The 69,042-nt window shown below is 52.5% G+C and overlaps 4 protein-coding genes and 2 pseudogenes across 6 annotated transcripts; 3 read left to right on the top strand and 3 right to left on the bottom strand.

Annotated features, from left to right (window-relative positions):
* Nucleotides 1-4,958: 4,958 nt before the first annotated feature.
* Nucleotides 4,959-7,129, top strand: LOC309832914 (succinate dehydrogenase [ubiquinone] cytochrome b small subunit, mitochondrial-like; annotated as a pseudogene). Its single transcript has 2 exons — nt 4,959-5,019; nt 6,671-7,129. The product of its transcript is annotated as a succinate dehydrogenase [ubiquinone] cytochrome b small subunit, mitochondrial-like (transcript).
* Nucleotides 7,130-10,515: 3,386 nt separating this feature from the next.
* On the bottom strand, nt 10,516-11,502 carry LOC309832842 (dolichyl-diphosphooligosaccharide--protein glycosyltransferase subunit MAGT1-like; annotated as a pseudogene). Its single transcript has one exon. The product of its transcript is annotated as a dolichyl-diphosphooligosaccharide--protein glycosyltransferase subunit MAGT1-like (transcript).
* A 2,286-nt stretch (nt 11,503-13,788) lies between these two features.
* On the top strand, nt 13,789-16,564 carry TEKT2 (tektin 2; the record flags this gene model as incomplete). The annotated part of the gene is made up of 9 exons (XM_082659203.1): nt 13,789-13,944; nt 14,028-14,153; nt 14,331-14,536; nt 15,054-15,197; nt 15,273-15,387; nt 15,567-15,674; nt 15,800-15,943; nt 16,104-16,183; nt 16,351-16,564. The coding sequence occupies 9 exons, from the start codon at nt 13,789-13,791 to the stop codon at nt 16,562-16,564; spliced, it is 1,293 nt and encodes a 430-aa protein (XP_082515329.1).
* A 684-nt stretch (nt 16,565-17,248) lies between these two features.
* On the top strand, nt 17,249-22,837 carry ADPRS (ADP-ribosylserine hydrolase). Its single transcript, XM_082677504.1, has 6 exons — nt 17,249-17,463; nt 20,141-20,237; nt 20,524-20,731; nt 20,832-21,016; nt 21,333-21,433; nt 22,007-22,837. Exons 1-6 carry the CDS (start codon nt 17,250-17,252, stop codon nt 22,297-22,299), a joined length of 1,098 nt encoding a protein of 365 aa, XP_082533630.1. The 5' UTR covers nt 17,249; the 3' UTR covers nt 22,300-22,837.
* A 3,740-nt stretch (nt 22,838-26,577) lies between these two features.
* Nucleotides 26,578-29,325, bottom strand: COL8A2 (collagen type VIII alpha 2 chain; the record flags this gene model as incomplete). Its single annotated transcript, XM_082657783.1, has 2 exons — nt 29,112-29,325; nt 26,578-28,496 (listed from the first exon to the last, which is right to left on the bottom strand). Exons 1-2 carry the CDS (start codon nt 29,308-29,310, stop codon nt 26,578-26,580), a joined length of 2,118 nt encoding a protein of 705 aa, XP_082513909.1. The 5' UTR covers nt 29,311-29,325.
* Nucleotides 29,326-55,928: 26,603 nt separating this feature from the next.
* On the bottom strand, nt 55,929-66,895 carry TRAPPC3 (trafficking protein particle complex subunit 3). Its single transcript, XM_082661331.1, has 5 exons — nt 66,732-66,895; nt 58,767-58,864; nt 58,423-58,522; nt 57,156-57,338; nt 55,929-56,689 (listed from the first exon to the last, which is right to left on the bottom strand). Exons 1-5 carry the CDS (start codon nt 66,771-66,773, stop codon nt 56,570-56,572), a joined length of 543 nt encoding a protein of 180 aa, XP_082517457.1. The 5' UTR covers nt 66,774-66,895; the 3' UTR covers nt 55,929-56,569.
* Between the last annotated feature and the right edge of the window lie 2,147 nt (nt 66,896-69,042).

Here is a 69,042-nt window from a genome sequence, read left to right as displayed (position 1 = left end):
TCTTGAAAGTAATATTTCAATCTTCTCTAACAGAGATGCCCATATTCTTAAGGAAAATGAATGTAGCTCCTGGTTTTAATGAATCAGACTCTGATTTAAACTTCAGAAGATTTGTAACTTTTATTCTGACACATCTTCTTAAATATGTAAAAATTACACTGAATGAATACTTAAGACTATTCTTTCCTCTTAATTTACATAATGATTTTTTTCAGACCTTAGTTCTATAGATATTGATTTCTTTCTCACATATATGCCTCTTGGTGTGTGCAGAATTCCATATTAAAAGTTTTTTTAAACTCATTTCCTAGTCAAACCTGAACTGTAAAGAAGGCATAAATAGGTTTAAAATGCAGGAAATTTTAGAAGATCACAACTGGAAAAAGACTGTTGAGAACTTGTTGCCTTTGAGAGTAGAAAGGGCTCTAAAACTTGAACTGAGATTTGGAGTTTAGTCAGAGCTCTACCACTAATTTGCTCTGTGTCCATAAGGCAATTTCCTTAATCTCTGTGTGCCTAGGTTCTTATAAAATGGTAGTGATAATAATACCTGCCCTCACCTCCCTCACAAAGTAGTTGTAAGAATAGGATAATGTTTGTGACAGTGCTTGAGTTCTCCAAAAGAAAAGCTATTCAGAAGTTCAAGATAAAAGAATATTGTTGTGTGAAGGGTTCATTTCCAGTTTGCTTCTATGAAAGTATCTTTAGTTACCCTAGATCATTTTATCAAACAAGTGTAAGAGAAACTGAGGCTTTATCATGGTATGGTGTTCACCTACAAACGTATTCTGTTCTGTTTCTCCCCTGCTGGATATTTATTGCACAAGCTGAATTTTTCTTTATAATAATCTTTGGAAAAAGTGTAACTTCAAAAACCAAACTCCTTTTAGTGGTGCTATGGCAGCTGTGATTGTATTTTGAGTTAGATTAATGTGGTGAAACCATCAGATAATCAGAAATTAACTTTGCCTTTTGCCTTCAGGCATTTTTGCTACAGATTGGCATCAGAGGCTGTTGTACAACCAGATAGTTATCCCTTTGTTTCTTGCAGATTTTTGGTACCTTTTTTTGGAACCTTTTTTTGGAGTAAGGGGTTAGGTTTTAAGAAGGAAAAGTGTGCTTATTTCACTTACCACTTTGCAGAGTTGACCGTTGCTTTCCAATCACCATGTACCTGTAAAAATTAAAATATAGTAAAGGGTTTTTTCTTCATTTAAATTCAGTTCTGAGCATCTGCAGGTGATATCAGGCAGCCTGTTGGTGTCTGACCCAGTTATCTTTATGGATTGTGGGCAGAACCTTACATTTCTACAGGCTTACCCACTTTCCTGAGGGGAAGGGGCGCTTGTTTCTAGGAAAAAAACAAAGGGCACATCACCACAGGTTGTGTAAGCAATTCCTTGTTGAAACAGACAAGTTTGGTTTGTGTTTTGTTTTGTTTTAAGAAATAAAAGGATGCATTTTAGGTACACAGGGTATGAATGCATTCAACATTTATTTTTTTATCTCTGTAGATGCTGATCTCCCCTTGTTGCAGGCAGTTTGGGCTTTTCCAGCTCATCACTAACATGGATGAGATCTATCTTAGTTTTATAGGATAATGAGAATTACAAGTACTGAAAAGTTGGGGAGATTCATGCTTGGAAAATGAACAAAAAATCCACCTTGCTGGGTGAGATAGCTGAGAACATTGGATATATCAGGAATACTTTTAAACAATTTTTGCTGTAATGTGTAGCTTTAATATCTGTCTTCAGTTATGGACCCCATGAAAGTATTACTGTATCTTGTGAATAAAGATCATTCTTGTGAACTAGTATATGGATGCATTCATAGGCTGTGGGAAGCAGTGATGTGTGTATGTGTGTGTGTGTGTGTGTGTGTGTGTATAAATATTCTATGTTTATAACACTGTGTATTACATAAGTTTATATAGAAAAAATAATGTGTTTCTTTAGTGTTTGGGGGACTAAAATTGTAATATAACCATTCCAGTGTAATCTGACCACTCAGTCTAGAGAACATTTGTATTACACACAAATACACACCCCTAAAGCATTGCTAACTGCTCCCACTTGAGATAATTGCTGCTTTTTTTTAAGCCCGAAGTAGTGGACAGGAAATAGCACTCTTTTAAAAGGGGCTTTTCTGAAAAGTAAAATGTAAATGTAGGACATGTGGGGAGGTGGGGCCTCCTGCAAATGCCCTGCAGATGGACAAATAGCCTTTTAAATTTTACTTTTTAACCATCTTAACCGTGTGTGCCTATTTGTACTGCAGATGTGAAATATTTTGGGGAGTTAATATCAGTATGTTTTGAAACTGAATTATTACATAAAATCAGAGTAACCTCTTTCTCCATCCTCCTTTTCCACACTGACTCTTCTTGCCAAATATACCAAGTTTCAGCATGGTAAAATGATGGACACTCAAACCTCCTTCCTCATCTTCCCTATCCTATCTTACACCTGGTCTGGCCTTATATTTTTTGTTGGCTTTTCATAAGTAAGAACAATTTACTGTAGTACTTTAGAGACTGCAGAATTTCAAAATGTTTATAAGCCTTCCTTTGTTAATGTTTGGTTACACGATAACATTAGTTAAAACAATGGAGTAAGTCTGAGTTTGTAATATGCTACAAGATAAAATCTTGAGTGATATTAAACTTGACTGCCACATTTTATTAAGAGGAAATTGGATTATATGGTGGGTGGGAGCTAGTCTATGATATATATGTAATCACTGTATAATTAGAAACACCAAATGTTGAGTCCTATCACTGTGTACTTGGGGGCCAGGCTTTGGATATGGTTGTCATTTTAATTCCTCAAAGACTATATGTCATTAAGATGAGCAGAAGGCAAATAAAGTTTTTAAACAAAACTACTTTTGGGGGGTATTTAAATTTTCTTTCCCCAAAAAAAATTTACTACAAAAAAACCTAGGGTTGAGACTGAGAAGCTTCAAGCCGCTTTTTAAGCAGTTCAGTCACTTACAATATTTTATGTTAAAGAAATTGTCATAATTCTTTCTGAGCCAAACTGTCACTAAAATGTCCTGTGACAGAACCACTCCTCTTTTTTCTGCCATTCTGTGTATTGGAAGTGTTCTTAGTTGTATTTGTTTTTAATCCTTGATTTTAAAATATTAATGGTTTTAGTGTTGCTTAGCTTCAGTTTGAAGTGTAACTTTCACTAATAACTGCAATAAAAAGAAAAGCTTTGCTCCAAACTTTGTTTTGTGGTCACATCATTACAGCACTTCAGGCTTAGGGAAAGGGAGTTGGTGTGATAGAGTGGAAAGAATTTAGGCTTTCCTAATCACGAAGTCCTGAATTCAAACCTGGATTGCATGATTGCGTGACAATAGACGAGTTCCCTGATGCTTCTAAATCTCAAGTTTCCTCTACTATAATGAGATAATAGTAGGGCTGTTGGGACATTAAATGAGTTCATAGATGGAGGGTACTTAATAGTGCTGGGCATGTAGGTGGAACTCAGGTTTTAAAGAGGTTCTGCTGCGCCGGCCCCCCACCAACCCAGGACTTCCCTGGCGGTCCAGTGGTTAAGAGAGTCTGCACTTCCACTGCAGGGGGCACAGGTTTGACCCCTGCTTGGGGAAGTTCCACATGCTCTGCAGTGCGGCCAAAAAACAAAAACAAAAAAAACACTGGTGGGGCTGGGGCTCCATATAAAAAAAAATTAAAGTGATGGAAAATACAATTCAATAAATAAATAAATAAATAGTTTCTCCCCCCACCTTAAATAAAAGACACTGGGTCTTTTAGACTCTCCTCCCTTTAAGACATTGGGTGGCATGGAAAGAGGGGTAAGCAAGAAGCCAGGCTTGCGAACTCTGCCAGGCAGTGAAAGAACTTAAGAATAGGTAGGATAAAAAGAAACTGAAATGGACGGGGAATCGTCACAGGCACTGAAGTGGATACACAGCCCAGGTATGATATGCAAGAAAACCCTGGACTGAAATTTTGAAAACCAGCTCTCAACTGTCCTAACGGCATAGCTTCAGGTGTATCACTTTTCATTCCATAATTGAAGTTAATAGAGTAAAATCAGAGGTCTCAAGTTGGCAGCCAATTTCTGTCTGCAAATAATTTTTGTTTGGTATTTAAAATATTTTTATTAGTCCCTAATATTTAAAAAATCAGAAGATCTCACATAAAAATCCCTTAAAAAGTAAGGACGGTCATCCATTTCACTGTTCCTTCAGTATCCCTTTACAGCTGCCACCAGGGGAAGCTCAAGAGTGGTTGGTCCCTTTGGATGGAGCACACTCTCCACAGCCCCGCCACTCTGCCCAGTCTGCACAGGTCTGGACTCAAAGGAACCCTAGTGTGAGGTGAGGCCTCCAAGCAAGCAGGAATCCCTATGAGGATGAGCGCCTTACCTGGGGGTAACTCACTACTTTGAAGCAGTCCAGCCTAAATATTAAAAACTTGTCCCTTCATTATTTCCATTTACCCTACTTCTGTTCTCCAGAACATCAGAGAATTCAGTCTGTTCCCTTCTGGCTATTATGTGTTCTTCACCCCAGTCTTCTCCCACCTACATGTCGCCAGAGTCTGTGCAGCCCTAACAGTACAGTTTGTTTTCTTAAAGGACCTTGTTACTGATGCTGAAGAAGCACTAGTTAGCTTAACTAACAAATGCTGATGGGTTGAGTTTTTTTTAACTATGTGTGTCAGTTGTTAAGTTTGACAAATTGAAGAGGATCACTCTACTGTCAATCTTCCCAGTAACTACACTGATAAGGAAAATTCTAAAAACGTCAATAACTACACCCAAATTCATACAGTTAAATGGGGGAAATATGTGTAACGGTGATGCAAAGGCACACTCTGATAAATCAGGCTGTAGCATCCCTAAGTGTAGTACCAGAAAAGCATGACGGTTATCTAGGCAGACAGTAATCGGACGATTGCTCTAATTGATTAATAAGACATGCTGGACTGGACAGAACAAGTCACCAATTATATGAGAGTTCACCTGCTTGAAACTTCAGGTAAAAGGGTGCTCAGAGCACTACACTAAAGCATGGAGAAATGAGGCGGCAATCTAAGGTAAAATTCCGAGGTGGTTTTTTTTTTGGAGGGGGGCCATACGTCTTGAACTCTCAGTTCATGTAGTTTCCATGTTTCAGTCGTCTGATCATGTGACAAATTCTTTGGCTGCTGAGACTTGCATACCTTGCAGATGCTTTTAGGAAATTAATTGGGTTAATCTGTCAGTGCCAGGAAAGGATGGGATCATTTTTACTATACTTGATAAAATGTCTCTACCATAAAGGGGACTGGAATGTTTAGTTTTATCTGTAGAAAAAAGACTGTTTTCCTGCCTTCTGCCACTTTTGTTATTTCTGTAATTTCCACAGTCTATAGAGATCTTTGCAATGCCTTTATAGAGCAGCACTTGTCTCATACTTTTCTCTATTAAAATATTTTCCTTTAAGAATAATCCTTGGGGGACTTCCCTGGTGGCGCAGTGGTTAAGAATCCACCTGCTAAAGCAGGGGACACGGGTTTGAGCCCTGGTCCGGGAAGATCCCTCATGCTGCAGAGCAACTAAGCCCGTGTGCCACAACTACTGAGCCTGTGCTCTACAGCCCGCGAGCCACAACTACTGAGCCCACGTGCCACAACTACTGAAGCCCGCGCATCTAGAGCCCATGGTCCACACAAGTGAAGCCACTGCAATGAGAAGCCCGCGCACTGCAACAAAGAGTAGCCCCCGCTCGCCGCAACTAGAGAAAGCCCGTGCGCAGCAACAAAGACCCAACACAGCCTAAATAAATAAATAAATAAATAATTTTTAAAAAGGAATAATCCTTGGGAAACTTACACAACAATGTAAAGCAATTATACTCCAGTAAAGATTTTTTTTAAAAAAAGAATAATGCTTGGGTTCAAGATTTACTTATAAACAAAGCAGACATATTCGTGGTTTAGGATTATGAAGCTTTTATATGATGTCTGATTCTCAGCTGAAATAAAATGTTAATGGACTTTTTTGCTAACGGACCTCAGAAACAGCCCAACTCAAAAGTACTTGTGGGCTTCCCTGGTGGCGCAGTGGTTGGGAGTCCGCCTGATGACGCGGGGGACGTGGGTTCGCGCCCTGGTCCGGGAGGATCCCACATGCCGCGGAGCAGCTGGGCCCGTGAGCCATGGCCGCTGAGCCTGCGCGTCCGGAGCCTGTGCTCCACAACGGGAGAGGCTACAGCAGTGGGGGGCCGGCATACCGCAAAAAGAGGCCCGCGTACCGCAAAAAAAAAAAAAAAAAGTACTTGCAACTGCTAACTGTACAATATTACTCTTTATTTACTGCAACATAAACTGTCAAATGGAAATTGCATATTATGTTGCAAAAAACAAAACCAAAAACAACATAGGAATAGGATACTTTACCAAACAGGATTTCAGTCACCACCATCATTCAGATGGTTTTCACTTGTATTTTATACAAATGTAAAATTAAGGTTGCTTAACCATTTTATGAGTTTAATTTTTCTAATTTATTTTTGTACTTTTATAAAGATTTTAGATTATAAATGTTTGCCGTTTGTGGTATTTCTTTGAATAGTGTTATTTTTTTACTATATTAAAAGGTGTGTTTTAAATCTTTAATTTAAAAGTATTACTAATATCTACATTAAGACCCTTTAAGGAGCGACAGGGCGACTCTCTGGAGGCCGTGTCCTCTGTGGTGCCTGAGGAGGACAAGCTCTGTTCCTCTGAGCACCAGTGGTCAGACCATTCATGTCTCAGCATTTCTCCAGGACCAACCTACCCCAGGATGGTGTGGAATACAGGACATTCACCTGTCACCCAGCCACCATTCTGGTTCCAAGGCTGCATGTCTCCACTGGATTGGTGAGAGGGTTGTCAGTGGTTTGCTCCTGGGCCTAATTCCAGCTGCTTATTTGAATCCTTGCTCTGCAATGAACTACTCCCTGGCTGCAGCCCCTCCCTCTTCATAGTCACTGGGACATTGGACAAGTTGTGACTATATTCCAGGGATTGGCACTCTCAGCTTTCACCTTTGCTAGGCTTTGTTATTTCAACGATCATGATGAGGGCATCTGCACAGCTGTTGCTATGCTATGGAAGCTCTGACCTTTTAGACGTAATACCTTGAAAATTGATTGTACACCTCCCTTGCCTCTGCTCTGTCATGCCATTCAATTCACAATAAGGAGGAAATAACAGATAAGTCCACTGGTGAGACAAACCTCTTCTCCTAATCACCTCGTTATTTTTAGAATGTAATCTTTGAGGAAAGATTTGAGAGCAATTGTAACCAAAAAATTGTCAGACTGAGTTCTCTATGCTGGGGAGTTAATGGGGTGTCTCTCAGCTTCTCACAAGACTCACAGTATAACTAAACATTATATATGAGCTTTTGCCTTTTAATTTATCAAACTCTTAAAGGGAATTCAGCTTTATTGCTCTCAATAGCTGATCAGACTTCTATATTTGTCCTAGGATGGTAGAGAAAGGGAGAGACTGTTAATTCGAGAATAAAGACTTTGCAGAAAATTAGGCAGTGTTTAGTTTTTGCAAAGTTTCCCGCTCTGTTCAGTCGATACCAGTTACTGATGGTTACAAGTCCAAGGTAAACTGGTAAATTAGAAATGCTGATGTTTCACATTACTGATTTCTAAATCCTAGGAAGAAGAGCCTGGAGAGTTCCTGAATATAGAGACGTTCCATGTAGGGAAGAGGTCCCTTTATAGATGTTTCAAATTGTTACAGATTCTAAACCTAGACTTAATCGTCAAATGTGTTTATTTTACTTGTCCTAAAATAGTCTGTCCACAGATATAAAATTATAAGTAATAAGTTGTTGTTTTCCCATTGTGGGAATCTCTAATGTGAAGATGTATTCTATGAAGATAAAGTCTTTTTTAAAATAAGATGCTGTGTAATAAAAATTTATTCTACTCCAAAAAAAGACCCTTTAGATACTCATTTTTTTTTTTTTTTTTTTTATTTTGGCTGCGTTGGGTCTTCATCTCTGTGCGAGGGCTTTCTCCAGTTGCGGCGAGCGGGGGCCACTCCCCATCGCGGTGCGCGGGCCTCTCACCGCCGCGGCCTCCCCCGCTGCGGAGCACAGGCTCCAGATGCGCAGGCTCAGCGGCCGTGGCTCACGGGCCCAGCCGCTCCGCGGCATGTGGGATCCTCCCAGACCAGGGCTCGAACCCGCGTCCCCTGCATTGGCAGGCAGACTCTCAACCACTGCGCCACCAGGGAAGCCCTAGATACTCATTTTTAAATCTGCACAAACGTATAACACTTTACTTTGAATGCAGCAAAACTACTTTCCATTCATTTGAACTGATAGACTTTTCTTTCTTATACAAGAAAATGGAAGGGCAAATAGAGTCGAGGAGGGGGGTTGTTGGTTGTTTCAACCTCCAGATTAAATCATCTGCAGCTGTGTAGTTGAAACAGCGGTTCATTCTCTCTGACTATTGTATACAAAACTACTTAGTCTCACTTAAGTCTCAACCTTGAGGATGTCAACGTGAATTTATTTGGCCTGAGACAGGTGTGAGAGCAACAGAAAAGTAAGCTGGAAAAAAGGCCAGAGTCAAGCAGTTTCCTTTGAAGTAGTGTACAAACAAACAAAAATGCCTAAGTTAGAGAGAGAAACTATTTCCACTCACTCTGTTTTTAAAAAAGTGCAATTTACTAGAGCAACTATACCCAAATCCCTTGGCAAACAACTCATACAAAAACATCAAGATCGGCCTTTCTCACCTTCTGAGATGCCCCACACTCTGTGGAGTGTTTCTCTCTAAATAAATCCACTTCTTACCTATCACTTTGTCTCTCACTGAATTCTTTCTGCGATGAGACATCAAGAACCTGAGCTTCGGGGCTTCCCTGGTTGCACAGTGGTTAGGAATCTGCCTGCCAGTGCAGGGGACACGGGTTCGAGCCCTGGTCTGGGAAGATCCCACATGCCGTGAGCAACTAAGCCCGTGCACCACAGCTACTGAGCCTGCACTCTAGAGCCCGCGAGCCACAACTACTGAGCCCGTGAGCCACAGCTACTGAAGCCCGCGCGCCTAGAGCCCATGCTCCACAACAAGAGAAGCCACTGCAGTGAGAAGCCCGCGCACCACAAGGAAGAGTAGCCCCCTCTCGCTGCAACTGGAGAAAGCCCACGGGCAGCAATGAAGACCCAATGCAGCCAAAAATAATAAACAAATTAAATAAATAAATAAAATAAAAATGAAAAAACATCAAGATCTTCCACTGTACCTCGAAGGTGGGTCACTTGGTTGTAAGTAGCCAAAGCCAGTCCCAATTTAAAGCAGAAATCTTCTGATGTGACACTAAATTACTGTTGCTTGAAAAACATTTTCACAATCACAGTTCTCACTTTTCTAAAATTGCAATTTCCAGAGGGAAGACCAGAGTTCAATTTAATAGTAGAATACAACTTTGCTGTCATTTGCCAAGCACATTAATAAGCTATTTGGAACTTAACTTTGGTTATCTACATACGACAGAATGAAGGTAAGGGGGCGGGGGGGGGGGTAGAATCTCCAAATTTGTACTTTGTTTCTCCACTTAAGAAGGTAGAAAGGCCAAAATAGAACAGCTTTTAAGACATTCAGTTTTACATTTCTGCATATTGGAAATAACCTGACATTTTAGCATGCTTCTAAACAGAAAAGGGTGAATAAAATCATCATTCATCCTCTGAATTGTCTTTATATTTTTCCCTTAGATTTAAATTTAATTGAAAACAACCTCACATCAACACCAAAATAGGAACTACTATTTTGTTAGAAATTGCCCTCTTGGAAGAGAAATAAAGAAAGATAATTTACCTGAAACCTTTCCGGATAAAAAGTCGTTAACGATTGTGGAGAAACAATCCAGTATTTAATTAGTCCGTAATGTCTACAACCATCAGGAAGCACAATAGCGTATTTCAGTAGAAAAGACTTGGGAGATGGAGCACCACGTAGTACTGTGTCTGCCTCTAGACGTTGGAAGTGCACGCTAAAGAAAGGTAAGTCTTCAGGGAACAACACACGAAGTAAGCTGTGCAAATATACACCTCCAAAAAAGGCAATACAGTTTTAACTTCAGTAGCTAGATGTGGGGATGGATACCTTATCAAGATATTTTTCATATTAGAATAAAATCAGCTGACCAAATATTAACTAAAGTACCTTTAAACACTCCTAATTCAGTAAAAGGTGTACACTCTGAGGATTTTAATTATTGGAATTCACTAAGTAAGGTAATCTATGACATTTACTGGGAGGAGAAAATTGAGAAGAACAGAGAAGATACATAACATAACACTTCACAGATTTTGAGAGAAAATAGCTTGTTATTGCCAGGACACCTCATGTCTCCTTTGGCTAAGTCTTAATCAATTAAAAAAGTTACGAGTTCATATTCTGCTGTTTTCATGTTTTTATTTTCACATTTTAAAAAAATTTCTTGCTTCCTTGTCTACATCTCTAGGATCCTTTTTAATCCACGAGAATGTGGAATGGATAGTTATGTTCTTTAAATCTGAAGAGAGAAAGCAGCCAACTGAAGAATATTACAACTAGACACAAACAAGTCATGGACATTATCTTCCTATTTATAATGATCATAGGAGAGGTGGCAGCTGTATCTAAGAGCAACATTCCCAGGGTAATGCATACATGAAACAGAGAAATGATATACATTTCTGCTACAAACTGAAAGTAATGCACTTCATGAATATAATGTGTCTGTCCTGTGTATTGCTTTGAGCAAATGGGGCTCCTCGTATATGAGTCCACATTGGACCAGATGACATCAAAACACAGCTAAAACTGCCCATAAGTTTTTGTTAAAACTAAATTTCCTATTCCATTTCAATACATACACAAGTCCACCGATGAGAGCCAAAGATAGGAATAGTAATAATTTATAGGCTTCCTGGTTCTGACATTGACCATCCATCTCTCATTTCTCTCGGCTACCCATGTGAACCTTTGCTGTGCTATGATACCCCTCTCTTTGAAATTATAAATGTCATCGGCTGTAAATTTACTTTTAGCAGAAAAGTGGAGGACATTCGGAACAGACATCACCTGGAGCATTTCAGAGACCTCGGGGCTTTCATCAAAATCCACCATAGCAAAAAATACCTTGTTACTGAATGCACTGGAGAATTGCCAGGAATCTGCCAAGATCTGAAATTCTTGAAGAGCAAGTTTGCATGTTACACATGATCTAAACTTCTGGAGAGTAGTAAACATCACAATAACAGAATAGTTTCTTGGTTTTTCTAATACAAAACGATTGAACATGGCATCATTCATTCTTATCACTCTGTTTTTCTGAGTCCAGTCCATCAGCTGTCCGACCTTTTCTGCTAATATCTTCTTCCTTTGTCCAGGATGTGCAGGAGTCTCGGGAGTCATGAACACCAAAACCACCACCATGGTCGGAGATACACGCCAAAGCCACCACCATTCTTCCATATTTGTTTACTTCTTTTTGTTAAGTTTCCAAATATCTATGCCAAAATCTTATCATTTCTCCCAGCAGTTAATTTGTCCAGGACCTTTTATTTGTCTGTCTTCTTTAATCCTAGTAAAAGAGCTATATCACAAATTCCCATGCATGTCTGGTTTATGAGCCATGTATTAGAGTTTAGAAAATATTCTGTGAAAAAACAAAATTCTGTGATCAAGGAAGTCTTGGAAATGTTCCATCTCAGTCTTTCTGCAGAGTTCCAGACTCACATTTCTAACTGCCTCCTGGACAGCAATACCTAGATCCACCACAATCACCTCAAACTACTCAAAAGCCAACCTCATCATCCCCTTGCCTGCCAAGCCCTGGGTTCTCTGCCTCTCTTCCCACTGTGACCCCATCCCACCAATCACTGAGGTGATTTTAAAACTGAAGACTCTTCTTGGACTCCTCTCTTACCCTCCATCCATCAAACCAGAACTTAGCCTCTGGAGCAGACTGCCTGAGTTTGGATCCAAGCTCTACCACTTAGTTTTGTGACCCTGGGCACGTTCCTCACTTCTCTGTGCCTCAGTTTCCTCGCCTGTAAGACGATGGTGGTCATAGCATCCCTCTCCTAGGATTTTTCTGCACAGCCCTCAGAGAGGAGCAGGCGGGCAAGCTGGGGATAGCATCCCTGCCTTCCTCTTGCTGTCCAGCGCCACCACTAGAGGCAGTGCGGAGTCGTAACTGAGAGAAGGTAGACCTGGGGACCAGATGCATCTGGGTTTCCATCCTTACCAGTCTCTTCAGTTACTGGCAAAAATGGGGGTAATGCCTACCTCACCTATTAGTTATGTACATTACCTGTCAACATCTTCCAATGTCTAGAACGGTACTAGCACGATTGGATTTTTTTTTCCTTCTCCTTTTCAGAGAAATGGTTGGATACTGAGCATTACTTCTAATACCTGTTACCTCTCCCAGGGACGTGCCCTCTCCAATTACGATGATCATTCCTTCTATGCCGTCAAGCAGATGATGAAATTATTGGGAAAGACAGAATCAGTAGAATGTGTCTAAATAATGTTAAGTTCTGGGAAGGATACCTGCTGGAGAGTGAGCCTGACTGGGAGATTACTCTGGCTATGTACGGCACCTTTTTTTTTTTTTTTTTTTTTTTTTTTTTTTTTTTTTGCCATGTCGATGCGTAACCTTTATCAAAGTAAAGATTTTTAACTTGTGAATGAAGTGAACGCGATATCCTGATGCCCTCCTCCTCCCCATCCTCTTGCTGCACCAGCCCCGCCGCCGGCCCTTTCCTACCCGGAAGGCCTCTGGGCCCCAACGCCGCCGCCACCGCCGCGCCGCCCGGCGGTGACCAAGCTGAACGCGGGCTGTGATGACCCGCGCGCGGAAGAGGGGTGCCTAGCAACCGGGGGCGCTTAACAGAGGAGCCGGCGAAGGGAGGCGGAAGTGCGCGCTGGGAAGGTGAGAGGAGGAGGGGACAGGGGTGGGGAGGTGCTCACCGGCTCCCGCTCCTTTCTCTGCGCCGGGGTATTAATTTAAACTGAAGATGATTATCCTAGGAGGGGAAGGGAGGGATTGGGCTGGAACTAGACAAACCGCAGCTCCTCCCGCTGGGGCCCCTCACACACCCGCTCCTCCTCCTCCAGCAGAGGGCAGAGGGAGGGAATATGACCCAGGTGGGGAGGGGACCAGCCCCCCACCACCAATTCCCTAGGGCCAATTCGAAGCCCCTTCGAAACAAGCCGGTCCTCTCTGGATGGAGATAGGGCTCCTTCTCTTAGATCCCGCAGGGCCCTAGCCCAAAGCTGGGGCAGGGAAAGCAAAGAAAGTTGCACAGGACTTGGTTACTGGAAGTAGTGGTGGAAACTGGATTAAGGGCTACTTTTCCTGCTACCTGCCCCCCCCCTTCCGCCAGCCCCGCCGAGCACTTGGCACTACACACACACACGCACACGCACATGCACACACACACACGCGCACGCACACACACTGAGGAGCCCCATTATCCCCTTTCACCTGCTCCAGGACCTGTAGGATCCAGCAGTTTGTGTCTGTGGATGCATGGGTGGGAGGAAACTTAGTTAATGCCTCACACGAAGTTGAGTGTAGGGAGTGCTGTTTCCAAGCAGGCTTCCAGCAGGAAGGGGCTTGGAGCGGAACGGACAGGAGCACATCCTTTGGAGGCTTTCCTCAGTGGTCTCCTGCAGCCTTGTTTGCTCCCTCCAGCAGAGGTGGGTGTCTTGGAACAGGCCTGGGGTCCCTGCGCCTTCGGCTCCTGCACCATGGCCACCCTGAGTGTCAAGCCCAGTCCACGTTTCCAGCTGCCGGACTGGCACACCAACAGCTGCCTGTTGTCCACTAACGCTGAGCGGCAGCGAGATGCCTCACACCAGATCCGCCAGGAGGCCCGGGTCCTCTGCAATGAAACCGACAACCAGGTTGGGGGCCGGAGCCCGGTTGGGTGGGAAAGGGATAGCCCCCAACTCCCGATAACCTCTTTATCTGGCTCTGTCTCTTCCAGACCATTTGGGACGAACATGACAATAGGACTCGACTGGCAGAGAGGATTGATTCTGTCAACCGGTGGAAGGAGACGCTGGACAAGTGTCTGACGGATTTAGATGCCGAGATCGACGCCCTGACACAGGCAGGGAGCCAGGGCAGGGTGCCAGGAGACCCTGCCTGCAAGGACCTCCCTCTCCCTCCCCTCTTCCGGGTCAGGGTATTTGGTGGCATGTCCATCTGAGGCACTTGGCCTAAGTGGGGATGAGAGCTGCTTCCCAGCGGATGGCCCCACCAGCCTCCTGTGCCCTCTCTTTTCTAGATGAAAGAGTCAGCAGAACAAAACCTGCAGGCCAAGAACCTGCCTCTGGATGTGGCCATTGAGTGCCTGACCCTGCGGGAGAGTCGGCGTGACATTGATGTGGTGAAGGACCCCGTGGAGGAAGAGCTGCACAAAGAGGTAGAGGTCATTGAAGCCACCAAGGAGGCCTTGCAACAGAAGATCAGCCAGGCCTTTGAGAAGCTCTGGTAAGAGAGAGATGTGTCATTCGCACGTTCACCCGCCTTTGAAGGCTGTGTTTTAAATGTAGAACGTGTGTATCGTGGGTTACAAGTCACTGGCTCTCAGGCCGCCTTCTGCCCCCGCCGTGCCCATGGCAGAAACCACTCACCCACTGATCGTAGTACTTTTTGTACCACCTGGACGTGGTCTCAGAATACTTCTCATGAACCTGCTCTAGGCAGCCATTATCAATTTATTGGAAGCATGAGAGATGAAGCCCATGTGCCACCACGCCGACTTTCTGGGAGTGTGAGCCTTGTGAGTGTGGCTACTGGAGTGTGCCCTGTGGGTGTGTGCAAGCACTTGGTGCCATAGTTTTGTCTGTGGGGAGCTCATCCAGCTGTGCCTATATTTGTCTCAGCTGCAGCGGCAGCTCCACTGTCACCTCAGCTTTCCCATCCCTCCTTGTCCCTTCAGTACCATGGGCGCTGCGTTCCAGGGCCTTGGAGGTATGGCTCCTGATCCAGTCTGTTCTGTCCCCAGCCTCCTGCAGGAAGTCCGACAGCAGCTCAACTCTGACCATCGGGGCAAAATGGAGGCAATGGACGTTGACAGAGGCTGCTTCTCTCTCAACCTCAAGTCCCCGAACATCTCTCTGAAGATTAATCCCACACGTGTCCCCAACGGGTAAGAAGGGCGTTTCATTCAGTCTCTCTTCCTCCCTGCAGAGGCCATATTCTGATTATTTCCTGCCACCTGCAGCTCCACCACACTCCAGCAGTGGGATGACTACAGTCAGTTCAACAAGAACCGAGCAGAGGCTGAGATGAAAGAGTCCATAGAGCTGAGGGAGGCCATCGCCCTAACTATTGCCAAGGTGACTGACCACTCCCCCTACCCCGATCCTCCATGACTAAGAGATGGCCCCAGCATGCACTCAAGCGCTTGTCTTCTGTTCCCTGTCAGCCATGTGGCATCCCACCCCTCACCTGAGCGACATCCTCAGCTGGCCAGAGCTCATACCCTCCCCTTGCCCTGCCTACTTTCTGTCCTCAGACCAACAACGAACTGGAAGCCCAGAGGGTTGCAACGGAATTTGCCTTCAGGAAGCGGCTGTGGGAGATGGAGAAAGTGTACAGTGAGCTCAAGTGGCAAGAGAAGAATGTGAGCCTTCTCCGTTTGGTCTCCTGGGGCCTGGACTTCCCGCTGTGGGATGAGGAGCCTGAGGCCCTGCCAGGAAGCCCCGGACTGGGTGCACCAGGTGGAGACCAGTCACTCTGTCCCTGCAGACCTTGGAGGAGATTGCCGAGCTGCAGGAGGACATCCGGCATCTGGAGGAGGATCTGCGCAGAAAGTTACAGAACCTGAAGCTATGCCACACCCGGCTAGAGACCAGGACCTACCGGCCCAACGTGGAACTCTGCAGGGACCAGGTACGAGGGCACCCCAGTGGGGCATGGGCCCCTGGCTAAGGTTCCTCAGGATGACTCACTCCCTGGTGAAGCAGGGGTGCTGGCGCAGGGCAGCCCCCAGACCCGTGGCAGAAGGACAGTGTGGCTGACCTGGACTCCCAACCTGCCCCTCTGCCTCCAGGCACAGTACGGCCTCACTGAGGAGGTTTACCAGTTAGAGGCGACTACTGCTGCCCTGAAGCAGAAGCTGGCGCAGGCACAGTAGGTTTGGGGAGTGGGCAGGACGGGCGGGGAGACACCTCCCACCATTGGGGTCCCTTGCTGCCTGCCAGCTTCCCTGCTGTCTTCCTGACTCAAGGCTGGTGAGCTCAGCCCTGACCTCCCAGCCTCACACCGGCGGTGGTGGGCTGTTAATCCCTCCTCCCCAGGGATGCTCTGGACGCCCTGTACCAGCATCTGGCCCGGCTGCAGGCTGACATCGCCTGCAAGGCCAACTCCATGCTCTTGGACACCAAGTGCATGGACACCCGGCGGAAGCTGACCATGCCGGCTGAGAAGTTTGTGCCGGAGGTGGACACCTTCACCCGCACCACAAACCGCACCCTGAGTCCACTCCAAACCTGCCCGCTGGAGCTAACCTAGCGAGGGGGCTGAGGGAGGAGGGGAAGGCTGGTGGAAAATGAAAGAGGGAGGGCAGTGGAGAGAACGAATCTAATAAAGGTCGGGGGTTCTCAGTCCAGACGGTTCTTTGCTACCCCTGCATGTAGCCAGTGGGGAGAGGGCTCTTGGCTGTCCTGTGCACGGAGGAGCAAAGATGGTAACATCATCCCTCAAGCTCCATGTTCCCAATCCCATGCCCTTCTCTGGGCTAGGCCAGCACCCTGGGCTCCAGCGCCGTGATCTCTAACCAGCTCTGTCCCAGCTGGACCCTTGCGTGCCCTCTTGACGCCTAGGGGAGGCCCAGAGGGGGCTAGGGTGACAGGGGGAGGGCTTGGGGGTGGCCGCCCAGGACTGAATGACCCGAGCTGGGGCTGCTGTGGCACGGCTGGCCGACCGTGGGGGCAGTGGCCCGAAGGTCTGGCTCAGTGCGCAGCCCTCGGGGACCCTTTAGTGGCCGTCCCGCCCGGCTGTGACGCCGTTTACAGGTCGGGGAAACGCGGGCTAAATACAGAGGCCGGGCCCAATCGAAACGAGGTCTGCGGGACCGCCCCTTGTCACCTGCGGGGCAGCTGCGACTCCGGGCCGCCGGGTGGCGCTGTGGGGCCGGGGAAAGCCGCGCGGTGGGGTGCGCGCGGGCCGCACCGGAAGTGGCGGCTGGTACGCGCGGATGGCGGCGGCTGCGGTGATGACGGCGGCGGGCTGCGGAGGGGCTGGGGCGGCTCGCTCCCTCTCCCGCTTCCGCGGCTGCCTGGCGGGCGCGCTGCTCGGGGACTGCGTGGGCGCCGTGTACGAGGCGCGCGACACCGTCGACCTGACGTCAGTCCTGCGTCGGGTCCAGGACCTGGAGCCGGACCCCGGCTCGCCGGGGAGCGCGCGGACAGGTGGGCGGGGCCGGGCGCACTGGGCACCGGGGAGCTGCGAAGGACTCAGGCGGGGAGGGGACAGCGGCCGGAGGGGCCCGCTCTGCACGACCCGCGGGCACCTTGGATTCAGCGTGTCCAAATCCGAGCCCCGTCTTCGCACGTCTCTCCCCGAACGTGCACCAGCCCGGGGCTTGGCTACACAGACCTCCCAGCCGTGCAAGCCACGCCTAGATTGCGCCTAGTCCAATACTTAAGTCCCTGCCGATTTTACCCATTTTACGCGTTTTACCCGGGTCTCCCGAGTCAGTTGGCCACCAGTCCATCTCCACGCAGCTGGAGGGCACTTCTGAAAGCAGATCTTACCGCGGCCTCCCCTCATGAATCTCTGCAGTAATTTTCCATTACCCTTAGGACATAGCCAAACTCCTTAATGTTCCCTACGTGGCCGGCCCTCGCCTGCGTCTCCAGTTTCACCTTATACCACCCTTGGCCTTGCTGTCTGCGCTGCACTTCCTCTCACTTCGTGCCTCCTCTAGCTCAGGCCTTTGCATGTACTGCTATCCCTTTGCCTGTAAAGCTCTCTCCCCTCTGCCTCTCCCTCCCTGTGCAGTCAACTCATCACCCAGATCTCAGCGCAGTATCACGGCTGAGGATGATTCTTCTTGGAGAGCATGTAGAATAGTAAGAAAAAGGGGCCACACCCGGAACCCTGGAGGAGGAAAAGGAGCTAGAGAAGGAAACAGTTTATAGGAGGAGAAGCAGAGGGGAGATGGGTAACAACAAAACTCAAGAAAAGAATTTCAGGGCTTCCCTGGTGGCGCAGTGGTTGAGAGTCCGCCTGCCGATGCAGGGTACACGGGTTCGTGCCCCGGTCCGGGAAGATCCCACATGCCGCGGAGCGGCTGGGCCCGTGAGCCATGGCCCATGAGCCTGCGCGCGTGCTCCGCGGCGGGAGGCCACAACAGTGAGAGGCCCGCGTACAGCAAAAAAAAAAAAAAAAAATTCAAGATGAAGACACTGGTTACTGGTGTGAGGCTACAGAGAGGTTAAGTGGGGGGAAGTCTAGACTTAGAAAAGCATCTTCAGTAGAAGGTTGAACCTTGGAAGTTAGATTTCAGTGGGTTTAGGAGGAAATGGAAAAGGAGAAAATAGAGTATGTTTGGTATGAAGGGAAGGAGAGAGATGAGCTGTGGCTGAGGTGAAGACAGGATGGGGGGGACAGTTCATAATTTCATTTTTGGTTTGATGTTAAGATGAGGGGAAGACATTTTAGTTTGAGATTTTAGGACCCTTTGGGTGCAAGTGGCAGAAAACCCAACTCAAAATGGCCTGAGCAAAAAGAATGCATTGGCTGGCATCACTGAGAAGTCCAGGGCAGGTCTGGCTTTAAGCAGAGCTAAACCAAGCCATCTCCTCAAGACTCAGTTCCTCTCCTTATTCAGATCTGCGTTCTTCTGGGTGGGCTTCACTGTAACAGACCCTTCCCACGGGGTGGCCCTCAGCAGTTCCCAGCTCAGCATCTCCAGCAGAGGAAGTTTCTCTTCGCAGTGGCACCAGCAGAGGTCTCTGATGGAGTCTCAGTGGTCTGGCTTATGTCACCCGTCCATCACTGAAACAGGGAATGGGGTGCTGTTTGGCTGGGCTGGAGGTGGCATTGGCTCCCTCCCCTATCATCTGGACTGGGAGTGGGAGAGAAGTGATTCCCTGGGGGAAAGCAGGGTGCAGGGACCGATCAGAGGGAGACCAGGTGCTGCTGCATTACAGAGGGAGGAGTTGAGACAAAGGAAGGGCAAGGTCCCTGGGGAACTGGGCTTGGGGGGCACTTCAAGAGGGACCAGTCCCTCTGAGGACAGACTGGAGAGTGTGACTGTGAGTAGGTGCCTGTGAGCCTCTCTTCCTGGTGAAGTAGGGTGTGGAGGCTCCTGAGAGTGAAAGGGGAGGAGAAGGCAGGGTTGGGACTTGGGATACACAGAGCAGGGCAGGGATGGGGGGCAAGGGCAGAAGGCAGATGTGAGGAATAAGAAGGGGCTCACTAGGGAGTATGCTTAGTTCTCTGTAACTGTCTCTTCTTCAGATAAAACCAAGTCCTTGGCCCTAGCTGGCTTATAGCCTATTTGAGAAGCTACCACGTAACCAATGGTGTGTGTTACAAGTGCCAGAGCAGTAGACTCGGGCACCCAGAGGAAGGAGACAGGGCCAGAGGAGGGCGGGGGAGCAGCCCCAGGTGGGAAGGACTTGACCCAGGCTCCAGGATTGGTTCTGAGGATGTGGATTGGAGCAGTGGGATATAAGATGGGTGAGGAAGGGCGGGCTTCAGATGGCCAAGGCAGTGAGTTTGGACCTCATCCTGAAGGCAGCAGACAGCCATTCGAGCAGGAGAGTGAGATGAGGAAAGTGATATTCTACTCTTTCTGGCTGCACATATAGGTTGGGCTGGAGGGTGGGGAATATGCAGGAGATTTGAGAGGCCCAAAGCAGGTCCATTAAGACTGGAGATGCAGCCAGAAGGGGTGGAAGGTTTTCCTCCAGAAATCAGCAGGGCATGTGACTGACTCAGAGCCCTGGAAACTGGATGGGAGTGAGAGGCTGACTTGAGGCCTTCTGGAAGTAGTAGATAAAAGGAGTGAGCGGGAGGCCAAAGCCGCCACCCTCGAGCCCTGCAGCTCGATCTCCGCCCCCCGCCCTGTCCCTGCAGAAGCACTGTGCTACACAGACGACACAGCCATGGCCAGGGCGCTGGTGCAGTCCCTGCTGGCCAAGGAGGCCTTCGACGAGATGGACATGGCGCACAGGTGAGGGCAGTGGTCCTGGGGTGAAGCAAACCAGGTGGGCAGAGTTATTGCACCCCTTGACCAGAGCAGTGACATCTGTGCATGCCGGGACACCCTCCCCGCACACCCCGCTGCAGGACACTCTCCCTAGGGCAGCTGCAGCTTCCCAAGCTAGAAGTGACAGCACCGCTGGCACAGGCTCCTGAGGGCCCAAGGATTCCTCTTTTCCCAAACCAGCCAGGTTTCTTCTCTCCCAGCCCTGGCAGGCATCTCTTAGATCACTACGCTGTCCCCTTCTCTCCCCTAGGTTTGCTCAGGAGTACAAGAAGGACCCTGACCGGGGTTATGGTGCTGGAGTGATCACCGTCTTCAGGAAGCTCCTGAGCCCCAAGTGCCGTGATGTCTTCGAGCCTGCCCGGGCCCAGTTTAATGGCAAAGGCTCCTACGGCAACGGGGGCGCCATGCGGGTGGCCGGCATCTCCCTGGCCTATAGCAGTGTCCAGGATGTGCAGAAGGTAGTTAGGGCTGGCTGGCTTCTGGACACTCTCGTCCCTCCCTCCTCTGCAGCTTGGGTGCTGTGACAGCAGGTCTTTGCCTCCCTCATCTTTGCCCTAGTTTGCCCGGCTCTCGGCCCAGCTGACACACGCCTCCTCCCTGGGTTACAACGGTGCCATCCTGCAGGCCCTGGCTGTGCACCTGGCTTTGCAGGGTGAGTCGTCCAGTGAGCACTTCCTTGAACAACTCCTGGGCCACATGGAGGAGCTGGAGAGTGATGCCCAGTCTGTGTCAGATGCCCGGGAGTGAGTATGCGGGCTGGAGGCGCGTCTGTGCATGTGCATGCTGGTGGGGTGGCCCTGCCTCAAGCTGAGACCTTCCTTTAATTGCAGGCCCTAAGGAGGGGTGGGAAGAAGCCCTTTGCGTTGGCTGTGCCTCAGGGCTCTCCGGGTCCCAGAGAACAAACCGGGTGGCTCGCCCTTCCCACTTCTTGCCCTGACACCCGTGCTTAAGTGTCAGATACCCACGTCCCTGCCTCGCCCTCCCATGCAGCCCTTCCCCCTCCTGCCTTCTCCACCCTGCTGGCTCCGACCTCCCTGAAATCTCGCCCCCAACCCACAGGTTGGGCATGGAGGAGCGTCCGTACTCCAGCCGACTGAAGAAGATTGGGGAGCTTCTAGAGCAGGACTCAGTGACCAGAGAGGAGGTGGTGTCCGAGCTAGGTGGGTAGTCCCCCACCCGTCATCCTTCAGGGTCAGTCTTGGGCTCAGGAGTGGGAGGGGTGCCTGGAGTCACGCCTGCTGCCATCACACCTTTGCCAGGGTTGCTGAGACAGCAGAGCCACGTTCCGTAGGGTCTTTGGCAGGCTGCGAGCACAGCTCCTTCTTGTTCTAGGGCAACAGTACCCTCAGCCTTAAAGATAAACATCCCAGAGATGGCAGCCGGCCGCTGGTTTTTTACAGCTAATGGTGATAGTACTTTACTGTGTTCTGGGCACTATGCAGAATGCTTCACCTCTAGGATGTCATTTCACCCTTGCACCAGCCCTGCGAGAATTCCTAACTTTATTCACTCTCTACACGAGGAGCTGAACCCAGGATACAGGAATCACACAGCCAGTAGGTCGGCGAGCCGGGATTTGAACCCAGGTAGCCTAACTCCAGAGCCTGTGCTCTTAATCGCAGCCCAGCTTGAAGCTGAGAGTGTTGACTTGTGGCAGGTGGCAGGAAGCCTGGGGACATGTGGGGCTCGGGAAGGGGGGCGGCTCAAGTTCCCATAATCTGGCTTCCCCGCAGGGAATGGCATTGCTGCCTTTGAATCTGTGCCCACCGCCATCTACTGCTTCCTGCGCTGCATGGAGCCCGACCCCGAGATCCCCTCTGCCTTCAACAGCCTCCAGAGGACTCTCATCTATTCCATCTCACTTGGTGGGGACACAGACACCATTGCCACCATGGCCGGGGCCATTGCTGGCGCCTACTATGGCATGGAACAGGTGCCAGAGAGCTGGCAGCAAAGCTGTGAGGGCTATGAGGAGACTGACGTCCTGGCCCAGAGCCTGCACCGGGTCTTCCAGAAGAATCTGTGAGGGCCACAGCTCCGCCATACCCAGCAGGACCAACTACAGCTCGGACTGGAAACCCTGGGCTCCCTTAGGCTTGGCTCCCTGCCTCGGCCTTCCTGCGGTGTGGCCGGAGTGCACCCTTGGGGCTGGGGACTCCTCTGGGGAGGTCACTGAACAGTGAGGGAGGGACGGGTGCCTTCTGGTGCTGGGTTCCTGGCTTCTGCAGAGCCTCGGTGCTCCTGGCTCCTCAGTCAGACATAAGGGACCGGGGCAGGTTTTATTTTGGAGCAGTACTTGTGGTGTTTTCCTTTATTATCTAGGACATGGGATTTGGGGAGGTGGAAATGATCTGCGGCATCGTTTCTCCTTGTTGGGATTTAACCAGTTTGCCAGGATGCCTGCCTTTGACTGCACAGGGCCCCAGGCGCCAAGTTTATATGGATCAGGAGGTGGACACATGAATCTAGCTGATCTAGATGCACACCTGGCCCTTGGCTGTCATGGGTCTTGTTAACAGCTTCCCGACGAAGTTACAGAGCAATAAACAGTTCTTTAAATCCCACCACTGTTTCCTGTGTTTCTCCTCTGCCCTGAGCGGATTCTTCCCCCCTCGCCCTTCTGTGCCTGTGCCTCTCTGTCTGGGCCTCACTCTCCGAGGAGCCAGGGACCCAAGCTGCTGGCCTGTGGAGGCATATTCCTCCAGCTGTTCAGCCACGAAAAGCAGAGCAGGCATGGTCTGGTGCTTTGTCCTGGTGGAGATCCCTCACAGTGGCCCAGGCAGTGGGCAGAAACAAGCCAGATTTTCCTGCTCTCAGAGCCTGGCTTCATAGGTTGCTCCCCAGATAGAACCCAGGCCCAGCCAGGAACCAGAACGCTGTAGGACGATGCCGAGGGGACCGTGTTATCACGGGACCGCTGACCTTTGTGTGAGGGGGGCACATCGCCTCAGGTGAAGGCCGGGCCTCATTCTGCATCTTGGGCCTCAGTCAAAGGCCTTGGCCTGCTGGGAAGTTCTGCACACCATCCATTCTGAAGAAAGGAAAATCGAAATGGAGGAGACACCTCCCCTCAAACTTGAGGGATATTCCAGCCTCGGTGGAGAGAGACGCATGCCCAGCTCTGCAGCTAGCCTGAGGTTTCAGGACTGTCGGACAGGCCTGCTTTCAGCCAAGATGGGGTTCTTCCAGGCTGGGGAAAACCACAGGATTTTTCAGGGCACAGGTTGGTCTCAGGTCTGCTGTCCAGATTCCCAGAGTACGGCAAGTTATGGGGCAGTGCTTTCTCCCAGGACAGCTCCCCTGGCCCTGCCTTCAGCGTTGGGCCTTGCACTAGCCCCGCCCACAGGAGCAAAGATTCCTGATTTCATTCATAATTTGTATCAGATGTTGAAACTTGACCCTTGGGATCCTGAGCCAGCTGTCATGCTCCACTACCCTTGAGAGCTTGCAGGAATGTTCCAGGGAAGCTTGATCCGTCTCCCCTAGCTCCAGCCACTGCCTCACTTTGCTTTCTTAAAATGCCTCTTGGCATTTACTTGGTGCAGAGCCTCGGCAGCTTCAGAGAATCAAGCATTTCTGATGCGGTGGTGACAGAACCCCTGGCTGGGAGGAATGCACGCTCCTCGAGAGGGTGCAGAGCAAGAGCCCCAGAGAGCTCCCTGGGTGCTTCACGAAATCCAGAGGCTCGAGACACCTCTGAATCAACGCCAGTTTCAGCACAGGGCTGTTTATTCAACAGGCTTTATTGAGATTGTGTCAATACAGTCAATACCGTTGTTTTTCTTTTCAAAAAGAAGTCCCATTTTCTTTGATTCCCAAGTGCATTTTTCCCCGAATCTTCTGTGACACAGGGTACATAATAGGTATGTAGAGAACTAAGCTCCTATACCAGGTTAGAAATGAAATTACCAACGGAAAACATTTAAACCTTAATCTTAAAAAACAATGAGGAATCAATATAAAAATGCACAAGGTAATGTAGTTTTCATTGTTAAAACCTGACATAGTTTATCAAAGCTAGTCAGTTAAGTGGACACCTGGAAATCCCATAAATATTTCGGAAGCACCACCCACCTCTCCCCAAAGGCTTCAGGAATGACATTTAACAGAAACTCAGTTCTGTGAAACAGCATTTTTTCTTTTTTTTTGGCTCCCTGTACCCTCCTCAGAGCCCTGGGCTCCCACTAGGACCTGATGCATTTCCGCCCGACAGAAGCCTCCCTAACAGGTCAGATGGCAGCGGCTTTGACCCAGGAAGGAGGCTGAGCAGATGGCTCCCCGAGGTACGACTTGAGACTTAGTACCCGTGGGGGCCGATGAATAAGAAACCCACCAGGAACCGTAGCCACAACCTGCTCTTGAAGTGCCACTTGGGCAGATTTGGGTTTTTGTCTCTCCTTTTGCAAGTTAAAGCAAGTAAACGGTCTGCTTTGTTTGGAGAAGTTGTGGCCAGGCGATGGGCCTGAGGAGCCACAGAGTCACAAGTCGGGAGTCAGTGGCATGAAGAACCCAGGGGCAGGACGGGAATAAAGACGCAGGCCTACTAGAGAATGGACTTGAGGACATGGGGCGGCGGGGAAGGGTAAGCTGGGATGAAGTGAGAGAGTGCCGTGGACATATACACACTACCAAACGTAAAATAGATAGCTAGTGGGAAGCAGCTGCATAGCACAGGGAGATCAGCTCGGTGCTTTGTGACCACCTAGAGGGGTGGGTTAGGGAGGGTGGGAGGGAGGGAGATGCAAGAGGGAAGAGATATGGGAACATATGTATATGTATAGCTGATTCATTTTGTTATACAGCAGAAACTAACACACCATCGTAAAGCAATTATACTCCAATAAAGATGTTAAAAAAAGAAAAAAAAGAAGTCAGTGGCCAGTCTCCTTCCTCAACATGGGAAGGAAGGCTGGCATGGGCCAGAGCTGGAGCAGGTTCACGCTGGGTCCTCAGCTCTATCCACTCGGCTTGAACTAGCGGCTGAGGGCATGGGAGGGGGTCCTGTCTGTTTCCTGCAGGGTGGAGCTCTGATTGGGGAAAACGGCAGAAACATCCAACTCATTCCAAACGGGCCTGTTGGCACCCTTTTTCTCAGGGCCTCATCCTCCTGGGCCTTAATCCTGCCTAGGACAGGAAATTGGAACCAGAGGGTGAAGGAGAAGAAGCCCCAGCAGACTAACCCCTGTAGTCGACACACACCCATCATATGGCTATTAAGAAAAAGCGGGCGGTGGCCTTCATCCCCAAGCTTGTGTGCACCTTGTTCTGAGGGCAAACAAGAAGCTCTCTGCCTTGGGGATACTGGGGTTGGGGGTGGCAAGGATCCCTTACAATTTTGTCTGAGAAAATCAGCCCTCCCCCAGCAGGTGAAAGGAGAGAAAGGGAGGACTACTCATGTTCGCTGACTGCCCATCCTGCCTCGTGCCCGCCTGTGGCGGTCCCTAGGGGCCTGGGTGGCTGGCCTCATGAAGAACAGAGCCAGAGCTGGTGGGGGCAGCCTGGGGGATGGAGACGAACGTGAAGAGCTGCCATCCTGCCTCAGACCCATGCCCCTACCCCTCACAAACCACCGTTCCCCATGGCTGCAGCCTGAGCAGTGAAGGGGGGTCGGCACTTCCTGGGAGCCTGAAGGAGGGGCCACACGCCTGTACCTGCCAGGGACAGGCCTGATGCCACCGCCCCACTGCTAGGGTGGCAGTCCTGACAGGGTGTCCACTGGCCACCTCGATGGTTCCCCTCCTCTCCCTTCCCCTGGAGAGAAACAAAAACTCTTCAGGGGACCCACCGTCTTATGCTGGAGGTCCCGCGCGGGGCAGCCAAGAACTTAGGGAGGCCCTGCCCCCTTCCTTGAGCAGGGGCCGTCTGTGGGCAGGCAGGAAGGGCAGGGCTGCGAAGATGTCTCCCCGGGGGAATGGGTGGGGGAATTCAGTCCCCTCTCAGCTCTGACTCGCACAGCAGCAGCATCCTTCGCCGCCCAGCAGGGCCCAGCACTCACGGGGGCCAGGGGTCTCCACCAGCTGGGCAGAACGTCCTGGGGCCCTGCCTGCAGGCCAGGCAGGGCAGGAGAGGGGGCACAACCCCAACGCTGCACAGACACTCGGGGGAGAGGAACGCAGGCCACCTTCTTCCAGAAACCACCTCAGCCTGCGTGGAGGGAGAAACCCAGTCAGTCTCCTCGGGCCAAGGCCGCGGCTGCCTCTGCTCCCGCCTCTGTTTGGCCTTTGGTTTTTTCTTTAAATGGAGGTTCTTTGTAAGTGAGAAGGTCTCTCTACCGCTAAAGAGGAGGAGGCCGGGGCAGCATGGGTTATGTGGGGCACAGCAAGAATCCTGAAAAGGAGGAGTGGATGTACTCGGTGGAGTAGAGGCCATTGGCCTGGTCCGAGGGCATCTGCACCCAGACCTGGTCGTTGGGCCGCAGCTGGAGCACGGCCCCCCCAGACGCCTGGTCCAGGTAGCCCTTCTTGTACTCATCATAGGTGTAGGTGGCTGGCACGTTGTTCTTGTACAGGGCCACCCACACGTTGGTGCCCTTGACGTGCACGTGGTAAGCAAAGTAGTAGACCCCGCCCACGGGGCAGGTGAAGATGCCGGTGGCCGGGTTGTAGCCACTGTGGCCATTGTAGAGGGTCCGGTCAAACTTCACAGGCATGCCTGAGGCGGGGAAGGGCGAGGTGAGCACAGCGGTGAAGGCGGGCGTGGCATGGGCTGACAGCTCGCCCAGCCCAAACCGGGGCTTGGTCCCCTTGCCCAGCACAGCTCCCTGCACGCCGCCATTGGGCAGGTGCAGGCCGGCGATGCCAGTCTCATCGAAGGCCCCAGGTGCACCAGGGGGCCCGGGAGGTCCGGGAGGCCCAGGAGGGCCCGTGAGTCCTGGGGAACCTGGGACCCCAGGAGGCCCTGTAGGCCCAGCCATGCCAGGTTCTCCCACTTTCCCCTCTCCAGGGGCCCCCGGCAGGCCTGGTTCACCCTTCAGGCCTGGCAGACCCTGCGGCCCGATAGGGCCAGTCGGACCTTGGAGTCCTGGGATTCCAGAAGGGCCTCTCAGGCCAGGCTGCCCAGGGAGCCCCAAGTCACCCTTCTGCCCCAGGGCTCCTGCCACCCCTGGTCCTCCAGGGCGGCCCGTGAAACCTGGCTCGCCTTTGGGCCCAGTCGGTCCAGGAGGTCCATGAGCCCCTGGAAGCCCCCTCTCTCCTGGGAGCCCAGGTTTCCCAGCCAGGCCACTAGGCCCCTGGTCACCCCGAATGCCAGGCACTCCTGGGGGTCCTCCAGGCCCCATCTCCCCCTTAGGCCCCGGGGGCCCACGTCGGCCAGGTAGCCCTGCAGACCCCGGAAGTCCAGGGGGGCCCCCAAGGCCCTGTGGTCCCTGTTCCCCCGGCTCCCCATCCTCACCTGGCTCGCCCCTGTCCCCCAAGAGCCCCGGGACCCCAGCTGGGCCTCTGTCCCCCTTGGGACCTGGCAGCCCTGGCATCCCATAGCCAGTGGGGCCTATCAGGCCAGGAGGGCCCCGGGTGCCTGGCTCCCCTTTGGCCCCTCGTGGGCCCTGTGGCCCTGGCACCCCTGCTGACCCTGGTACCCCCATACCATCCAGCCCAGGGGGCCCTTTTGGGCCCAAAGCTCCTGGCTCCCCCCTGGGTCCTGGCAGCCCAGGAGGCCCAGACTCACCCTTATCTCCAGGGGCCCCAGGAAACCCATCCAAACCTGGTTTGCCCAAGCCAGCTGGACCAGGGAGACCAGGGGGTCCGGGGGCACCCCCCTGGCCTGGGGCTCCAGGAAGCCCTGGTTGGCCCACTCCATTTTCACCCTTGAGGCCTCGATCACCCGGGGGCCCAGGCTCTCCCTGGGGCCCTGGCTCCCCCCCAAATCCTGGGGGCCCTGGCACCCCCTGAGGACCTGGTTTTCCAGGGACAGCAATGCCTGAGGGCCCAGGTAGGCCAGGGGGCCCTGGGGGCCCCCGGAGGCCCTGGTCCCCTCGTATCCCTGGCTCCCCCCGAAGCCCCGGCTGCCCTGGTGGGCCAACCTTGCCTGGAAGCCCTGGGGGACCAGCCTTGCCCATCCGGGAGAAGCCAGGGGGGCCAGCGGGTCCAGGCTGCCCATGTAGCCCTGGTTTTCCAGTGCCTGGTTTTCCTGGGAAGCCAGGAGGGCCAGGGGGACCCCGCGGTCCGGGTTTTCCTGGGGGACCAGGCTCTCCTTTCAGGTCCATTGGCAACAGCGGTAGAGGCATTTCTGAGAGAGAAAGAGAGAGAAGGGGTCAGTCAGGGGCCTGAACAGTGGGAACAGGGGACCCATCTTCCCACTCCCCATACCAGCGTGTGGTGCAACTTGAGAAGACAAGGTTCTGTATCTGTTCGTGAAGACCAGTCCCGGCCTCCCCCTCCCTGCTCTCATGGAAGATGGAATTTAGGCGGTTCAGTGGCCACCTTGGGAACTGCCCGGTATCCACACCCAGGGCTCTTAGCACCCAACCCACCCAGACTAGGCCTTCCCTAAGAGCTTCTCATCCCTGCCTGACCGGGGTGGAGTGGCCACCAGGTGGCACCAGCATCCCTCCTTAGAGCCGATCTGAGCCGCCCCGCCCTCCCCACTTCCCCACAAACCTTCCCGCCCCACCCTCTACCTAAAGACCATCTCCGCCAGCCAGCGGCACCCCACTTCCCCACCCCACTTCTGCACCCGCCCCGGACCAGCATCAGGAAGAAAGTGGAGATGGGAAAGTCTTTGGTGGGGATTGAGGGGCTGTGGCCGGAGGCGGGGGCGCCTGGGAAGAGCTGGTGGAGGTCGGGAGGCAGGGAGTTGGGGGTCAGGACTGTCCGGGGCGGGGCGGGGCGGGGAGGTGCTCACCCAGGTATTGGCCCTTGCCCTCGCGGAAGGGCGGCCCCACGGGTCCTTTGTGCATGGGCTGCACGTACTGCACCGGCGGGTAGCCCGCTGCCCCGGCGGCTCCACCGCTGGCGGCCGCCCTCAGCCCGCACCCCAGCACCAGCAGCAGCAGCAGCAGAGGTGGCGGCAGCGAAGACAGGGACGTCAGAGCCCCCCGCATGGCGTCCTTAGGCTTTTGCTGCAGGGAGGAACGAGAGGGGCCATCAAGCCAGCCCATGGGTACGTTGGCAACGGGCCCAGGGACTCACAAAAAGATCAGGATTTAGATATTATTCACAAGCAATTCTCAAAGTCTCAGAGTCTCTCCTAATCCTGCCCATAGCTCTCTATCGCCGCCCCCCCAAGTCTACCGAGGACCCCTCCCTGGACAGTAGCCTCCCCCTAACTATTCACTTGGCGGCCAGATGCCCTTCCAGAGCATCTCTAACCTTGGCACAGCTCTGCCAGAAACTGTTTGGTGATTACACCCACTACCATGTGCTGGGCTGGCTCTCTGCCAGCCAGGGGCTAAGCTCTCTAGAGATGGAAGCTCACTTAATCCTCCTAACACTTTAACGAGGTATTGTTATTGTCATCCCCATTTTCCAGATGACAAAACTAACGCAGAGGTCTCTAGGAAGCAGACTGGGATTTTTTTATTTTTATTTTTTGGCTGCACTGGGGCTTGGTTGCAGCAGGCAGGCTTCTTAGTTGTGGCATGAGAACTCTTAGTTGCGGCATGCATGTGGGATCTAGTTCCCTGACCAGGGATCGAACCCAGGCCCCTGCATCGGGAGCGTGGATTCTTTTTTTTTTTTTTTAACATAAATTCATTCATTTGTTTATTTATTTTTGGCTGCGTTGGGTCTTCGTTGCTGCGCGCAGGCTTTTCTCTAGTTGTGGCGAGAGGGGGCTACTCTTCGTTGTGGTGCGCCGAGCACGGGCTCTAGGCACGGGGGCTTCAGTAGTTGTGGCTCGCGGGCTCTAGAGCGCAGCCTCAGTAGTTGTGGCGTACGGGCTTAGTTGCTCCTCGGCATGTGGGATCTCCCGGACCAGGGCTCAAACCCATGTCCCCTGCACTGGCAGGCGGATTCTCAGCCACTGCGCCACCAGGGAAGCCCTGGGAGCGTGGAATCTTAACCACTGTGACACCAGGGAAGTCCCAGAACTGGGATTTGACTAAGGTCTCTCTGACCTCACATTATGTCGATGCCCTTCTGGGGCTCCCCACTGCCTTCAGGATCAAGTCCTTTGTGGGAATTCCCTGGCAGTCCAGTGGTTAGGACTCCGTGCTCTCACTGCCAGGGGCCCAGGTTCAGTCCCTGGTCGGGGAACTAAAATCCCGCAAGCCGTGTGGCCAAAAATCAATTGATTTAAAAAAAAAAAAAAAAAAGGGCTTCCCTCGTAGCACAGTGGTTAAGAATCTGCCTGCCAGTGCAGGGGACACGGGTTCGAGCCCTGGTCCGGGAGATCCCACATGCAGTGGAGCAGCTAAGCCCGTGCGCCACAGCTACTGAGCCTGCGCTCTAGAGCCCGTGTGCGAAAACTAGTGAAGCCTGCGCACCTGGAGCCCGTGGTCTGCAACGAGAGAAGCCACCACAATGAGAAGCCCGCGCACAGCAACAAAGAGAAGCCCCCGCTCGCCGCAACTAGAGAAAAGCCTGCGCGCGGCAATGAAGACCCAATGCAGACAAACATTAAAAAAAAGTCCTTGGTGCCCAGCATGGCGTTCAAAGCCTTTTAAATCTAATCACCTAGTGGGTGCCTGCCTATCACCTGCCACCCCTTTCTCTGCCTCTCCCCTCCCCCATACCTTTGCCCCAGACACCAGGCAGCCTCACACTTCTGGGCCTTTGTACCTGCTATTTCTCTGCCTGCAGTGTTCTTCCTCTCTCCAACTCGTCCTTCAAGGCCCAGGGAAGCTGTCATCCCTTCCTCTATAGAGTTAACCCCTCACTCCTGTGTCCCGATCTAGCCCTGTCACAGCATTTAGCTCAGCTCTGAGAACAAGGCCTGGGTTGGGAAGAAGCACAGGCTCCAGCTTTGGATGGCCAGCCTGAGTCCTCCGCTCACCAGCTGGGGGAGCCTGGGCAAGAGGTTTCCACTCTGTGAACCTCAGTTTCCTCATCTGTAAAATGGAATAACACGTCCACACAAAAACGTGTACATGAATGTTCATGGTGACATTATTCGTAACAGTCACAAAGTAGAAACAACACAGATGTGCACCCACTGATGAATGGATGGTGTGGTATATCCATGCAACGGACTGTCATTCAGCAATAAAAAGAAGGGAGATACTGATAAATGCTACAATACAGATGAATCTTGAAAACATTATACCAGGTGAAGAATCCAGTCACAAAATCATATTATCTAATTCTATTTGTATGTTCAGAATAGGTAAATCTATAGAGACAGAAAGTAGATAGATGAGTGGTTGCCTAGGGCTGGGGGGGTGGAAATGGGGAGTGACTGCTAACGGGCACAGGGCTTCTATTAGGGGTGATGAAAACGTTCTAAATTGCTTGTTGTGATGGTTGCACAATGCTGTGAATACCTTAAAAAAAACATTGATTCGTACACTTTAATGAACCAATTGTAAGCTATGTGAATTGTATCTCAATAAAGTTCTTTTTAGAAAAAGCTAGGCTAGGGAATCTCCTAGTGGTCCAGTGGTTAAGACTCTGCACTTCCACTGCTGGGGGCCCGGGTTCGGTCTCTGGTCGTGGCCAAAAATATAAAATAAAACAAATTTAAAAAAAAATTTTTTTTTTTAAAGCTAGGCTAACCACCTGCTTCTCAAGGCTGCTGTGATGATTAGAGATATCACAGTGCCTCACGGCAAGCACCCATCAATATCTGCACAGTGGACTAGCCTGGCATTTCACACGCCCCAGGAAAGTCTCACTTGCCCTGGCATCCCTGCTCCCGGCTCCCCTCACCCCACCCAGGGGCCTCTCCACACCTGCGCCTGCCCGGGCGCAGGAGGGAGTGCGGGCGCGTTGTGCACACCCAGGGATGCACGTGGGGCTGAGTCTGGAGCTGCAGTGCGGTGTTCCTCCAAACTCAGTATCACTCAGGGCTTTGCAGGAACGAACGCGGGACTCCGGAGAAGGCCGGTGAAGCTGCCAGCCCAGCTCTGCCATAACCTCTCTGTAACCCTGGGCGGGTCGTTCAGCCTCCCTCAGCCCCGGCATAATAGTAACACCTGTGACCTACGGGCTCCCCACGTGCCAGGCGGGGCTTCACCAGCTTCGCATCACTAACGCTCTTAATGACCCCCCTCCAGCTCCTGCAATTACAATCTCCTATTCTCTAGACGTAGAAACAGAAGCTTAGACTGAGAATCTCGCCCAGAACGCCTTCCCTCGACACAGGCCGCCTGCTCTATCCGCACCATGATCGGTGCTGGGCCTCGAGAGGCCACAGGATGCAGGCCTGGCACTCAGCTGCTGCCGATGGAAGCTCCGGCCATGCACTGCCCTGACGTTTGTTGGACGTTCCATCCCCGTGCAGCCCTGCGAGGCTTGTCGGCCCTGTTTTACAGATGAGGAAACTGAGGTGCTGTCAGAGCCTAAACCCAGGCAGTCTGACTCTTGAGCCCCAATCTCTAACCACCACACCACGCGTCCTCTCGGGAGAGGGGGAAGGGCCCTCCTGCACTTGCCACCCGAGCTGGGGGGGCTGTTAGGGTGGAGGTGGTGCTCACACAGCACAGAGCCAGGATGTTCTGCCTGGTAGGGGGGCAGAGGGTTGGGGGAGCAGGTGGAGGGGCAGAGCTCGCAGCAGGAAGCAGGGGGAGGGGAGGGAGCAGCTCTGGCCTGGGTGGGCCAGAGGCCGAGGTCGCGGCACCACCACAGGAAGACTCAAGAGAACCCTGGCTCTGGGGAGCCCTGGTCCCCTTCCCATGCTGAGTTGAGGCCTCACTAGGCGTGGGGGGATGATGGAGGGTGCAGGCAGCCTCAGGCTCAGCTGGGAGGGTGTCTGGGGTGGGAAGAACTGTGGAGGAGCACAGGCAGGCCGGGCGCCAGAGGAAGAGCCCCCAGTCCACTCAGGAGCCCGGGCAGGGGCAGGGCCCCCTGCCAGCTGCCCACTTTTCTTTCCTCCTTGGCACGGTGGATCTCCAGGAAGCATCCGCACCTTACACCCTGCGGCTCCCTGAACTTGCCCCATCCCAGCACTGCCAGCATCGTGGAGGTGGGGCAGATCTGCTGCAGGACCCCAGAGCAGGTGTTTCCTCTGGAGGGAGGGGTGTCTGAGTGAGGATGACAGCTCACACCACTGGTTGGGCACCGCCTAAGTGCTGCATATTCTGCATTTAACTCCCACAAGGTCCCTGGGAAAAAGGAACTATTGTGCTTCCTCTTTCTATAGGTGAGGAGTCTGAGGCTGGGACAAGGACAGTGATGTGCCCACTGGCTACAGCTGGCAGCCAGGATCTGAGCGGAGGTCTGTTAAGAACCTGAGCTCTTAACCGCTGGGACAGACTGCCATGGGGGAGGGAGTGGGGGAGAGTGCGCCAGAGAGCACAAGCTAGACAGAGAGAGAAGCAAACTGAGAGAGAGAGTCTCTCTTCCAGCTCCAAGCTGCCTGTGGGTTTGAGGAGGGAAAACTTGCTCTAGCTCTTAGAGGGGAGGTGGCTATGCCACTCCAGGTGGGGGGCTTGGCCAGAGAAGGGGCTGAGAATTGATGGCCCTGGAATGGTGCGACGTGGCAGCCCAGGTGGGAGGGACTGCCCCCCATTGCCGGCCACCGTCAGAGCCGAGGGTGCCTGGGCGCCCCTGAGCCCCTGCTCACTGCCACCCCTCCCCCCCCACTGCAGGCTCCGCAGGCTCTCTGGCCTCTGTACGTTCATTTCACCCTACTGCTTCTCCACCTCCTAACTCTTCCTCATTCTTGGACATCCTGGACGCCTACTGGATGCCTTTCCCCGGGCTCCTCTGACACCTGCAGGTCTCCCTCACAGCTCTTGTTTCCCTCTTTGGCTCTTCTGCTCTCTCCCCGCCACATTCCCCCGACTCCATGACCAGCACAGGACTTGATGGCACACAGAGATGCTCCATAAATGTCTGATGAGCCCAATTTGCCGTCAGATTTAATGATCACACCAGTAACTCACTCCAGGAAGCATCCAGGACTTCGCACAGACACATGTCACACGGCCCTGGGAGCCCCCTCCCTAGGCCAGATGGGCTTATCTGTTGGCTAGAATGGGAACAGGTGGGACATCCCCGTGGCCTCAATCAAGGATCTTCAGCTAAGAACTGCCTGCGCAGGGAATAGAGGCACACAGGGAGGAACAGCTGTGATCCATTTGCTTCCTCCTGGTCTCCCCGTGAGGAATGGCGGCCAAGCAGGGGTGTCAGGGGTTGGCGGAGGGCCCTGAGGCTCAAGCCTGGCTCTGCTGGGTGACCTTGGGCAGTCCATCATCCTCTCTGGTGACCTCTTAGGAAGGAAGGCAGGAGCCAGGGCAGCTGGGAAGGGGCTGGGCTGGCAGGGGCAGGAGATGGGATGCAAAAGGAGACGGTAATTCAAGGGATGGAGCGGTGGCGGCAGCAGGGTAGACGCGGTGTTTGGACAGCTGCAAGTCCTTAGCGGGGATTTCCCCCCTTTTCAACAAATCCCCGTAAAACAGCATTTTGTCCAAGTCAGCGTTTTGTGGCAGCCTGGGCCTCCTCCAGGGGCGGCCGAGGAGGTTGGCTGGGAGCGGGTAGCGCTCCAGGGTCTTTCAGACCAATTGAGAGGGGAGGGGACTGGACCCCAGCAGGAAGAAGAAGCGCATGAATACAGACCCCTCTCTCCCTGGACAGGGCTTTGGGAGGGGAAGGGGCATCAGCAGCAGTGACTCCTCCCCACCAGTCCCCTCTCAAAGGGTCCTGTCCCAGGGGGCGGCCAGCAGAGGGGGCCCAGGTGATTCCATGGAATTTAAGGGCCTGCCCACTCCCCATCCCATTTTACACGTGAGCTATCAGAGGTCCAGATAAAAAGGGGAGCCTGAGGGTGGGGCGCAGGCTCCCGACAGACCGTGCAGGGGTGTGGCTAGCGTGGCCCTGGCAGCACCCCCACCTCACCCCACCCCACCCCCGGTGGGTGGATGGAACGCGGCTCTGTGCAGGCTCCCGCTGCTCCAAGCCCCCAACCCCAGAAGGGCGGCTGCAGCTGAGGAAGCCTCGGGGAGCTGAGGCAGCCCGGGGCCTGGCCAAACCACAGGTATGTTATGAGACGCTTCCTGTTGTGGAGACATTTCTGCGGGATCGGCTGCCCCACTTGCTCCCCCGGTGCCTCCTGCCTCCCCACTCGTCCAGCCTCGCTCTGTTCTGTCCCTGGGTCTCTGGCCCTGACTCATTTCTCTCTGTCTCTCTCTCTCTCTCCAACCTGGTCACTGCCACTTCAACAGGTGAGCAGCATTTCTTGCTCAGGCTCTCCCTATCAGGGATCCAGCCCTGGGGGGCCCTAAGGCCCTCTAGGTCCCGGCAGCCCCTGAACTCCCATTTCAGCAAAGCTACCTACCGGCTGGGTGATCTTGGGCAAGTGACTTAACCTCTCTGAACCTCGGTGTCCTCATCTGTGAAAGGGTTAACTGAGATGGTCTAAGCCATCAGCCCCTCCATGCGGCTTTGTCCTGTTACCCCGGTGGCCAGAAAGTCCTCCCTTCAGTCTAACCTCAGTTCCTCCTGCTGCAAAGCAACATCTCCTCCAACCCTTGAAAACCTCAGGTGACTTGCTGCCAAAGGCCAGCACCTTGTGAATTTGCCTAAAGTCAAATTTCTGGCCTGCTAGGCCTTTTCCCTAACCAGCCCTGAGATGACACCGAGCAGGGGTCACACAGCCTGCTCAGGACAAGGATGGAGTTATGCATCTTGGAGAGGAGCAGAGGAACTGCCCTCCTCCCTCACTGGGCATGATGCCCACCCCCACTGCTGAGCAGGGTGGCTCCAGACTTCTCCGGGGTCCCTGAGCCTCCCAGCCCCCCCACCTCTCTCCCGGCTTGCAGAGATCAGAGAGCCCTTCCCCGTCCCCCTCTCCTGAGTCTCAGAGGAAGGGGGTCCTGTCTCCCACTCAAGGCCCCGGGCCCCTCCACACCTCTTCCTCTTCCTCGGGGACCTCTCGCTCTCTGTGGATGCCTCCCCCAGCCTCCAGCCTCTCCATCCCACATCTACACAGGCCTCACCCCCACCCCTGGCCACCTCATCTCTTTCCAGCCCTTCTCAGCCAAGCTTCTCGAAAGAACTGTCTCTACCCCTCACCCTCTCACCTCGTGTTTCCTTCTCGCCAGCACTGACTCCCGCCTTGTGACCCTGCTTTCCTCCTTCCTGGAAAGGCTCTTCCTCAGATTCTTCTCTGCTCCTTCCCTCTGCCCACTCTGCAGATCCAGGCTTGCCCCAAGGAGCTGGCTCAGGCCTCTTCTCTTCTCTCTGGATGTTTCTCCTGCAGTTTCCAGCTCTCCCCAGCTCCCACAGTTCCAATCCCATCACCAAGGACTCCCACATCTGTTTCCAGCTACCTCTCTCCTGAGCCCCAGACTCCTGGGTCTGACTATGAGCTGAGCATTTTCGCCTGGCTGTCCCTCATACACCTCCACCCAAACTGCTGTCACTACCTTCTCCCCTATTACTTGCTTCTCCCCCACTCCCTGTTGCCCAGGCCAGAAATCTGGACGTCACTTCTGACACTTCTGACCCTTCCTTCCTTACATGGAATCTCTCTAGCCTATACCATGCCTTAGCACAATTAGAAAAGGCTACCCCTCCTTCCAGCCAACTCAGGCCTTACTCATTGCCTTTCCCCGAGTGCCCTTGAACAGTAACCAACCTGCACAACTGTACATGACAGCCCTGTTCCTTTACCCTCAAACCCCCAATCCAGTCTTATGGACTCTGTCTTCTCTACTTCTGGGTATGTGACATGCCCACCTGTGTCCCTTCCTCTGTGTCTCTGTGTCGCTGAATCCAGGTCCTCACCTGCCTGTGTGTCTGAGGCATCTCCTGGTGTGTCTCTCTCTTCCTATCTCTGTGTCGCCATCCCATTTGTCTTCCCACCTCTGTGACCCTGTCTTTCTCTGTTGTCTCTCTCCGTCCTCTCTTGTTCCTTGTACCTAGATCCTGTCAGAGTTCCAGGTTCTGAAATCTCTAGCTGTTGGTCACTTGATGGGAGCCTCTAGAAGGCCAGCACTTATGGCTTTAATGTTAATGTCAGGTCTGGGGCTGACCACCGTGGACGATCCACAAGCAGCCCCACAAGGTCTGGGTGGAGACTTGCGGGGCCCAGAGCCCATGAGCTGAGCTCACTGTCCTACAGGCCACTGGGACTCTGAACCCCTCAAATTTAAATATGCAGGCATGAGGACTGCTCCAAAGCCAAAGGGCTGCCTGGAACCTGGGAGCTGGCGAGGTGGGGGGAGGTGATCAGGCTGGGACAAGGCTGCCTGGAGGACACCTTATCATCCAGGTTGATGGCAGGACAGGAGTGCTGCCCTCTTCACACCTTGTCTACCCAACCAGGCTTCAAGAGTCCTAACATCCCTCACCTCTGCAGGTGAGGCTCCCAGACCACAGGGGACCTCCATTTGCAAAGCAGCATTGGAAGGAGGTTTGAAGGACAGAGGAGAGTTCAACATACTCATAGGCGCAAGTGATGGTGGAATATTCCAAACGGAGAGCAGAGCAAAAATCTCATCAAGGAAGACTGAGGGGCTTCTGGGCTGGGCAGTATCTAATAGGCAGAGAACCTGTGGTTCTGAAACTTGAGAGCGAGAGAGATTGCCTGGAGATAAAAATAGGGCTTCATCGGCAGGGTTGTTGCAGCCTGGGTGAGGGCCATGGACTCACCCTTAGGGAAATCACCCATGTTCAGGGAGTGAGAGGAGCCCACTGTACCCTGAGCCCCAGCGTCCTGAATCCAGACAACCCAAGCTTTTCGATGTTTCCCTGTACCCACCTGCCTGCCCTTACCTGAATTGCTCTTTCTTTCTCCTCCAGGCAAACATGTTATTCCTCATTTAAGACCCAGCTCAAATGCCGCCTCCTCCAAGCAGCCTTCCGTGCCTCTCTCAGGCAGAACAGCTCCTCCTCCAGGGCATGTCTTCCCCCAACCCCACCCCATCCCCAGCTGGGGCTCAGCACACTGGCACTCAGAACAGTCTGCAGCCTGTGTGCTCCAGCTCCTGGCCTCTGACAACGCCACCTCCCACCTCCAGACAAGCCTGCAAGATGGCTTCTCATAGGGTCCCTTTTTCTTTGTGGCTCTTCCAGGGTCCTTCTCAGCTCTGGGCTGGAGGGGGCTTGCGGTGAACCTCCCTCCCTGCAGGTAACTAGGTTTACCTCCCAGACCCCCAGCCGCTGCCCATCTCTGAGGCTAGCCACCCCACTACCACCCTGGGTAGGAGCTTCTGGCGGGGCAACAAAGCATCCAGGGAGGTAGGGACAGCCAGGCGGGAGGAGATGAACCAGAAGAGGCTCAGCAGTGGACAGGACCCAGGGCAACAGTGTATCCTCAGGCAGGTGGCCAGGAGACCGGCCCTTCCTCGCCGGGGGGCTCAGGCCTCAGCTGGTGCCATTGCTCATTTCCCAGAAGAGGCCTTGAGCTTCTGATCGAGACCGGACACGGGTGGGCCACCGGACCCAGGCACCCCCAGGCTCCAGGCCGAGCCAGGCGGGGCCTTCTCAGCCGCCAGTCCCCCGCCTTCTGTTTCGCATTTGCAGCCTTTTCCGGAGCGCCACCCGCCGCCCGCCGCCTGCTGCCTCCCAACGCCTGCCAAGATTCCTGGGCCTTCGCGGCTTCCCCGCGCAGTGGCGGCAGCTTCGGCATTGGCAGGAGGGGCTGAGCTGGGCAGGGAGCGGGCCCGGCGGGAGCGCAGCCAGGCCACTGCACCCGGGCAGGCCAAGCAAACACGGCCACGCCAAGGAGCCGGGCGAAATAGTTCACAAATGAGAAAAAGCCGCTTCCAAGTTGGGCCGGAGGGAGCTGAGGTCACCTGCCCGCTAGGCCACCCCAAGCCTGGGAGGGGCATCTGCTGCAGCTGGAGGGAGCAAGGGTAGGTAGCAGCAGGCACAGGTCTCATCCAGCTGGGGATGTCAGAGAGCCCTGCCCCCAAATCTAGCTTACCTTTCAGGTCGGAGGGGCCCCTGAAGGTGCCAGCAGAGACAAGGCCTGAGCATGAAAGAGGGAGACGGTGAGGAAGATGCCAGGAGCTGGCGAAGCCTCCTGCGCTAACTCAGCCACCCCAGCGCCTGCCATGGGTTTTTTACCAGGAGCCCCTGCTGGAACATTGGCCCCCAACCTCAGTCTCCTCTCAGGGAGCCAGGTCCCCCCCTCACCAACTCCATTCATTCCATGCACTTAGCAATGCCCATGGGGGACCTGGCCCTGGTTTGATGGAGGTCCTCCTGTCCTAGGGCCCAGGCTGAGGAAGCCCCTTCTGTGGGCCAGGGTCCATACCGGAGAAGTCCCTACACTCTGTCAGGCCCTAAGCTGGGGTGGCCTCTACTATAGACTAGGGTTCCTGCCTGGGGAAGCTCGTACTAGGTAGGGGACCTGAGGCTAGGCCTTGGGACAAAGAAATGGTTCAGGCCCATGCCCTGCCCTGAATTAGCTGGAGGCATCAGACACGTGGCCATCACACAATTGACTAAGGTCTCCAGGCCGTGGGAGTGCAGAGCAGGAAATATTGCCCTCCCTTGAGTTTCCCTGGAAGACTTCATGAAGGAAAGGACATTAAGGCTGGATCCTGAAGGGTGAGTTGTCTGACAGGCAGACACAGTAAGCAAAGGAATTTCAGGCAGTAGGAAGCTGCTTGGCAGATACAGGGACGGTCCAGAAGTGCTGTGGGGCTGAGACGACAAGGATGAGCTGAGAAGCCTCAGGCGACTTAGTGGGGAGCCTTAAATGCTATGCTTGTGTATCTCTGGAAGGCAATGGGGAGCCATGGAGGGTTGTTGAGCAGGGGGAGATGATGTGGTCGCAGCCCTCGATGGCCAGGTCCCCATTTCTGGCTCAACCATGATGCCTGGCTATCATAAGCCCTAGTCCCGGTCACACAGCAGAGCTGGGGCCGTAGTCCAAGCCCAGATATGAATCCTGGGTGGATGGGGAGGGGACGCCTAGCCAGCCCACCTGGCAGGGAGGCCTGCCGGCTGCGTCACTCTCTCCCCCAGCTGCTTGCTTGCCTCTGCCCGCTCCCATGGAAACTCTGACATCCCAGCCCTCTCGCTGCACAAGCAGCCAGATGCCGAAGCCAGCGGCTCCTAAGCCTTCTCTCCAGCTCAGCTGAGCCCTGCCTCCGTCCACGCCCCTCTGACACCATGACCCCAGAGGGGGGTCATGAGGCTACTCTCTCTGAGGGCCCAGACTGGCTGATGGAGCTTGCATGGGAGGTCCTCACTGGCCAACTTGACCCCAGCTTGTCTGGCCCCAGCCCACACCCTCACCATGAGGCTCAGGGAGGGGAACTGACTTATGTTGGATCTGGGCTTTTGAAAGATGAACATGGATTTAACTGGGTGGTAGTGGGGAGAGGTGATCAGTCCAGGCTAAGGGAATACCATGTGTGAGGGTATGGAGATGTGAATGCCCTGAACATATTTAGAATAAATAAACGAACTAACTAATCATAGCTAACATTTATTGTATACCTACTATGTGCCAGGCACGGTTCTGGGCTCTTCTCATGAATTATCTCATTTAATCCTCATACCAACCCAGTGAAGCAGGTTCTTCGTCTTTCCTTTTTACAGAGTGGGAAACCAAGGGACAGAGAGGTTAAGTAATTGGCCAAAGGTCACACAGCTCACGAGGGGTAGAGCCTAGGCTGTTGGTGCCAAAGCTTGGGCTCTTAACCTCTCCAAACACAGATGGTTTGAGATGAGAAGGGCCAGCTGGGGTCAGCCTGAGAAATGCCTTAAATATCAGAATCAAAGATCTCCAGCACAGGGACTTCCCTGGTGGTGCAGTGGTTAAGAATCGGCCTGCCAGTGCAGGGGACATGGGTTCGATCCCTGGTCTGGGAAGATCCCACATGCCGTAGAACAACTAAGCCCGTGCGCCACAACTACTGAGCCTGCGCTCTAGAGCCTGCGAGCCACAACTACTGAGCCCGCGTGGCACAGCTACTGAAGCCCATGCACCTAGAGCCCATGCTCCGCAACAAGAGAAGCCACCGCAATGAGAAACCCGTGCACCACAACGAAAGTAGCCCCTGTTCGCTACAACTAGAGAAAGCCCACGCGCAGCAACGAAGACCCAACACAGCCAAAAATAAAAATAAATTAAAAAAAAAAGACCTCAAGCACAGCTTAAAGCTGGCTCCCCATCCCCTCCACCCGTTAGCCCTTAATAATAATGGTCGCTAAAAATCCCAAGTACATTTTCTGCACCAGACAAAGCACTAGGCATGCTCCAGGCATTACTTTTGATCATGCTCTCCCATAACTCTATAAGGTGGGAATTGCTGTCCCATTTTTCTGAGGAGGAGCATTGAGGCTCAGAGAGGTGACATCCATTCTCCAAGGTGCAGGAAGCACTGGGGCTGGGATCTGAACCTTGGGGCTTGCACAGCCCCTAAATGGCCAAACCCCTGTATACTTGGGCTTCCTGGAGACTGCAGCCACGGTTACTTCTCCCCACTTCTCCTCCACCCCCGCCTGTGCTGCCTCAACCCAGATGCCAGCACAGCTGGCGACAGAGTGAGCAGCTCCTATCACGGGCCTCAGGGGCCCACTCCAGTTGACCAAGGCTCCCGCGGTCCTACAAAATAGAAGGTGGGGTGGGTGAGTGTGCCAGGGCAGTGCCTGAGCCGACTTCAATGGGACTCTGTTCTTAACCTCCGCCCTCAGCTGCCTTTCCTAATCTCCTCCTGAGCCCCTCCCCTGGCGACATCTCCTCCTTGCACAGAGCCTGCCTCCAGCTAAATCCCAGGCCAGATGTGGGGGGGACAGTCTATACCCCCCTGGCCCCCACCAGCTTTGGCGAGAGCAGGTGCCCAAGGAGATTGGCCAGGACCCCAGGCCTGCTTCCCCATCCCAACTTTCCAACCTGACATGCTGATGGCCATGAGGTGAACAGCTGGCTCCTCCCAGCGGGGGACTCATGGGAGAAGTCTCCATTTTCTGAGCCCCTACCATGGGCTGGCCCTCGGCTAAGAGTCTTGCCTAAAACATCATGACGGGTTAAGAACCACTCTGGAGCCCAGCCGCTCGCAGTCTTCTCCCAGCCCTGCCTCTTACCAGCAGTGACCTCAGTGGTCTGTGCCTCAGCTTCCTGGTCAATACCATGGGAGCAATTCTTACTTCGCAGAGCACTGGAGAGGATTAGACGCGTTAATTTCATGTAGCCGACTTCAAGCAGTGCTTGGCATAAAGAACATTCAATATATGTTTCCTATTATCATTATCATCATCATCACCATGACGCCTCCCAAAAGCCTGAGGTTAAATTATAAACCCTATTTTACAGATGAAGAAACAGAGGCTCAGAAAGAAGTCATTTGCCCAGGGTCACCAGCCGGCCGGTGGCGGACGATGTCAGTTTGGACTGAAGCTGAATGAGTTCCCAGATAATGAGGACAGCCTTGCAGCTCTCTGGAGCTGAGGCACAGAGAGAGAGAGAGAGAGAGAGAGAGAGAGAGTGTGTGTGTGTGTGTATGTGTGTGTGTTGGGAGGGGTCCTCCACTCGCCCCTGTCCTGCCTGACCTCCAGGGGCTCCCCTGCTCAAGCCCCTGCTGCCGCTGCAGGAGGGGGCTCTGCATTCCTGGCTAAGCAGCCGGATTTGCTGTGCTCCAGGAACTATGAAAAGAATGTTTGCCACGAGCTGAGCCTTGGTTGCCTGTCAGAGGCAGCATGGCCTGGAGGGCCCACACAGAGCCGTGTGGCGGCCAGGAGCCGCCACAGCGGGAGGGAAGGAGGCTAGACACAAGAGAGCTTCTGGTTAGTGAGTGCAGTGGATGCTGGATGGGGGTGGGGACCAGTCAACCTCCTGGGGTCTTCCAGGAGGGAGAAACGACCCCCACACACAATCTACATCGGTCCTCCCCACAGGCTCCAAGGAGAGCCGGGCAGGCATTACCGGCCCATATCACGGATGGGACTATGGAGATCCAGGGAAAGCTCACAGCCAGTGGCAGAATTGGGACCCGTGGCCGGGACCCCTTGCTCCCAGAGGTTGCCAACCCTCACGGGACCCACCAGGACCACAGCGCATTCTGAGATACTAGAAAACACCATGCCAGCCCTCACTGTCCTGGCCCCCCTCCGGGCCTGACCTTCTCATGACTGCTACTCCCCAGGCTCCCTGTCCCTCAAAAAAGTACCTTATGTATGAAAATTCCTGGCACACTGTGGACAGATGCTCAACTAAGTTTCCATTCCTTTCCCCGCCAAACCAAGCCCTGTAGAGGGCAGTGACCCGGGAGGTCGGTGGGAAGAACATGAGTTGTACATCCTCACAGACCTGGGAGTGAATCCCAGCTTGGCACTGAGCAAGGGGACGCTTGGCCAGTTTATGGGCCTCTCTGAGCCTCCACTTCTCCCTCTGTTAAATGGGCTACCGACCCTTGCCTTGCTGTAGTGTTACAAGGACTAAATGAGATACGCAAACACAGGCCCTGATACACAGTAGGTGCCCAATAAACTCTTATTGTTACCCTCCCCCAGGGGGACAGAAATAATTGAAATTAGAGAACCTCAGATGACAAGGTTCCCTCCATGCCAGGTTCCTGATGGCCCCTGCTAGGGGAGGGCGGCCTCTGAGAGGAAGGGAAGCCTGAGCCCAGGGTCCTGTCCTCAGGACTCAGTTCTGCCACTGGCTGCTATGTGACCTGAGGCAACTTCCTCTCTGAGTCCCCATAATCCCATCCCGGAGATGAGCCAGCAGTGCAGGCATGGCTCTCTCCAGGAGGCAGTAACCCTCTGCCACCCACTTCTTCTGCCCTCCAAGAGCCAGAAATCTCAGCCTGCGTGGGGACAGTCACTTCTCAATTCAGAACTTTCCAAGAATCTGAATAGAAGCAGGGCCAGGCCCTCCCCATTCTCTTCCCAGGATCCAACCAGAGAGGTGTAACAGACTCTGATCAGAAGTCTGGGTGAAAGTTCTTGGCACTGCACCCGGATCGTGTGTGACCTCAGACCACTCCTCACCTCTCTGCAGGCAAAAGGACCCTGGTGACAAGTATTAGCATTCCCATTTTATAGATGAGGACTCTGAGGCACAGAGATGGGAAGTCCCTTACCCAGAGTCACGCAGAAAGTAACCCCAGTCTGTCTGACTCCCAAGGTCAGGATCTGCTGTCTACACCCCGCCACCATAGAACAGAGCAGGCCTGGAATTCCCTTTCTGGGACCATAACTTCCTTAACTGATGTCTGGGCATACGTGTGCACATATATGGCCTCACATACCCTCTTTGGCTTCTAAACATACATACCCAGGTCTCCCAGACACTAAACTAGCCCCAAGACCCATGGCCACACTCGACACTCAGCTCCCTGCACCTAAGCATACCAGACCCTGGTGTTCAAACCCACATCTCCCCTTGACCTGACTTCTCTGGGGTCAGACCACGGTCACCCAGTACAAGGCTCCTGGCCTGCCCTCTCCTATCCCCACAGCCAAGCATCACTGAGGCCTGTCCAATCTCTCTCCTTACTCCTCTCCATCTATACCTGCCTCCCATCCCCATGGCAACCACCCACCTCAGCCCCCCATCACCTTCCTCCTCAAACTCTGCCCAGCCTCCTAAGTGGTGTCCTTGCCTGTAAGATCCCTCTTCATCCTTTCCCCCCAGAGCAACTAGAGTGATTCCCAGTTTGCACCACTCTGCAGCTCACACCCTTTCTCCAACAAGGCCCTAGGAAATCTGACCTCAAAGTAGTTGTCGTCCCTCCCCGTCAGTCTCTCACAGTGTAGTCACCGTCCCCAGAGAGAACTCTGCAGCTTCCCACCTCCACACCTTCGCACACGCTCTGTCTTCTGACTGGAATGCCCTCATTTACCTTTACCGCGCTCTGCACCTGTCAAAGTTCTCGTTCTCCCTGAAAATCGCGGCCAGAGTCACCTCTTTGCTGCTTCCCCTGATGGCTCCTCCCACACACACTTTGGCTTGTAAGGTTCCTCCCCTTCATGTAGCTCCACGGGCACCCTGAGAGACAGCTGCACCCCGTATGAGAGGCCACTGTGCCTTTGGTTCTTCCACCCCGGCTCTGTAAGTGCCTCAGGCCACCGATGGGACTGGCTCATCTGAGGCCCCACTTTCCTACAAGGGGAGCCCCATGCGTGCCACTGGGGGGCCTGGAGTGGGCTGGGGTCCTAGCAGGACAACCAACCTTTGGTCTGGCTCAGACCCGGAGCAGGGGGCGAGTTGGGGTGCTCAGGCTGACAGCCCTGTTTGATATCTTCACCTCTCTTTTTCTTTCCGCTTCCTCTGAGCCAAAGAGCGGAAACTCATTTTCACTGTGGTGGACAGAGTGAAACTGGAGAGAGAGACCCTGGTGTGAGTGTGTGTGTTGTCCTGTCTGAGTACGTCTGGCTGGGCCACGTAGGGCCTGCCATGTGTCTGTAGGAGTTTGTGTGTGTGTGTGTGTGTGTGTGTGTGTGTGTGCGCGCGCATGCTGTCTGTTGTTTCAGCATCTGTGGTGGTATGTGTTTCAACAGAGCATGTTCTGGTGTATGACTATGTATGACTGTCAGTGGGAGGGAGTGTAGCTATGCAGCTGTGCGTGACTCTGTCTGTGGTGTGTCCTCATTATCGTTTTGGGGTGATTGTGTGTCCAAGGGTCTATTGGTGTTCACCAGCCCAGCGAGAGGCCAGCGGGGACATCTATGCCCTGACTGAGACCACCAACTCCCAGTGCAAGGTTGCTGCCCCCCACACGTCCTCTTCTGGGCTCTAGAATGGGCTCCCTGAGGGCCCCCCTTCTACTCAGGCCAGTGAGGGTCAGTCCCCAGAGAGGAACCCCAGACTGCCTGACCCTCCAGCCATCCCAGCTCCACAGCCCCCAGATCTTCCAAACACCCAAGGCAGCTCCCTAGGAGGTTGCCTTCGCTAAGGGCACTCCAAGGAGGGGATGGACCCTGCCACCAGACAAGGGCACAGGCCTTAGCAAGAGACGCTGAAGGTAGACAGGAGGAAGGACTTCTGGGTTGCCAGGGTCCCCTGAGGGAGGTCAGTGGCATTTCTGCGTCAAAAGGCTAGCATGTTCTCACACACGCTGAGAACCTCACACGAGCACACACTGACAGATGCCCACATTAATAACATACTGGCAGACACTCACTGTCCCCCCCACACCCCACAAATGCACACATTGACAGGCTCACACATGCATACACACAAGAAGCAAACTCAGAGGGTCTGCCCTTCCCCGGCGCGCAACTCATGGGCTCCTCTGGATGAATAGTGTCTCTCCGCCCGGGGGCTAATGTGGCCACTATGCCTCCAGCCCCAGGACAGACACCCGGGGAGGCTGTTCTGGGGCCCTCAGACCCCGGCCCCTCTGAGCCGGGCAACAGTCCCCTCACCCCCACAGGTCTCAGGCCTGAGCTGAGGCAAGGTGCTGAGCCTCCGGCAGGGACATTCCTCAGAACCCCACTCTCCAGTTTGGGGGTGCCGCCAGGACACCTAGAATAGGAGGAACTTGGGGGCAGAAGCAGAAAAAACGGGAAACCAGGAGGTCACCAGCAAACTAGAGTCGTGAGAGAGATGGGGAGAGGAGAGCTGAGGGGTTTCCCCCGCCTGGGGCTACAGCGGGGTCTAAGGCCACTGCTCCCTCCTCCCTGCTCCACCATCCTGCGATGGAAGCTTTGTCATCCCCATTGTACAGGTGGGAAGGGAGACTCCCGGAGGTGAAGTGACTGCTCCGAGACACATGGTCAGGGATGCCACCCAGGACTGTCTGAAGCTGGAGCCCCTGCTTCTGGGAAGGAAGGGAGGAAGGCGCTTTATCTGGGATTCTGCCCCGGGAAGCAGGAAACGGGATGGGCGCCCGCATACCAGCGCCGACCCCCGGCCCAGTCCCCCAACCCGTCCTCACCTCGGAGTCCGAGGCGCAGGCCCAGCTGTCCCAGCTGTCCCGGACAGTTTTGGGGGAAGCCCAGGCCGGGTCCTACCCTCGGAGCCCCCAAACCCGGCAGCCGTGCCGCCTCCCCCCACCCCCCGACCCGTTACCTGCAGGGGCGGCTGCCTGGCGCCACTCCCGGCCCTCGAGGGCGGCCCGGGGCGCGCGGGCTCCGGGCAGGGGCGTCGTCGGGGTCCGCGCCGGCGAGGCTCCGCGTCGCTCTGCCGGCCGCCCCTCGCGGCTGCCGGAGTAGGCGGGCGGCGCGGGGGGGCCAGGGAGGCGGGAGGGGCGCGGCGGGGCGGGGCCTCCACCCTCTTCTTTCCACTGGCACCGCCAAGGTCCGCGCCCAGCCCGGCCTCGACAGCCGCCTCCCTCCGGGGACCCACTCAAACAACCCCCAGCCCACGCACATCCCGGGCAGCTCGGTCCCCACTCACCCTCACGCGCCCTGTGCCTGCGTCTGGAGCCCCCTGCTCTCGGGGATGACCCGTCTATGGGGACACAGACCCAGACCCTGTCGCCGAGAAGGGGGCCATGGTGTGCTCAGGGCAGGGAAGGGGCAGCACAGGGGTGATGGCCCATAATTGAGCAGTCCGCGAAGGCTTCCTGCCAGTGGTGACCTAGCTGAGAGGGACTGGGCTGGGGGTGGGGTGGGGTAGGGGGGAGACTTAGGGGGAAGCGGGAGGAGGGACGGTGGTGACCCGCACATTCTGGGTTTAGGGAGGTGAGCCTGTGTGCTCACAGGGGCGGGCAGCGGGATCTTGTAGGCCGTGCAGAAGCTGGTTAGACTTCACTTCAGGGAAATGGGGAGCCACCGAAGACTCTGGAGCAGTGCAGTGACGTGGTCAGAGTTGGGCTTTAGAAAGAGCCCTCTCTCCTTCACTTTGCTGTACAGTAGAAAGTAACACAACATTGTAAAACAACTATACGCCAATTAAAAAATAAATAAAAAGAGCCCCCTGACTTCTACATGGAGGAAGACAGAGGCAGGGACACCGGAGGAGGCTGCTGGAATAATCCTGGCTGGTCCAATGAGGCGGACAATGGGTGCTGGAAGGAAAGGTCAAATGTGAGAGTAAAGAAGGTGGGATGGGCAGGATTTGGCTGTGGGGGTGAAGGACCTAGAAAGAGGGAAGTGTCGAGGACAGGGCCCAAGTTTCTGATTGGGCAGTGGGGAGGTGGTGGTCCAGAAGGAGGATGGTCAGATGCACTGAGTTGCACCCTGCTGTGGGCTTCCACGTATCCAGCAGGCAAGTGAGAGTTCCGAGCTAGAGATTAGGGGCCCGTGGTGTACAGATGGTGACTGATGCCATGGGAGGGATGCTCAGGGAAGGAGTGCCCAGGCCACAGCCGAGGACCGTTAACATTCACATGCCCCGTAGAGGAAGAGAGGTCAGCAAAGGAGACCTAGAAGGTGGGGCTGGGAGGTGGGGGGAAACCAAGAGAGCAGTAACTCAGAAAAGAAAGACAGGGTGTTTCTAGAAGGCCAGGGAGGCCCCCAGGGTCAAGATGTCTCAGTCCTTTGGGACTGGCAATTAGGGGCTGGTGGTTGGGGTGCAGGGCAGGGGCAGGGGCAGGGGGCAGGCTGCAGAGGCCAAAGAAGCAGCCCCAGGGGAGAAAGTGGAGGCAGCAAGTGCAGTAGGGGAGTTTGGAAGGGGTTTGGGGTGAGGGTGTGAGTGTGTGTGTGTGTGTGTGTGTGTGTGTGTGTGTGTGTGTCAGGTCTAAGTGGGAAAGACCCTCCACAGGCCCAGAAAAGGAGCAGGGAGGGCTCACGGCTGTCTGTCTTTGGGTCTGGGCCCACCTCCATGGCCCCTCACCCTCCTACCGCCTGCCCTTCGAAGGCCTCCCACTTTGCTGTCCCCCCGCCAAGGTACACACCAGCCCTGCCACTCCTCAATGGGGCCTCCCATCCTCACCCACCTCTGGAGTCTGGGCCCACTCCCACCCTAGCCCTCAGATCGGGGGGACTGCAACGGGTCTTTGGGTCTGGGCTTCTGGCCTGAGCCGCTCAGAGGGACAGCAGGGGAGCCAGGCTGGGGCACTGTCCGAGGAAGGGGAGGGGGCCTGGTTGGTGGGGTACCTAAGAGGACACTGGCTGGGGTGGAGAGCTGTGGTCCTCCCCCAGAGCTGGTGTGAAAACCAGGCCCTTGATGGGGATCAGATGGGGGTGAGCGTTCAGGGAGAGGGTGGGAGCAAAGCAGCAGGGACTCTGGAGTTAGGCTGCCTGGGTTCAAGTCCAAGAGCCACCACTCACCAGCTGCGTGTCTTGAGCAATTACCTAACCTCTGGAGCCTCGGTTTGCTCATCTGAAAAGCGCTCATAGGCCTGTTGTGAGGATTAAATCCATTAATCCACGTCGAGCTCTTAGCTCTGAGTATGAGCTGTTCTTGGGGGGGAGCTCAGTGAAGGGGGCGCTGGTGAAGCAAGCAGGCAAGTGAGGGGGTGCACTGTGCCCAGGAAAGGGCTCCCATGGGCTCCGCGCACACAGTTGCTGCAACACATACTCAGTCCCCGACGTGATCCCACCCCTGATTCTCCTGACTCACCCTTTGAACTTTCCTGAGGCCCCCCTGCCTGGTTCTATGTGGCACACACATCCCCAGCCCCTCTCTTCTCCCCCTGCTGAATGCCCTGCAGGGAGGGAGGGCTCCAGCTCCTCCTTTCAACCGGCCCTAGGAGGCCAAGTCTGGCCCTGTCCTGTTGTCCTGTGGCCCCTGGTGTTCACTGGACCCCCAAGGTGAGCCTCAGCTACCCATCCCCCAACAGAGGCTGAAACAGTCTTGCCACGACCCTGCCACAGCTGCCTCCTCTTCTACCAGCTCTTTGCACAGCAAACCTCAAGACAGGAAATGAGTGTCTGGGTGCCAGAAGTTGCAGGCTTTCCAGCCAAAGCTCACCTTTAGGCTAAGCCAGGCCAGACTCCCAGCCCGGTTCCCCATCCCACCTGCCAGGGCTTCCATCCTTGGTCTGTCTCTGGTAGTGCCTAGATATCAGTGGGTCGGCCCTGTCTGTGGTTGCCTGCTGTGTGGCCTTGGACAAGTTGCTGCCCCTCTCTGGGCTTTATTTTCCTCAGCCACAAGAATCAGAAGCTGGCCGGAGAGGATTCAAGGCCTGAGCAGGGGTATGAAATGGGGTGGCTGGTTAAACTGAACCAGACGAGGCATGTAAGCTGCTTAGCACAGCCCCTGGCAGAGGCGATGCTGGCACCTGCCTGGTGGTTCAGAGCACAGGCTGAGAAGTCAAGTCGACCTGGGTTTGGATCGCAGTTCTGCCTCTCTGTGACTGTGGGCAAGTGACCTCATTTCTCCAGACCTCGAATTCTTCCTCTTTAAAAGGGAGATAATGATAGTCCCTAATGGCAACAGCTAACCCTTACAGGGCTCTTACTCCACGCCAGGCACTATCGTGAGCACTTCTCATGGATTAGTTCATTTAATCCTCACACCAACCCTTTGAGATTGGTATGAGAATTGTCCCCACTTTGTAGATGGGAAAACTGAGGCACAGATGGGTTAACTGACTCACCCACGGTCACACAGCTAGGAAGTGGATGAGCTGGGAATCGACTCCAAGCAGGCTGGCTCCCCAGTCTTCCCCTTTCCCACCATGCTATAGAGCCTCTTAGAAACAGTGACTATAAAGGGTTTAATACAAGCCTGGCACATAGTAAGGACTCAGTAAATGTTAGCAATTGTTATTACTGTTACCATGATTCTCCCATCCTTCTAAATTTCTCTCTTGATCTGTCAATGAGAAAACTCTGGGCTCCAACCACCCTAGGCTGGAGACTGGGGAGGTCCTGGCTGGAACCTTCCTCTTGCCACCTCTTCCATCTGTCTGGCAAGCTGATGGGAGAGAGGGATGTTTGCACAGATGTGTGCCTAGGGTGTGCAAATAGTCTGGGGAGGGGGCGTGGTGTTGGTGAACTGCTGCTCCACCAGGGCCTTGATGATTCTGCACACCCCCATGCCCACCCCTGACTTTCCATATCTGCTTGGGGACTATAGACTCTTGGTTCTATAATTCCTGGAAAGTCCTTCCCTCCGTCTAGCCCTCCGTCTAGCCCTCCTTCTTTCTTTTCAGTTGCCACAGGCCTCTCTTACAGAACTAGGGAAATGAAGACTCCTCCCGCAGGCCCCACCGTTCTCCTCACTTCTACCCCAGAGGATCTCTCAGCCCCATCCTCAAAAATCCCAGTAATGCTGTGGAAATTAAAGTTACCTTAAATATTCTAATCTTATAACAATTTTGCTTCAATCAATGTCTAAGTGTGACCACATGTTCCCAGACCACCCAGTGGCCTGCTTGGTGGTTTGCGGGCTGGGGTTGGGGGTGAGCTCCTAGAGGGATGGAGGGCAGAGGACTGCTTTCAGGCCTGGCCTGGCTCAGGAGGGGCTTCTTGAAGGAAAGGTCTGCAGGTCACTGAGTCCCTCCCTGGCCTGCTCACACTGAGCAATCCTTCCCCTTCCTCACCTTCCCTCAGACAGCCTGGGAAGCACGGCAGGCCTAGGTGGAGCCTGCTTAGACTCCCTCCCGAACAGCTGGGCTGGGGGAGGGCTGGGGGCTGGTGATGCTCAAAGGCAAGGGGAGGCCGGGGCTGGCTTCATGGGCCTGTAGCTCGGAAGGGCTTAGTTTTATGCTCCCGTGGGTCAGCTTGAAATTCATAATAATTTTCGAATCAGGGGCTCTGCATTTTCATTTTGCACTGAGCCCGATAAAATATGTAGCTGGGGGAATTCCCTGGTGGCACAGTGAATAAGACTCCATGCTCCCAATGCAGGGGGCCTAGGTTCGATCCCTGGTCAGGGAACTAGATCCCACGTGCATGCCGCAACTAAGAGTTCGTATGCCACAACTAAGGAGCCCTGGAGCCACAACTAAGGAGCCCGCCTTTCGCAACTAAGATCTGGTGCAACCAAATAAATAAATAAATACATATTAAAAAAAATATATGTAGCTGGTCCCAGTGGAAGCCCACACTGCTCACTCAACCCTCTCTCTATGGGCGCTCCTCACTCCATTCTTACACTCAGCCAATAGTGAAGAAAAATTTATTGAGCACCTGCTTTATGCTGAAAGTAGTGCTAGACGCTTGGGGATATAGCAATGAACAATAGAGGCACGACCCTGATTTCGCAAAATTTCCATCTGCACACACTCAGACACTGACATATCCACGCACAGCAATTTTGCAAGACAATTCCCCTAATGTTCATCGTAATTGCCAGTTCATCGTAACTGCCAGTTAGGGAACACTCAGCCTATGACAGGAAATATACATGCTTCATTTTGTTTTATCCTCAAAACAGTCAGCAAAGTAGGCATTATTATCCCCATTTTCCAGATGAAAAAACTGAGGCTCAGAGTTCAAATTCTTTGTCCAGAGTCACGTAACTAATAAGTTATGTGCAGAGCTGGGACTTGCCCTTGACTCTTACTTTCAACCTCTCCTCTCCTCCCCACCACCACACATGGCTTCAGCTGCTTCCCCATAGATAGAAGCTCCCAGCATCTCCATGTCCCCAGCCCCCAGCTCAGGGCTACATTTCCATTAACTGAAAGAATTCACATACAGACACACTCCCCAAGGAATACAAGGAAACAGTCACCCACTGAAATACACACACATACATATGCAATACAGAATGTACTGGATAAGAGCTTGGTGTCCAATACTGGACTATTTTGGTTCAAGTCCTAAGTCTATTGATACTATGCATTAGCTGCGTATCTCAGTTTTCTTATCTGCAAAACAGGAACAGTGATAGGGTTGTTGTGAGTGCTAAACGAGAAATCCAGGTGAAGTGCTTAGACTCGCACTGGCAAATAGTCACTCTGCAATAAAGATTAGCTGTTGCTATGAATAACATTTGTCCGCACTCACTCACACATGCCGTCACGCTCATCACACCATCTTCCCAGCCCTCCTCTAGCCTGGCTCAGTCCTTGATGCCCTCATGGCTGACAGTCCAGGCCCCCAGAGCCCGGAGGGTGGGTGGGTGAGGGTGCTGCCCCTTACCAGCTCTGGGTCCACCAGAGAATGCTTCCTGCCTCTAGCCAAGCAGGTTAGGTGAGCCAGACTGAGTTAGGAGGGTGCTGCCCTGTGCCTCGGCTCCCTCCATTATTCGTACTACACCCAAGCCCTCAACACTACTGCAGCGCCCTCCCCCCACCCCCTTCCCCACAGTAGAAACTTCCCTCTCCTGCCGCCAGAAGCGTAAATTGCCCCCAGGAATGCGCTGCATCCCACAGCTCCCCTGGCAGTGGCCAGCGGCCGTCCTGGGGTCAGGCCTGGCCCTACATCAAAGGCTGGGGATTGGTTAACAGCGAGGCTCCTCGCCTGCCGCCACCCTCCCCTCCCCTCCCACCGGCCCTTTGGCTTCCAGGGAACAGCACATGGTAGCACTTAAGCTCCGGGAGGGAGAACGGGAGGATGCTTTTCCTGCACCCACCACCCCCAGCCATTCACAATGAACTGCTTGTTAGGAGACTGTTTTAACTTTACTTAGCGCAATTTCTGCTCCCGGGCCTCTCTTGCCACCTCCTTCTCAGACCTGGATGCCCAGTACAGACGTAGGGGCAGCCAATCCACCAGAGAAAGGTGTAACCTGAATATGGAAATGTCACTGGTGCGAGTCCGGGGCAGGAACAGGACTCTCTTACATCAGGGGAACAGGGCTGGTGCTCTGGTCTCGACTCAGGAAGTAAGTGGGGGTTGGTTAGGCGAGGCCTCAGAGCTAGCTCGTCCAACTCAGGAGACCAGCATGAGAGTTTGGGGTGTGAATGGAAGCCAGTGATTTCTTAGCCAACGTGTTCTTTCCCGCGCCCTGGGTTCAGTAGGCAGGCCCTTAGCCAGGCAGCCATGTGAGCTTTGTTCTCAGGTCCCATGGTTGTGACTAAAGAAAAGGGGCACTTTCAGGCTCTGACCAGCCTCCGAGATTTACTCCATCAGGTGCATCTTCTGGCAAACGCTGAAAACCAGGGATCCAATAGTAACTCTCTGGGACAGTACAGTGGGGGTCTGGAGGCCCCTGGTGGCCAAAGGCTGCAGAGCAAGGTCTTTCCTTATTGCTCTGCCCAAGCAGCGCCAAGTCCAAAGGCCACCAGCATGGACTACTCCAGCCACCCAGGCTCTTTGGGAAACCCCCGCCCCCCCCCCCCCCCCCCCGGCTAATCAGGTCCTCCCATACAACCAGGCAAACCTGCCCCATCCTGCTGGCTGTGCCAGTACATCATGAATGGGGAATGGCCTAGCCTGGGGGTTGCGGGGTGTGGTGTCCCAGCCTCAGTCATAGTAAAGCAAAGGGATACGTAATCTACAGCTAATTAACTTCAGGGGTGGGGGACCAGCTGTTGGGTAGCTGGGCCTTGTATGTTTGGCTTATCTGGGGAGAGGATGCGGTGATGTTCCCAATAACTCACAGCCCTCAGCCCTTTCCCTTCCCTTAGCCCCTGGGTGCACATCACACAATTGTGGGGTTGTAACCGCGAGAACTCACCAAGGGGGCTTTGTTTCCACAGCTTGCCGACCCTGTAACGTTGCCCAAGTTAAATTCTGGGAAAGGAAATATCCAAAACCTCACGCCATACAAACAGCTGCTGGGAAGTTGGTTGTGGTCTGGGAGGAGAGGAAGGGCAAGGGCCCCCCTAGAGAAGGAAAGGGTGGTGCAGCTCACTTTTCTTGGCAGGGTCCAGGCACCACTCAAACGTTTTCCACATCTGGGGCCCAGCCTTCGTTCCCTTAATCTCTCCTTCATTCACTCAAACTCTGGTGTGACTGGATCCAGCATTGATGGGCGCTGAGGATACAGTTGACCAAAATGGGGTGCATGCCCTGGGGCCCCCAATTGTACTTGGAGGGGGAGGTAAAGAGGCTCAGAGAAGGATGGGATCCCTATACTCGGGGACACAAAAGTGATCTTTCCTCTCCTCAGCGGCTTAACCCAGCTGGAGGAGGCAGGCCGTGTGCTCTGGTGCCCCAGGACCCTTGTCCTAACCTTTATGACCAAGACACACTTCAAGCACAATGCTCCCCTCATCTCAGGCCTGCCTACTAACCTCAGGGCATGCCTGGGGCTCTGTTTCACCCCAACAGCCTGAGACCTCAAGGCCCTAGGCCATCCCCAAGAACAGTGCTACCAAATATGGCCTGACGACCTCTGATCGCTCCCTTCAAAAGCCATCCTAAGCTCTGTGACACTGAGAGGGAGCCGCAGGCCTGCTCCCCCACCCTCCCACCGTGTGAGCCAGGCATCGCGGTTAAGAACACGGGCTTTGGAGTCTGGCTGGGGCTTTGAACCCTAGCTTTTCCACTTACTAGCTGTATGACCTTGGGCAACTTGGGCCCTCCTCCTAAAAATGGAATTATTGTGAATTAGATGATACGTACAAAGTGCTCGGTACAGTGATGACACATGGTAAGCACTCAATAAATGGCACCCCAATACCAAGGTTTACATGGTCTTTCTAGCCAAATCCTCCAACTTGGTGGCCAAGGGCCCAGGATAGTCCATTTTAGGCACGTCTGGGATAATGGTCTGCTTCTAGATTTTGCTACAGACAGTAGACTCAAAAATGACTCTGAAGGGGCCTCATTTGCTCCCAGGTTTCCCAGACTCTCTGGTCCATGGGAAGAAGCCATTCCTAGACCAGATGAAGTCAAGGTAGGGCACAGGAACTTTTAGCAGGTCTCCTCACCCCACTGTAACAAAATTCCCAGGGCTGAGCAGAGAAAAAACATGACATGATTGGGATTTCACTCAAGAATGTGTCTTTATTGAAGAACTTGTAAGAAAAAGAGATGGACCCTCTGTAAAAAGAGGAGATCTTGCCTCCAAACAGCAGGAAGGAAAGAGAGGCCTGGGTGGCCTCCCAGAAGTCAACGTTTCTGGCATGACTGGTTCCCCTTTCCTGGCAAGCACTACAGTGTGTCACACTACAGCTAGCAAATCCGACCCACCCCTCCCAGCTTCTCCTCCCCTGTCCCAGTGAATCCTGGATTCCCTACGGCCATTCACCAATGACTTTCTGAAGACCCAGGGACAAATGTGCTAGGCTTGACTCTTAATGGGGTCAAAGTGGTTCTACTTTGGAAAATTCAAACAGGAATGTAAACTGGTTTGAGCTCTTTCCAGTCTAACCAAGGATGACTACATCCAGCCCCTCTGAAGGGAAAGGGAGCAAAGCATTTCCCTCCTGAATGTGCACACTTGTAGGGTAAATGGACTATATCATAGTCTGTTCTTTATTAACATGGAGAAGGGAAACAAAGTTAGAAGAATATATAACATCCGTGTTAAACAGTCACTGAGTTAATTCTAGAGGGCAGAGGGAGCACTGAGGCTTCCTGACTCCAACAAGGCTCCTGCCAGCTACGCTGAAGTCCTGGGGACGGTCATTCCTCTCCAGCTGGGAGGTTGTCCTCAATCCGCCTGATGAACCTCATCCGGATTTCTGTCACACCGTCTCCTTTCAGGGTGTCCTGGACAAATTTGGCCTCCACAGCCATCTGGACCTGAGGGACAGTGCAAAAATGAAGGGGCGGCTGCCTAGCCACAGCCTCTGGGAAACCACCAGGGATGGGGCTATAACTGACTCATCCACAGTAGCCTAAACAAGGAGGCTGGTTTCCACATGGACAAGATTGCCAGTTCCTGTGCAGAAGGCAGTGGTCCCCACCCAATAAGGGAGACTTAGCAAAGAACACTCGCAAATCAAACTGTCACCAAATAAGCCAATCTGGGAACAGATGTTCCTGGGCTCTGAGGGCTGAGCGCACCACCTCCCAGCCTAGCAGGGAGCATCAACACCACGTGGAGATTTCCAACTTGGATCCTACACTTGGCAGCATCACCACTCAGGCAGCGAAGCACTGGGGTGAGCTAAAAGCCCTTCTTTTCACTCTCCCATTCATTCGTTCAAACATTTATTAAGACCTTACTACATTTCAGGTGTCTCAGAAGGTAAAGAGCTGCACTCACCATCTCCAAGGCTCCTCGCAACACCCCACACAAGAGATTGGAATAAATAAGGGACGAGTGGTTATCAGGAAGTTCCACAAAGTCCACCAAGGGATTATTTTCCAAAATGAGGGAGAATTCGTCACCAGCTGGGCTCCAATTGGTGATGCTTGGAGTGATGCCCAAGTACATCTTGAACGCCACCTGTCAAAAAACACACAATGGCACTATGAGAAAGAGTAGTAGGGGCTGTACGACAGGGAAGGTGATGTGATGGGACCAGCAAGGGGAACTAAATGGTTCAGGAAAAAAATTGTGGCTTCTGCAGGACACTGAAGCTTCAGGTATTCAAGGCAAAAAGGAAAAGCAACTGTGCACAATTCCACACCCTTCTCCTTCAAGGCATCGTACAATTAGGTGACAACTTGCTGATTACCTGCACTTCTTAGTGGAAAGGAGCACTGATCTTCTGACAGGGGTGGCTGCCCTGAACCAGCATCTAACCACAGAGCGGTCCCAACACACTTTCCTGTCCTCTCTCTCTGCTATCTGAACCCTTCTTCTAACACCACAAAGCTATAGGTGTTGTATCATTTATTATTAACCCTATAATATGTAACACTAATATTATTAATAGCAAACACTTTCTATATACATGCTGCAGTAAGGGCATTCATTTTACCTGAACGCTCATGTTCATTTTTTCATTCACTCCTTACAGAAGCCCTATGACGTAGCTCTTATTTTCTTCATTTTAAAGACGAGGTAACTGGTAATTAAAGAAGTTAAAAATAACTTACCTAAGAACTACTAAGTATTGGAGCCAGAATTTGAAGCCAGGTTTGTCTGTATTCTTTATTTTTTTTCCCCTAAGATTTTTTTTTTTTTTTTGGATGTGGACCATACTTCCCCGGCAGTCCAGTGGTTAAGACTTCACCTTCCAACGAAGGGGGTACAGGTTTGATCCCTGGTCGGGGAGCTAAGATCCCACATGCCTCACGGCCAGGTCTGTCTATATTCTTAACCCCCATGCTACTCTGCTATATCTGCACAGTTGAAAAGATCTGGCTTTGATTTTAGTGGGTCTTTAATCCACAAGGATGATCCCAACCATTCTTCCCTTTCTCATAATCTGTGTTATTCCTAAACCACCAGGAAGGCTTCTTTGGTCCAAACAGCTGCCTAGCTATTCTTCTGGAATAATAAGGGCCTTTCTAAGGGAGCGAGTGGTAAGCAGTGCCTTCCAATGACAATCCTTCGGTACGGCCAGGTGGCCCAGGATAATGACCTTGGCAATGACATCTGCAGTTTCCCGGAAGTCATGGCACCTCCCGACATTTGACCGTGCCAAGAAATCTTCAATCAGTCGGACTCCAATGTTATAGCCCCTGGGAAAGAAATGAGAGAACAGACTATATTATGCGGTCTGAATGTCTTATGTCTGAACATAAGGCTGTTCGTGGTAAAGGGAAAACTAGGACAATCCCAAAACACCCCAATAAATAAGCAGTGGAAACTGTACCCAAAGTGTTGGTAACGAGAGTGAACCCTGTTCTGGGCCCTAAGGGACCACGTAGATTCGGTGCACTCAGGAGTCCCGTTACTGACTCTCCCACAGAGGAGCTCACTCACATTTTGTCCAGCTGTTTATTCACATCTTCATCATTTTCATAGTCCTTGCACAGCTGGGTGACTAGAGCCCCATAGGTCAGGGTGAAGAGCTCAGAGCTCTAAAAGAGATTCAAAAGGCAGTCAGGACCAAGCCACACAGAAAAGCAAGTTTGGTGAGAGTCTGGATGGGCCTCAATGCAACTGTCAGAATTCAAAGGAAGGTTACTCGTGTCTGGTGGGAAAGACCATCACCCCCTGTGGAGTAGCCAAAGAATTTAGCTCCCTAGGGTCAACGTGTCAGGGCTGAAACTAGACCCACTAAAAAACAGGCTGTGAAAGGCACCTCACGCACTGAGCAGTCACCCTTCCAACACACCAAGGTGGACTTCTGCTGACCCAGGGTCCCACCACAGCTGCCAAGCCTAACTGCACTCCCAAGGCCCCATCCAGGAGCAGCAGAGGTCCCAGGGGGAAGGAAGGAAGCACCAGATGAAGTCCACTGCACTAATGATAACCCTCTAAGTCACCAACATGGGAAAAAATAATGTTTCTCTTGACACATAGCTAAAGTGTTTGCAGGAAAGGGATAACTCTGAAAGGAACACAATCTTTTGTGTACCTGGAACACAATACTGACCTGGACTGGTTTCTATTACAACCACAGTTGAAAGCACAGAAACTCCCAGATAAAGAATCCTGTCACCTACTTACCAAAAAACAGAGAGATGTGGAAGGTGAAAGGAACAGCAAATACCAAGACTACAGAATAAAAGCAGCAGGTTGGGGGAAAGGTATTATCGGAGTTAAAGTGAGAAACGTGTTAGCAGCACATTTGGATCAATGTACTCATACAGAAACATGGCTGAAAAATCAAGATTGCTACGCAACCAGTCCTTTCTTTCTTTTTTTTTTTTTTTTGTGGTACTGGTACGCGGGCCTCTCACTGTTGTGGCCTCTCCCGTTGTGGAGCACAGGCTCCGGAAGCGCAGGCTCAGTGGCCATGGCTCACAGGCTCAGCCGCTCCGTGGCGTGTGGGATCTTCCCGGACCGGGGCACGAACCCGTGTCCCCTGCATCGGCAGGCGGACTCTCAACCACTGCGCCACCAGGGAAGCCCCAACCAGTCCTTTCTGAATGGAGGCTTGTCAGACTTGGAGCAGAGCACCTCTCCGTCTGCAAGTCTTCGGGGGAAGAAAGTACAACTAACATTAAGGCTCAGGCTCCCACGGCCCAATGCTCCTCACCTCATCCCCATGGCCTGGTGAGGAGGTCACTGCAAGAATAATAATGTGAGGGACTTCCCTGGTGGCACAGTGGTTAAGAATCCGCTTGCCAATGCAGGGGTCACAGGTTTGAGCCTGGTCTGGGGAAGATCCCACATGCCACGGAGCAACTAAGCCCATACACCGTAACTACTGAGCCTGTGCTCTAGAGCCCACAAGCCACAACTACTGAACCCACGTGCCACAACTACTGAAGCCTGTGCACCTAGAGCCTGTGCTCCACAACAAGAGAAGCCACTGCAATGAGAAGCCCACGCGCCACAATGAAGAGTAGCCCCCGCTCGCCACAACTAGAGAAAGCCCGCGTGCAGCAATGAAGACCCAACGCAGCCAAAAATAAATAAAATTTTTTAAAAAAGAATAATAATGTGAATGCCTTTTGCTTACATACATTCTATTTTTCATTATCTCATTTTTCACCCCACAATAACTCTGTAAAGCAGAAAGAGCAGAAACTAATCTCATTTTAGAGATGAGGAAACTGAGCCTCAGAATGGTTCAGTAATTTGACCAAGGACAGATAATTATTATTTTTATTTTTTAAATATTTATTTATTTATTTTTGGCTGCGTCACGTGGGATGTTTCATTGCGGCAGACAGGCTTCTCTCTACTTGTGGCGCTCAGTCTCAGTAGTTGCAGCATGTGGGCTTAGCTGTCCCACAGCATGTAGGATCGTAGTTCCCCAACCAGGGATTGAACCCACGTCCCCTGCATTGGAAGGCGGATTCTTAACCACTGGGAAGGCGGATTCAGACCACCAGGGAAGTCCCCAAGAGACAGCTAACTATTGACAAAAGTAACTTGGGGGGATGAAAACCAGGAGTTTCTAAGCCAAAGTTCATTCTGTCCACTGTTCCCCACAACTGCAATATTAATAACCTTCCCTAAAAAACAAACAAATAAAAGGTACTGTACCAGGAAGTCAAAGAGAATCAGTTTCAGAATAAGTAAGCTCTTTGAATTCAACTAAAACAGATCAGGATGTCTCCAAGAGACCATATACCAAATATGGCAATTAAAGGGAAGCTATGAAGGAGGAGAATAATTTTTAGTAAAGTTAAGGGTTTGGCACTAGAATGGCTTAGGCATGAATGGATGGAGACAATCCAGCAGTAACCAGTCCACAGAGTTGGCACCACGGCATTAAATCAGGAGATCTTTTCTTCCATTATTAATGAGTCCTTGGATGGAGACTCCAAGAGCCTCAGCCCACCATGATGCCGAGTAACATGCATATCACGATGTTACCAAGCATTTTATACAGCAGCAGCCCCCAGGTTACCAATAAGAAAAATCAAGGTCCTAAACAGATCTGTCGGTGGTCACAGAATCAATATGCCTGGGATCTGGGAATAGGGTCCCTGATGCAGGTTCTCCACACCCTCTCTTAATTTGTAAGTCTTATCTCCATCTTCAGTTATGAACCAAGCATATTTGGAATAGTGCATGACATAAATACACAACTTAAAGGTCTTCAGACTTTAAAAATAGGAATGAGCTGTGGTATAGAAAAAATCATTCATTCAAAGTTTACTATGTACCAGGAACTACCTAACAGGAGGGAAAGAGGTAATAAACTGAATAAATAAAATAAATGGTTTGCCAGATGGTGAAAAGTGCTATGGAGGAAAATAAGCACAAAAGGAGATTTATGTTTACCTGTATGTATGTGTGTGGGGGGGTTCAGTTTTAGATAGGGTAGTCAGAGAAGGCCTCATTAAGATGATATTTGTGCAAAGAACTGAAGGTAGTAAGGGTATCTGGGTGAAAAAATTTGAGGCAGTAAGTGTAAGGCCCTGAGGTGGGAGTATGTCTGACATGAGTGAGAAACAGCTAGGAGACCAGTGTGATTAGATAGTAGTAAACACAAGAAAGAACAGAAGAGGAAGTCAGAAAACTAACAAGTGGTTGCAGAGTCTGAAGACCCTTATAACTTAAGGTTCCATGGGACCTTAAAGGTCAACCAATTCAATCAGTCCCATTTCTTCACTGAACATAAGCACATTCTTCCAACAGAAACATGAATCTCTTCTGCAAAACTTCTACTTTCAGACTGCTTTAATTATGTTTAATAATAATGATCACTTACATTTATAAAACTTTCAGAGTGTCTTCACAGATACTTATTGAGCTTTATAACAACCATGAGATGTTAGCAAAACAAACATTATTTATCCCCATTTTACAGGAGATAGGTTAAGTAACTGAGACTCAGTCTTCTTAGAGTTGAGCACCGTCCTGTAAGTTATTATGTCCAAAAAAAAAAGGTATGTCATCCTAAGCCACTGCTTAATCTCCCTGAACATCAGCTTTTCCCATCTGCACAATGGCGATAGTATTATCTGCCCTTCAGGGTTATCAATGAGATAATATGTGTAGAGTACCTGCTGCACAGCACCTACTCAAGAAATAGATACTGTGGGACTTCCCTGACTTCCCTGGAGTGGTTAAGACTCCGCGCTTCCAAGGCAGGGGGCACGGGTTCGATCCCACATACTGCTCGCCAAAAAAATAAATAAAAGTAGATATTGTTATTTTTGGCCTTAAACTGGTTCTCTGTGGTGTGGTGCCACAAAGCACCCTGAACTAGGTTCAAAGAGGGAGATTCTGAATCGCTATAAAGAACTTTAAAACAATTAGTAAGGCATATAGAAGGATGCTCGGTTTATAGTCAGAAGACCTGGTTCTGAGTATGGACTTGTCACTAGTTGTGAGACTTTACCTAAGTCACTTCACTTTGCTAAACTTCAATCTTCTCCAACAAAAACAGTAACAGTGAAATATGTCATGCCAATCACAGGGTTGGAAGGAGGGTCTAATGAGATCCTGGACTTAAGGATGCTTTGCAGACCAAGAAACCACAAGAGTGGTTTCACACTAGCAAAGCCAAGTGCTTCAAGCACAACCTGAGCAGAGTAGGTAAGCCAAGCCCTACACTCAGGTAAGCTACCGCACGGTTTTCAGGCAGCTTGCAGTCAGCGCCCCAAACAAAACATCAAAACTCCTTAAGGGGCTGATCTTTTGAGCTAATGCTCCAAGATACTTATTAACAGTCATACTTACTATTTTTGTCAACACAAATAATCCAGTGTGACTGCTCCCCAGCAGCTGGGGAAGGAAGGTCAGTAACAGGACTCAGTCCATCCCTCTTTTGTCACTCTCCAGCCTCCTGTCATGGAGATTCTGAATGCTGCTACTCAAGTAGTAACTCACCTGAGCTCTGGAGATTAGAGCCACAACACAAAAGAAGGGCAGGCCTAAACACACAAAGGTTAATATCTTTACTAATAAGGACGCTTGTATGGTGACCATTTTGCAGTGTACAGTAATATCGAGTCACTATGTTGTGCACATGGAACTAACATAGTGTTGTAGATAAACTATACTTCAATTAAAACAAAAAGGATGCTGCGAATTCCCTGGCGGTCCAGTGGTTAGGACTCTGTGCTTGCACTGCAGGGGGCACAGGTTCGGTCCCTGGTTGGAGAACCAGGATCCGACAAGCACGGCAGAAAAGAGAAAAGGCTTGCTAGCTGACATTTACTGAGTGTCAACTGTGTTCTCAGGTGCTCTATCACACTGGTAGCTTTACATGCGATACCTCAGTTCATCCTCAGAACAACCTTATTATACTATTATTACCTTTTTAGTGGGCGTTTCCTAGTGGCCTAACAGTTGGGATTCCAGGCTTTCACTGCCATGGCCCAGGTTCAATCCCTGGTCAGGGAACTGAGATCCCGCAAGCTGCTTGGTGTGGCCGAAAATAAATAAATAAAGATGGTGAAACTGATGCTTAAAACAATGAAGAGGGCTTCACTGGTGGCACAGTGGTTGAGAGTCCGCCTGCCGAGGCAGGGGACACGGGTTCGTGCCCCGGTCCGGGAGGATCCCACATGCCGCGGAGCAGCTGGGCCCGTGAGCCATGGCCACTGAGCCTGCGCGTCCAGAGCCTGTGCTCCACAATGGGAGAGGCCACAACAGTGAGAGGCCCGCGTACCGCAAAAAAAACAAAACAATGAAGACACTTGGTCAAGGCCACGTAAGTAAGCAGTGAAGCCAGGACTCAAGCCCAGGCAGTACCATACTTCTGTGTTGTGTATTTTTCCACCTCTCTCATAGAGTATGTGCTTCTCAAGGTTAGGGACTAGGACTTCATCTCTGCATTTCCCACAATGCTTTGCACAGAGCTGGGACTCAGGAAAAGTTTGCTAGACAAATGGGCTGTTTCTGTTTACACAGACAAAAAGCAGAGATCTAATTACTTGGGCATATTAACCATTTAAGTTTTGGAAGGCTTACCTGGGAACGCAGCACTTAGCAGAAGGTTGGGCTGATTGGGAAGTGGGCTGCTAGAGGGGGAGACTCCAAAGGCAGAGAGGAAAGGGGAGCATGTCAGAACCAGGTGGCTACAAAGAGGATCATGTGACACGCCTCGAGTGGGTACCAATAGGAATTGAATGCCAGGATGCACCAAACCTTCACGTCATTCATTCAATATAGATTGCCTAGTGCCAAGCATCATTCTAGGTGCTGGGACTGGAGCAGTGAACAAACCAACCCCTGCCCTCATGGAGTTTACATTCTCATGGGGGAGACTGAAAATAAACAAGTAAGTATAGAATCTACAATGAAATATTTTAAATGAAATAGACAGTGCTTGAAGAGAAACAGAGTAGAGTAAGAGGATAGAGAACTAGTCAGGTGGTCAGGAAAGCCCTCTTTGAGAAGAAGATATCTGAGTAACTGAATGAGGTGAGGAGTAGCTAGCTAGTCTCTGGGGAAAGAAGTTCGAAGCAGAGACTACAGCAGTAGCAAAAGCTTTGAGGCCTGAATGCACTGCTGCCCCTCCCTAATTCCCTCACTTCACCAAAACTGAGTGAATACTGAGGGCTGGGGGGGGAGGGGTGTGTGTGGAGACTGAAGGTTCCTGCTAAAATGGTATTAAAAGTTTCAATATTGGGGCTTCCCTGGTGGCGCAGTGGTTAAGAATCCACCTGCCAATGCAGGGGACACGGGTTCGAGCCCTGGCCCGGGAAGATCCCACATGCCGCGGAGCAACTAAGCCCGTGTGCCGCAACTACTGACCCCGCATGCTACAACTACTGAAGCTCGTGCTCTTAGAGCCCGTGCTCCACAGCAAGAGAGGCCACTGCAATGAGAGGCCCGTGCACCACAATGAAGAGTAGCCCCTGCTCGACACAACCAGAGAGAGCCAGTACACAGCAACGAAGACCCAATGCAGCCAAAAATAAAAATTAAATAAAATTTTAAAAAAAAAGTTTCAATATTGGTTTCAGGTTTTAAAAAAAGGGTACAAAATAGAGCTAGATATGAAAACTAAACAGGAAGACTTCTCATATCCATTCATGTCATAGGAAAAGGAGGGGAAAGCAAACATTTACCATGCCCCATGCATTTTACACTACCTCACTTAATCCTAGGGAGGTATTATTGTCCCCATTTCATAGATAAGGAAATTGAGGACCAATGAGAATTCCAACCGATATCCATGCTTTTTCCCCTACATGACATTGTTGCCTAGCAAAATATTCTCTCCTTTTTCTTTTTAACTCAGTATTTCCTCCAAAACAGGAATTCACAGAGTATCTTCGCAGGCCCACAAATCCTCCCCAAATGTAAGTAAATGTCTCTGTATATGTTTGTCTATTTACTATTTCTGCGAGAAGATCCACAGCTCTCATCAACTTCTCAAAAGGGATCTGAGAGAAAAAGTACAGTACTACTCTGGAGTAATAGGGTCTCCTGCTGCCCATTTTTGGTGGCTGTTCCTGGTATAAGATGCAAAGGTGTGAGGGAAGTTTAGTCATCCCTTCTAGAGCTGAGTGTCAACAAAAGGTCCCTGGTCTGCCCTGCATGCAACCTTCAATAACTCAGTCTGTAAACTGGAAAACAACGACAAACGGGCAATTCTGGAGGAAATAAGAATATGCCAAAGAAAAGGAACACCTGTCAAGAAGTCCCCTCAGTTTGGATAAAAACATCAACCACGTTACTTTCCAGGCCCAGCCCCCATCTGCAGCCAAACTTCATAGGACTAGATGGTGTCCCACTATTCCCAGGAGAAGGAGGGAGCCTGCCCGCCATTCGCCAGAGGAAGAGCACTTACTCCCTACTCTGGCTCACCCCTTACACTTGCTTTCTGGCAAAACCAGTAGCTGAGTGTGAGAGACATTATGGTCTAGTAGTCTGAAGCATTAGCTTTGGGGTCAGAGAGACATGGGTTCATCAGATCCTAACTCTTCCTAGCTGTAAATCTGGGCCAGTATGCAACCTCTTTGAGCTTTAAAATGGCGATAACATTATCCACCTGAGAGTTATTTTGCGGATTAAATGATAACGGACGTAAAATGCCAGGCCCAGTACCTAACACACAGTAAGAGAGCAACAGTGGGAGTTACTGTTATTGCCGCCGTCGTTGTTGGTCTTGCACCCAACTGCACTCGGGGGAGGGGTCTCCGAGCTACTCCAGGGGCCCTCCAACCTGCCTCACACCCGGGACCACCCCGGAGCGATTCTCCGCTCTCGACCCACCAAGGAGCCTCCTCCTTCCTTCCAGCGGAACCACCCCCTCCCAGCGCTAGCAGAAGGAGCTTTCCCAGTTGCGACTCGCGCCCCGCGCCGGGCCCCTTCCCCAGAACACCTCCATTCCGCCCCGCCCGCCGAGTCACACGCTCCGGTTACCATTTTCTTGCTCTCGGTGCCACGGTTCGCCTGCCTCGACATGGTGCTGGCCGCCCTACCCCACCACAACACAGACCCACTCGGTGACCCCTTCTAACACCGCTGGACCCAGTTAGCGGCCCCACGGCATTCGGGATTGACCGGCACCGACTCACCGCGCCTGCGCGGCCTGCCGCGGGGCACCACGGGACTCGTGGTCCGGCCAACGAGGGTAATTCCCGCCCAGGAAACGTCGGACTACAACACCCAACAGCTCCACTGGCAGCACCTTAATGTAGCAGGACTACAACTCCCAGAGTGCTCCGCGCACAGCGGACTCTTGGAGCCTGGTTTCCCCATGGGCTGCGTTATGGCCGCTGGGTGGCGTCCGCGGCTTGCTGTAATCCTGTATCATCCACAAACTTCCCTTTCCTCCCCACCACCCCAACCCCTCCACTCCCCCATCTCCACTCAGTGATGTCCGCAAATTCCTCTCTCGCCGGGGATGGTCTTGGAAAGTTCCTCTTTCAAACTAGCTTCTTGCGCTGTTGCTTTAATTCAGAGCCAGAACCTCCCAGGATGTCCCAGAAAACTGGCCATGGCTCATACACAGATCTGGCTGCTTCTTTACAAAAATATTCAATGACCACCTACTATGTGCCAAGCATTTCATCAGTGGCTTTCTCTTCAAACTGTCATCTGCCTCTAAACCCCAAACGCAGCCAGCACCTGCATCCTACCACTGTGGCCTCCTGATGAAATATCCAGGCTGATAAAGTTCAGGTCACTTTCTCCCTCTCCCTCCCCTAGAACAAGTACACAGCCTGGTTCCCAGAAAAGAAAGATCACCGGTGTTTGTAGCAGTCAGTCTTGGATTTCAATCCCAGCTTTGCCATTTTAGGCAAATTGCTGGATCTCTCCCAGTTGTTGTGAAGATTGGTGAGATATGTATGCAGGCACTTGGCACAAAGTAAATGTGCATTCCCTTTCTTCCAGCCACTCTCTAAAAACTCAGCCCAGCAAACAGGCCCCACAAATACCAGGGGAATGTGCTGGCCGCACCCTCACCCATCACCAAGGGGAAGTCCTACTGTCAGTCCCTGGCTATAGCTCTTTGGTTGCAGCCCCAGCCATCCCTCCCTGGCTGGTCAATGCTGAGGGGGCTTGGCTGGGAGTCCCTGAGCACCCTCTCCTCACTTAGGAGAGCCTGACTCTGCGGCAGCTCCATTCTAGCCCCTAGCCTTCACCATGACAACCAGCTTGCCCAGACGTGAGCCATCCTGGCTATCCTGGCTGGGGGAGTGGGGGGGTTGGGCAGCAGGCTGCTCAGTCTGAAAGCCAGCACCCAAGATTCCCCCAGTCTGTCCCTCCCATGCAGGATCAATCATTATTATACTCTTCTCCCTGTGGCACAGACATTCTGGGGCCTTCCTAGAGGCAGTGACCTTTGACTCTCCCTCCTGTGTCAGTGCCTTGGCTGAGGGTTCTGGGAAGGAAGACGAGGGTCGGCTGGGGGTGAGGATGAGGAAGCAGGGGTGGGCTAGCCCTTGGAGGCCAGCAAAGCTAGAGAAGAACCTCCTGCATTCCCAGGAGAAAGGACAGCTGAGGTGAAATCTGCAGTTGGCTGGCCTGTCTGTTGGTCTGGGCTCCTCCCTGCCGGCTGCCCTTGGCTGCCCACAGAAACCTGAGTCACAGTCACAGCCAGCGCTCCACCCCACCCAGCCTACTGTCAGGCAGGGTGGGTCTAGAGAGACTGAAGGCGGAGCCTCTCCCCGCCCATCTTATAACCTCTGAGATTCTTCCTCTCTCTGCCTGTGATTCCTCCTTTTGGAATTCCTCTTTCTCTTTGGGACTCCTCCTTGGAAAGTCACCAGTACTGAATTGAGGGTGGGGGTGGAGTCCACCTCAGGCTAACCTAGAGGGTCTCCTCCTGGCTCCTTAGCGACTTCTTCAAGGGCTCTCATTCCCAGCTCCCGATCCCTCTCCGTCACCCCTGGGGCCAGGACATTTAAGAACACCAGGCACCCCCTCCCCACCCTCATCTCCTTCTCCCAGGAAAAGAATGCAGCAGGGACAGCTTCCCATCCCTAGCAGGGACTCTAGCCGCCCCTTCTCAAGAACCCAAAAGATTGAACCTCTTTAGTCCTGGATCTGAGCTCCTCCCCCTCCAATCCCTCTCTGTTACTTCCCCTCTGCAAGAGCTGAAGGGAGGGAGGCCTTTTTGCAGCTGGTGTCAACTTTGTCCTTGAGGACATTCCCCACCCCCAACCCCAGAGGGTGGGCCCTGAAGGATACAGCTTCCCAGCAGAGTGGTCTGTGTTAGAGACCCCTT

This window comes from Grampus griseus, assembly GCF_964374135.1.
Source record: "Grampus griseus genome assembly, chromosome: 1".
Lineage (NCBI taxonomy): Eukaryota > Metazoa > Chordata > Mammalia > Artiodactyla > Delphinidae > Grampus > Grampus griseus.
The sequence above is the reverse complement of the archived record's forward strand: the minus strand, read 5'-3'. Positions and strand labels throughout refer to the sequence as shown.

Excerpts from the sequence above, each read along its gene's own strand:
- TRAPPC3 (XM_082661331.1), bottom strand. The coding sequence starts at position 66,773 with ATGTCGAGGCAGGCGAACCGTGGCACCGAGAGCAAGAAAATG. Across the intron at positions 58,865-66,731 it reads GCACCGAGAGCAAGAAAATG|AGCTCTGAGCTCTTCACCCT; the intron begins GTAACCGGAGCG and ends AATCTCTTTTAG. Across the intron at positions 58,523-58,766 it reads AATAAACAGCTGGACAAAAT|GGGCTATAACATTGGAGTCC; the intron begins GTGAGTGAGCTC and ends TTTCTTTCCCAG.
- ADPRS (XM_082677504.1), top strand. The coding sequence starts at position 17,250 with ATGGCGGCGGCTGCGGTGATGACGGCGGCGGGCTGCGGAGGGGCTGGG. Across the intron at positions 20,732-20,831 it reads GTGTCCAGGATGTGCAGAAG|TTTGCCCGGCTCTCGGCCCA; the intron begins GTAGTTAGGGCT and ends TCTTTGCCCTAG. Across the intron at positions 21,434-22,006 it reads GGAGGTGGTGTCCGAGCTAG|GGAATGGCATTGCTGCCTTT; the intron begins GTGGGTAGTCCC and ends GCTTCCCCGCAG.